Source organism: Pygocentrus nattereri, chromosome 20, assembly GCF_015220715.1.
Source record: "Pygocentrus nattereri isolate fPygNat1 chromosome 20, fPygNat1.pri, whole genome shotgun sequence".
Taxonomy (NCBI): Eukaryota; Metazoa; Chordata; class Actinopteri; order Characiformes; family Serrasalmidae; genus Pygocentrus; species Pygocentrus nattereri.
In genome coordinates, this window is record NC_051230.1 from 34401352 (window position 1) to 34473440 (window position 72089).

Genomic DNA, 72089 nt, shown 5'->3' on the forward strand with positions numbered 1-72089 from the left:
CACAATTCTTGACGTCAAATTTATCCAGCTGACTAAGAGGAAAGGTCTTAGTAGCAGGAGATGTCTGGTCTCAAAGGTGCTTAAATTCTGCAGTCTAGTACTGATTTCTTATAACAATGGAGGCCAACTGTATTTTCGTCTTCAACTTGCAGTTAGAGAGCTCCTTTCAACTGATTAATCGACTCAAACAGCTGGTGATGATGACCTAATATTGGACACTGATTACTTTCTGCACATACAACCTCCTTGATATCCACTGTTTACATGATGCTGAAGTATTCAGTAACGCTGGGTGAATGAACCATAAGGTTTATTAATATGAGAATAATCCAAAAGAGTAACACCAGACCAGATCAAAAACCAGAAGAGCAAAACATGGTACATGGGATCAGGCAAAAAGAGTAAAGAGTAAACAAACAGGGGTCGAAGCCAAACAGCAAACCAACCAGTGACGACAGCCAAAGAGGTAAATCCAAGACTTAACAACAATCGCCAAAACAGGGGTTTAACAGGAGAATGAAACTACAGAAAAAAGGCTTGATATACACTGGCAATACTTCACAATGATAAACACCATGGCCGAGTCATGTAACTGGCTGATGCATCTTGGGAATTGTAGTCCATTTGAGAGCTGGGAAGCGTGACAGCCAATGACACTTATGTGATTGTTTCAGGTTTTATAGAGTGATTCACGGCAGCTCACCCTCACCGTATTTTAACCTGTGTTTATTCTCTTCACCCAGTAAAGACACTGATTTCAGTTTTCACTAGTAAGAATCTTACATGGTGCTACACTTCAGACTTGCCAAAAGTTGCACTTAGCACCTGAAACTGAAACTCAAATCTGAATGAAAAGTACAAAATATGGGCATTTGCTACATGACCCCAAAAACTGCTCACTTTTTCTATTCGCACTTCAAGAAATTTATACTCAGAATCTGATGTACACCTTCACATATTCATAATTCATGAATACAATGTGTTTGGTTTAAATCTAACTCCATTTATGATCCCCAGTTTTTCAGTTGTAGTTTTCTATTTTAGTTCTATTTCAGTTTCTATTTTAGTTCACTCAAGCCCAAAAACAGGCTTGAGTGAACTACTTGTGCATAAACAGACGTGGACTCTGAACAGAGACACTGCTGTGGTGGACGACTGCCCTCACCTAGATTAGGAAATAGTCTAAATACACTTTAAACTATCATTAATGACCCCATTAGAAAATTCCTGATCACCTGCTTCTGATTGTAGCAGTGAATCATGTTAATGCACAGCACACAACTCAACTCTCTCTAACTCATTTTACTAATGAAAGAAAACAAATGAACACTTACCGTCAACATGAAGCTGCACAGCACTGATGGTCTTATTATCACAGTGACATGTGTACCTGCCAGTCTTACTGAGATCAGCTACAGGTATGATGAGGGAGTTATTACCCTTCAGGTACTGATCATAAGACATCTCAAAGCCATCCTTCACTGATGGGCATGAGGCCTTATTACACTGAGCCACAACAACACTAAAGTTCAGGGACCAGCTCACCAAACCAGAACATGTGCCTTCGCAGGGAAGAGTCGCAGAGTCATTAAGCTTCACCTTTATTTCAGTGGGAGCTGCTCCACACACTGAAAACAGAATAAGAAGAAGGAGGTTAGGAACTGGCCTTGAAAATCCACTGAAATCACAAAAGCATTAACTAGAATATACACTCCAGAGTAAAAGGTCTACATAATTAAAACTTATTTAGTGCTGCCCCCTGAAGATGAATTGAAATCAATAGAGCTGTCACCGTTTACGAAGATCCACCGTGGATAGGGCTGCCCACCGCTCCGGGCAAGTGTGCTCACTGCCCCCTAGTGTGTGTGTATTCACTAGTGTGTATGTGGTGTTTCACTTCACGCATGGGTTAAATGCGGAGGTGGAATTTCCCCGTTTGTGGGATTTAAAAAAGTATCACTTAACACAACACATCCAACATTTTCCTGTATGTGTTCTCTACATTCTAGGTCTACCATGCTGTATGTGTTCCACCATGTTCTAGATCTACCATCCTGTAATGTCATGTCAAATGGTTCCACACAACTGTCTTAGGCAGCTTTTGAGATGATCTGTTGATCAGTTACTCAAGTGAGTCCTAGTTAACTGGGTGGATCGTTTTAATGTGTTTCGTCAAAATTCAAAATACAGTTGTGTTCCATTAATCTAAGAATGCAAATTTAATAGATCAGTTAAATCTACAGCGCTTTGTTGTTATTGTGTTACTGAGTCCTCGTTACACTAAGCAGTAGGTTATAGAGTAACGTGAACTAACAGCCCAGTGTGGCTAGGAGATTAATTATGGCTTTAACACACAATGGAAGCCAAGCCAGACAACATGAAGAGGGAGAGGAAAACAATTAAAACAATATGCAAATAGATGATGCAGGAACCAGTGGGAAAATGCTGAGTTTACAGAAAATGATTATTCACCAACAAAAGCTCTAATGGTGTTCTTACCAGTAGTTAGTGTAGTCATCGGTAGGATCAGGACACAGAGAGCAGAACTACAGGACTCCATGACTGACCTACAGACACACACACCATCAGTACTGACCAGGGGTCACTGTGTTAATGATTATATTCCATGATGATTTCCATAGATTAACACCAATATGTTAATCCTCATATTCCTGCATGTCATACATTCTTGAACACAACAATACATTTTAATTTAAATATATAGATGAAAACTGTCCTGGACTGATTGTAATCAGCAGCTTACAATGTCAAAATTCAAAAAGACAAAGTCGTGGTCCTGTGTCGACCCGTAAAAAATGATATATCTGTTATTTTTGGGCAGTGAAGAATGTAAACTGTACTGTAAAATGTACTGTACTACTGCTGCAATACTACACAGTGCTGTACTGTACTACTGCTGCAATACTACACAGTACTGTACTATACTACTGCTGGAATACTACACAGTACTGTACTATACTACTGCTGCAATACTACACAGTGCTGTACTGTACTACTGCTGCAATACTACACAGTACTGTACTGTACTACTGCTGCAATATTGCACAGTACTGTACTATACTACTGCTGCAATACTACACAGTGCTGTACTGTACTACTGCTGCAATACTACACAGTGCTGTACTATACTACTGCTGCAATACTACACAGTGCTATACTATACTACTGCTGCAATACTACACAGTGCTGTACTGTACTACTGCTGCAATATTGCACAGTACTGTACTACTGCTGCAATACTACACAGTACTGTACTATACTACTGCTGCAATACTACACAGTGCTGTACTGTACTACTGCTGCAATACTACACCGTACCGTACTATACTACTGCTGCAATACTACACAGTGCTATACTGTACTACTGCTGCACTACTACACAGTACTGTACTGTACTACTGCTGCAATACTACACAGTTCTGTACTGTACTACTGCTGCAATATTGCACAGTACTGTACTATACTACTGCTGCAATACTACACAGTGCTGTACTGTACTACTGCTGCAATACTACACAGTGCTGTACTATACTACTGCTGCAATACTACACAGTACTGTACTATACTACTGCTGCAATACTACACAGTGCTATACTATACTACTGCTGCAATACTACACAGTGCTGTACTGTACTACTGCTGCAATACTACACCGTACCGTACTATACTACTGCTGCAATACTACACAGTGCTATACTGTACTACTGCTGCACTACTACACAGTACTGTACTGTACTACTGCTGCAATACTACACAGTTCTGTACTGTACTACAGCTGCAATACTACAGTACTGTACTGTACTACTGCTGCAATACTACACAGTGCTGTACTGTACTACTGCTGCACTACTACACAGTACTGTACTGTACTACTGCTGCAATACTACACAGTGCTGTACTGTACTACTGCTGCAATACTACACAGTGCTATACTTTACTACTGCTGCAATACTACACAGTGCTGTACTGTACTACTGCTGCAATACTATGCAGTGCTATACTTTACTACTGCTGCAATACTACACAGTACTGTACCGTACTACTGCTGCAATATTACACAGTACTGTACTACTGCTGCAATACTACACAGTGCTATACTGTACTACTGCTGCAATACTACACAGTGCTGTACTGTACTACTGCTGCACTACTACACAGTACTGTACTGTACTACTGCTGCAATACTACACAGTGCTATACTGTACTACTGCTGCAATACTACACAGTGCTATACTATACTACTGCTGCAATACTACACAGTGCTGTACTGTACTACTGCTGCACTACTACACAGTGCTGTACTGTACTACTGCTGCAATACTACACAGTACTGTACTATAGTACTCCTGCAATACTACACAGTGCTGTACTGTACTACTGCTGCAATACTACACATTGCTGTACTGTACTACTGCTGCAATACTACACAGTACTGTACTATAGTACTCCTGCAATACTACACAGTGCTGTACTGTGCTACTGCTGCAATACTACCCAGTGCTATACTTTACTACTGCTGAAATACTACACAGTGCTGTACTGTACTACTGCTGCAATACTACACAGTACTGTACTGTACTACTGCTGCAATACTACGCAGTGCTATACTTTACTACTGCTGCAATACTACACAGTGCTGTACTATACTACTGCTGCACTACTACACAGTACTGTGCTGTACTACTGCTGCAATACTACATATTACTATACTGTACTACTGCTGCAATATTACACAGTGCTGTACTGTACTACTGCTGCAATACTACACAGTGCTGTACTGTACTACTGCTGCAATACTACATAGTACTGTACTATACTACTGCTGCAATACTACACAGTGCTATACTGTACTACTGCTGCACTACTACACAGTACTGTACTGTACTACTGCTGCAATACTACACAGTGCTGTACTGTACTACTGCTGCAATACTACACAGTACTGTACTGTACTACTGCTGCAATACTACAGTACTGTACTGTACTATTGCTGCACTACTACACAGTACTGTACTGTACTACTGCTGCAATACTACACAGTGCTATACTGTACTACTGCTGCAATACTACACAGTGCTGTACTGTACTACTGCTGCACTACTACACAGTACTGTACTGTACTACTGCTGCAATACTACACAGTGCTATACTGTACTACTGCTGCGATACTACACAGTGCTGTACTATACTACTGCTGCGATACTACACAGTGCTGTACTGTACTACTGCTGCACTACTACACAGTGCTGTACTGTACTAATGCTGCAATACTACACAGTGCTGTACTGTACTACTGCTGCAATACTACACAGTACTGTACTATAGTACTCCTGCAATACTACACAGTGCTGTACTGTACTACTGCTGCAAGACTACACAGTGCTATACTGTACTACTGCTGCAATACTACACAGTGCTGTACTGTACTACTGCTGCAATACTACGCAGTGCTATACTGTACTACTGCTGCAATACTACGCAGTGCTGTACTGTACTACTGCTGCAATACTACACAGTGCTGTACTGTACTACTGCTGCAATACTACACAGTGCTATACTGTACTACTGCTGCAATACTACACAATGCTGTACTGTACTACTGCTGCAATACTACACAGTGCTATACTGTACTACTGCTGCAATACTACACAGTGCTGTACTGTACTACTGCTGCAATACTACGCAGTGCTATACTGTACTACTGCTGCAATACTACGCAGTGCTGTACTGTACTACTGCTGCAATACTACACAGTGCTATACTGTACTACTGCTGCAATACTACGCAGTGCTATACTTTACTACTGCTGCAATACTACACAGTGCTGTACTATACTACTGCTGCACTACTACACAGTACTGTACTGTACTACTGCTGCAATACTACACAGTGCTGTACTGTACTACTGCTGCAATACTACACCGTACCGTACTATACTACTGCTGCAATACTACACAGTGCTGTACTGTACTACTGCTGCAATACTACACAGTGCTATACTGTACTACTGCTGCAATACTACGCAGTGCTATACTTTACTACTGCTGCAATACTACACAGTGCTGTACTATACTACTGCTGCACTACTACACAGTACTGTACTGTACTACTGCTGCAATACTACACAGTGCTGTACTGTACTACTGCTGCAATACTACACCGTACCGTACTATACTACTGCTGCAATACTACACAGTGCTATACTGTACTACTGCTGCAATACTACACAATGCTGTACTGTACTACTGCTGCAATACTACACAGTACTGTACTGTACTACTGCTGCAATACTACACAGTGCTGTACTGTACTACTGCTGCACTACTACACAGTACTGTACTGTACTACTGCTGCAATACTACACAGTGCTGTACTGTACTACTGCTGCACTACTACACAGTACTGTACTGTACTACTGCTGCAATACTACACAGTGCTATACTGTACTACTGCTGCAATACTACACAATGCTGTACTGTACTACTGCTGCAATACTACACAGTGCTATACTGTACTACTGCTGCAATACTACACAGTACTGTACTGTACTACTGCTGCAATACGACGCAGTGCTATACTGTACTACTGCTGCAATACTACGCAGTGCTGTACTGTACTACTGCTGCAATACTACACAGGGCTATACTGTACTACTGCTGCAATACTACGCAGTGCTATACTTTACTACTGCTGCAATACTACACAGTGCTGTACTATACTACTGCTGCACTACTACACAGTACTGTACTGTACTACTGCTGCAATACTACACAGTGCTGTACTTTACTACTGCTGCAATACTACACCGTACCGTACTATACTACTGCTGCAATACTACGCAGTGCTGTACTGTACTACTGCTGCACTACTACACAGTGCTGTACTGTACTACTGCTGCAATACTACACAGTGCTTTACTGTACTACTGCTGCAATACTACACAGTGCTGTACTGTACTACTGCTGCAATACTACACAGTGCTATACTGTACTACTGCTGCAATACTACACAATGCTGTACTGTACTACTGCTGCAATACTACACAGTGCTATACTGTACTACTGCTGCAATACTACACAGTACTGTACTGTACTACTGCTGCAATACTACGCAGTGCTATACTGTACTGTACTACTGCTGCAATATTACACAGTACTGTACTACTGCTGCAATACTACACAGTGCTGTACTATGCTACTGCTGCAATACTACGCAGTGCTGTACTGTACTACTGCTGCAATACTACACAGTGCTTTACTGTACTACTGCTGCAATACTACACAATGCTGTACTGTACTACTGCTGCAATACTACACAGTGCTATACTGTACTACTGCTGCAATACTACACAGTACTGTACTGTACTACTGCTGCAATACTACGCAGTGCTATACTGTACTACTGCTGCAATACTACACAGTACTGTACTGTACTACTGCTGCAATACTACGCAGTGCTATACTGTACTGTACTACTGCTGCAATATTACACAGTACTGTACTACTGCTGCAATACTACACAGTGCTGTACTATGCTACTGCTGCAATACTACGCAGTGCTGTACTGTACTACTGCTGCACTACTACACAGTGCTGTCCTGTACTACTGCTGCAATACTACACAGTGCTTTACTGTACTACTGCTGCAATACTACACAATGCTGTACTGTACTACTGCTGCAATACTACACAGTGCTATACTGTACTACTGCTGCAATACTACACAGTACTGTACTGTACTACTGCTGCAATACTACGCAGTGCTATACTGTACTACTGCTGCAATACTACGCAGTGCTGTACTGTACTACTGCTGCAATACTACGCAGTGCTATACTTTACTACTGCTGCAATACTACACAGTGCTGTACTATACTACTGCTGCAATACTACACCGTACCGTACTATACTACTGCTGCAATACTACACAGTGCTATACTGTACTACTGCTGCACTACTACACAGTACTGTACTGTACTACTGCTGCAATACTACAGTACTGTACTGTACTACTGCTGCAATACTACACAGTGCTGTACTGTACTACTGCTGCACTACTACTCAGTACTGTACTGTACTACTGCTGCAATACTACACAGTGCTATACTGTACTACTGCTGCAATACTACACAGTGCTGTACTGTACTACTGCTGCACTACTACACATTACTGTACTGTACTACTGCTGCAATATTACACTGTACTGTACTACTGCTGCGATACTACACAGTGCTGTACTATACTACTGCTGCAATACTACACAGTGCTGTACTGTACTACTGCTGCAATACTACACCGTACCGTACTATACTACTGCTGCAATACTACACAGTGCTGTACTGTACTACTGCTGCAATACTACACAGTACTGTACTATAGTACTCCTGCAATACTACACAGTGCTATACTGTACTACTGCTGCAATACTACACAGTGCTGTACTGTACTACTGCTGCAATACTACACAGTGCTATACTGTACTACTGCTGCGATACTACACAGTGCTGTACTGTACTACTGCTGCAATACTTTACAGTGCTATACTGTACTACTGCTGCGATACTACACAGTGCTGTACTGTACTACTGCTGCACTACTACACAGTGCTGTACTGTACTACTGCTGCAATACTACACAGTGCTGTACTGTACTACTGCTGCAATATTACACAGTACTGTACTACTGCTGCAATACTACACAGTGCTGTACTATGCTACTGCTGCAATACTACGCAGTGCTGTACTGTACTACTGCTGCAATACTACACAGTGCTTTACTGTACTACTGCTGCAATACTACACAGTGCTGTACTGTACTACTGCTGCAATACTACACAGTACTGTACTGTACTACTGCTGCAATACTACGCAGTGCTATACTGTACTACTGCTGCAATACTACGCAGTGCTGTACTGTACTACTGCTGCAATACTACACAGTGCTATACTGTACTACTGCTGCAATACTACGCAGTGCTATACTTTACTACTGCTGCAATACTACACAGTGCTGTACTATACTACTGCTGCAATACTACACAGTACTGTACTGTACTACTGCTGCAATACTACACAGTGCTGTACTGTACTACTGCTGCAATACTACACCGTACCGTACTATACTACTGCTGCAATACTACACAGTGCTATACTGTACTACTGCTGCACTACTACACAGTACTGTACTGTACTACTGCTGCAATACTACACAGTACTGTACTGTACTACTGCTGCAATACTACAGTACTGTACTGTACTACTGCTGCAATACTACACAGTGCTGTACTGTACTACTGCTGCACTACTACACAGTACTGTACTGTACTACTGCTGCAATACTACACAGTGCTATACTGTACTACTGCTGCAATACTACACAGTGCTGTACTGTACTACTGCTGCACTACTACACATTACTGTACTGTACTACTGCTGCAATATTACACTGTACTGTACTACTGCTGCGATACTACACAGTGCTGTACTATACTACTGCTGCAATACTACACAGTGCTGTACTGTACTACTGCTGCAATACTACACCGTACCGTACTATACTACTGCTGCAATACTACACAGTGCTGTACTGTACTACTGCTGCAATACTACACAGTACTGTACTATAGTACTCCTGCAATACTACACAGTGCTATACTGTACTAATGCTGCAATACTACACAGTGCTATACTGTACTACTGCTGCAATACTACACAGTGCTGTACTGTACTACTGCTGCACTACTACACAGTACTGTACTGTACTACTGCTGCAATACTACACAGTGCTGTACTGTACTACTGCTGCAATACTACACAGTGCTATACTGTACTACTGCTGCGATACTACACAGTGCTGTACTGTACTACTGCTGCAATACTTTACAGTGCTATACTGTACTACTGCTGCGATACTACACAGTGCTGTACTGTACTACTGCTGCACTACTACACAGTGCTGTACTGTACTACTGCTGCAATACTACACAGTGCTGTACTGTACTACTGCTGCAATATTACACAGTACTGTACTACTGCTGCAATACTACACAGTGCTGTACTATGCTACTGCTGCAATACTACACAGTGCTGTACTGTACTACTGCTGCAATACTACACAGTACTGTACTGTACTACTGCTGCAATACTACACAGTGCTGTACTGTACTACTCCTGCAATACTACACAGTGCTGTACTGTACTACTGCTGCAATACTACACAGTACTATACTGTACTACTGCTGCGATACTACACAGTGCTGTACTGTACTACTGCTGCAATACTACACAGTGCTGTACTGTACTACTGCTGCAATATTACACAGTACTGTACTACTGCTGCAATACTACACAGTGCTGTACTATACTACTGCTGCAATACTACACAGTCCTGTACTGTACTACTGCTGCAATACTACACCGTACCGTACTATACTACTGCTGCAATACTACACAGTGCTATACTGTACTACTGCTGCACTACTACACAGTACTGTACTGTACTACTGCTGCAATACTACACAGTGCTGTACTGTACTACTGCTGCACTACTACACAGTACTGTACTGTACTACTGCTGCAATACTACACAGTGCTATACTGTACTACTGCTGCAATACTACACAGTGCTGTACTGTACTACTGCTGCACTACTACACATTACTGTACTGTACTACTGCTGCAATACTACACAGTGCTATACTGTACTACTGCTGCGATACTACACAGTGCTGTACTATACTACTGCTGCAATACTACACAGTGCTGTACTGTACTACTGCTGCACTACTACACAGTGCTGTACTGTACTACTGCTGCAATACTACACAGTACTGTACTATAGTACTCCTGCAATACTACACAGTGCTATACTGTACTACTGCTGCAATACTACACAGTGCTATACTGTACTACTGCTGCAATACTACACAGTGCTGTACTGTACTACTGCTGCACTACTACACAGTACTGTACTGTACTACTGCTGCAATACTACACAGTGCTATACTGTACTACTGCTGCAATACTACACAGTGCTGTACTGTACTACTGCTGCAATACTATACAGTGCTATACTGTACTACTGCTGCGATACTACACAGTGCTGTACTGTACTACTGCTGCACTACTACACAGTGCTGTACTGTACTACTGCTGCGATACTACACAGTGCTGTACTGTACTACTGCTGCACTACTACACAGTGCTGTACTGTACTACTGCTGCGATACTACACAGTGCTGTACTGTACTACTGCTGCAATACTACACAGTGCTATACTGTACTACTGCTGCGATACTACACAGTGCTGTACTGTACTACTGCTGCACTACTACACAGTGCTGTACTGTACTACTGCTGCAATACTACACAGTGCTGTACTGTACTACTGCTGCAATATTACACAGTACTGTACTACTGCTGCAATACTACACAGTGCTGTACTGTACTACTGCTGCAATACTACACAGTACTGTACTGTACTACTGCTGCAATATTACACAGTGCTGTACTGTACTACTGCTGCAATACTACACAGTACTGTACTATAGTACTCCTGCAATACTACACAGTGCTGTACTGTACTACTGCTGCAATACTACACAGTACTATACTGTACTACTGCTGCGATACTACACAGTGCTGTACTGTACTACTGCTGCACTACTACACAGTGCTGTACTGTACAACTGCTGCAATACTACACAGTGCTGTACTGTACTACTGCTGCAATATTACACAGTACTGTACTACTGCTGCAATACTACACAGTGCTGTACTATACTACTGCTGCAATACTACACAGTGCTGTACTGTACTACTGCTGCAATATTACACAGTACTGTACTACTGCTGCAATACTACACAGTGCTGTACTATACTACTGCTGCAATACTACACAGTACTGTACTGTACTACTGCTGCACTACTACACAGTGCTGTACTGTACTACTGCTGCAATACTACACAGTACTGTACTATAGTACTCCTGCAATACTACACAGTGCTGTACTGTACTACTGCTGCAATACTACACAGTACTGTACTGTACTACTGCTGCAATACTACACAGTGCTGTACTGTACTACTGCTGCAATACTACACAGTACTGTACTATAGTACTCCTGCAATACTCTACAATATGAAGCGCACTGCCATGTTCAAGGCAGATCATGGCTCACTGAGTGGACGTGGCTACGTGTTCAGAAGACCTGTTACTCCAAATGAGTTAGAGAGGTTAACACTTTCTTTTAAGACCCGCCCCCTTTTTAAAAGTGCCAAAAGTCAGAAGCAAAAGAAATATTCCAGTAGCAAAAATACATCAGCAAACTGGCCAAATGGGTAATGCATTTATATCAGAATGAGTGAAAATGAGTAGTAATCTTAGGTTTGATTCAACTCTCATTATTTATATTTGTAACAAATTTTGAGCTTTTGGATGCTTAAAGTTTTGCTTATGGATTTTATTATTTATTTGAAACTTTTCAATTACATAAATAACTCCATCTTATAGATTTTGTCTGCACTACAAAAAAAACACCCACATTTGGAGGGCTGGCATGTCAGACAGTTACTGTATTTATGAGAACACATTTCAGCCTAACAGCGATATTCAGCTTATAATGACAATAAAGTTCAATTCAATTGAATTGAAGAACCCAGTTATCCCAAGTGTTATAACAGTTATCCCAAGTGTTATAACAGCCAATTCATTAAAGTTACTTAGGCCTACTGTGCTTTTCCAACTCTTGTGGGATTTCCACCTAGTCAAGAGATGCATAGAGAAGTAAATGACGTCTGTTTTACTAAAACAGGATGTATCTCACATTACTCGAGAGTTTTGAGAGAGGAGAACTTGATTTCTGTATCATAATTTACTGAATATTAGTTTAAATGTAGTCTTTTGCCATCAGCAGCTAAAGAGACTGTATGGGCTCTGTCTACTGGCAAACTGGGTGTCTTTCCTCATTTATTTATTAAATCTGTGTTGTCTTTCCTCCAAGGCTGCATTGTCTTATCACTTAGTACACTTACGTTAAATGCTTTGGTTAATCGATTTAACCAACAATGGTTAAATTAACCCTGGAAAATGAAATTATTAGTTCAGACGACAACAACAACAAAATTGCATTTTTATTTCTATTCTATTCCATTACTAAATTTTGATTGTATATTTAATTTAAGGCTATTGTGCCATTTTCTGATCAATATATTCTTTTCTGTTTTTTCCTGGAGCTTAAACATGAATAACTTGGAAACTACATAAAAGTGAAGAAAATTGAAGGCTGTTCTCTGACAAAAGTGGATATTAATGCATGTACATCTGTTCCTCTAATGTCCTGAAAGAAAATGAAAGGGATTAAATGAGCTAATAGAGGTTCATGGTACAAAGGTACAAAGGTCTGCAGTAACTGGAAAGCCCTGTTACATAGGGCTGTGGGGCTAGAACTTGGCCAATCTGGTCTGATCCTCTTCTAACCGTTTCTGTAACCTGTCGCTGATGACGGTTCCAGTTTCAGACAGACTGCCCACTGGTCTGCTTCATCAGCGAAAGGAAATGTTGAAATATCAACCACTTTCATGACATCTTGTGATATGAAACTGTCTGATGCATCGTGTTTAGGACAGAATGAGGTAAAACTGCTCACAAGGTGAAAGGTTTGGTGTAATCGCTGATTCTGCTGAACAGGAAACTCATCCAGGGGATTCTCACCAATGTACAAAAACAGGGGTACATTAGAACTGAACTGGGGGGTTGGTTTAGTGTGGTGGGTAACATCTACACTACACCGATAAGAGTCCTTGGGCTAAACTCCTAACACTACCTTCACCTCCCTGTGCGAAAGTGACTCCGGATAATTGCATCTACTAAAATGTCATAAATGTAACTGTTATGTCAGCATATTGTTTCCTCAAATGAGCGTAAGATAAACCACTGGTGTGCCGTATTTTCACCAGTCCAGTATTGTAAGTTAATAAAGCACACAGTTTTTCATGTTGTCAGTATTAAACAAACTCCCTAACATAGTAAACTTAGTTCTAACACAGTAAAACCTCACATATAAGTATGTTTTTGTCTGACCTTCCATGTCAGAAACTCTTAAGAAAGACGGTTCTTCAGTGGTTTCTTAGTAAAAGCAGAGGTTCTGTAGAAATACAAACCATCAAAGATCCATTTACATGCATAAATGGATTTATATAGACCAATGGTTCTTCAGACTGATGGAGAATGTGTTGTATATGGTTTATATAGAACCTTTTTGAAAATGTTTCTATGGAGCACCAAAAAGGGTTATGCTGGTGTCATAACCTTGACATCGTAATAACAGAAGAACCCTGTTTGAACCATTTTCAAAAAGGTTCCATATGAAAAACGTAGCTACAACAAATTCTCCATCAATTTGAAAGACCTTCCATTGTCTTTACTAAAGAACCTTCAAAGCTTTAGTGAAGGTACTTCCAGGAAGAACTCTAATGCAACTTCATTCATCCATTAGTCTACTCCTGACCATTCACAGGCCTACATCAGTCTCTAAAATGACTCAACTTACGTACCTATTCTGCTGCTTTCAGGTGCCTATGTTCCAACGTTCTCCTCCTTCGTAGCCTCCACCACCAATTTGGTCCCTCTCAGTTGACTGAGTAGGCTCCGCCCCTGCTGTCTCGATCTGGCAGGATCAAGCCTTTGTTGTAAAACCAATACAAACCCAAAATTCTATTATTACTATTATTATTAATATTATTATTGTTGTTGTTGTTGTTGTTATTGTTACTACTACAACAAAAAGTATTTTGCTAAGAAAACATCATTGATGTCATGGTTAATTTAATCTGTATTTTTTTACTGTGCAGCTTCACGTCACCATTTTACAAAACTGTTCAACAGTTGGTTGAAGTTAAAATTCAGACCAGAACCTAAAACGCTGCTCATGCTGCTATAAGCTGTAATAAACTTACCTTCCTTCTGCTGTGCTGTGAACTCTGCGCTCTTTCTGTACAGACAAGCTGAAATGTTTTACTTTCCTTTCTTTACATCTGTTTTAGGGAAGTGGGGATCAAGGGTGGACGCATTGAAACAGGCCAAACGGTGGCGATGGTCAGTTTTTTCACTGTGGCTGGACTGTTGGTTTAAAGCAGCGTTACCTGAATATCGTCCACGTTCTTCAACAGAACCTGTGAACCCAACACTCATGAGAGCAGCTCACTTGAGAGCCGATCGTCTTAAGGTACAGGACAAATGCCTTAAAGCTGCTGTGCAGTGTTAGAATAAGAGCTTTGAGGGGAAGTTACAAAATAAAAGAATAAACAACAACAGACAGGAGTCAAGGAGCTTCCCATGGACCCACCAAGCTTTACAAAGCTTTTACCTTCTGGAAAGGGACTCTTATTATGCCTCATCCCTATTTTTGTGTGTTCACATTTGTCTGTATTTACAAAATTCTCTCAGTTTGGTCACCAAAACCCTAAAAGTCATTTATTTGTAAGATTGTCAGTGTAAAGGTTTGGGAACATGAATAAATGACAGATTCTTGTTTTTATTACATTTTATAAAATATCCAAACTTCTCTGGAAAGTTAGGAAAATTGGAAGATTCCATATATTTATTATGTTCTTACAAGCAAATCATGTTCGTAAAAGTTTTTACAAACACAGAATAAATACATGTACAACAAACAAAAGAACCACACTAGTTTTACATTCAAGCTACAAAGCTAATGTAAGTGAAAGGTCATAAAAACGCCCTTCTCTGAATTTATGTTTCATTTTTATTAAAGTTTAATGTTTAAATCATTGTTTAAATTGTTTAATGATGTAAGATTTGTAGTAACACTCATTTGTTTGAGTATGTATAAGGACAGTGAAGCTGATAAGCTGGACAATGAGTGGAGATACAAGGAGATGGACATAATGAAGTGGCCAGTCTGTGTATTATATTGTATTATATTAGATAATATACTTTATTATATACATGGGCCAACTTCTATAGCTGATATAGTGCAATTACAGTAACTATTTCACTGAGAAATAAAGTTCAAAACCTGAATGTGTGTACATTCACCACCTGTCAGTCTCGCTGAAGTCATTCCTCAAGGCCCCTTGACTCCACATTCATCTTACATTTGTACCTAAAGAACCAGGTTCCTTCAGTTTTCACACTGTTCTAGATAAATAAACCAGCGCTTTAGAACTTCTCCTTACAGACTGTATGCATAAAACTGTATAACTGCAGCTGACAGCGCTGACAAGCTGGACCATCCCTGCTCTGCTCCACTGGGCACCTCACTGTAGCTCATTTTTATTTCATTAGTTTATTCTGTTTATTAGCTGGTACAGTCTGATCAGCATAGTGCTGAGGGTTATTAACACTGCTGCCCTCTGGTGGCTAAATAGGGCAAAACTGCACATTTTTCATTTCTTTATTTTTGACTGTTTACAGATTTTGGTGATTTATAGACAGATGTGGGTGTATAATTGTTGCATTTATAAGCATTAGTATTAATATCTTATTGACCAGTTACTGAGGGCATTTCAGACATTACAGCCCAGTACACACAGTTACGGCAGATTAGACCTGAATCATTTTCATAGAGATATTACAGCTGCTTGTGATGATGTCCTGAAAACATCTGAAGCGCACAGAGAAGTTTGAATCTGACTCTCCAGTTAAGTCTAGAAAGGCACCTGAACCCTGATGGACTCAGTGGAGAAGCTCATGTTCTATATTTTCCTTTAATCTGCTCTTAATATGCGCAGGTTTATGTATCAAAAACAGTTTTGTTCCCTGTGTGTGAGATGGTGCTCCATTAAAACAAACAGCTTGTCTGTATCCTAAAATTTTAGACCATGTCAATTCAAATTAAAGACACTTTAATGCGTATAAAGGGTTTAACTTGTAACATGCAATTTCACATAAATTAAGACGTTTTAATGACCACAGGCCCCCATGGAAGGGACATTTCTCTACTCCACAGGGTTTTTTCTTCACCTTTACTTTGTCATTTTACCACAATGAACAGAAAGTGAACGACAAACATGTCACGTTCATGTTAGTCAGTTTAATAAGACGATTCAAGTCATATTGGATGTATTTTTATATGTAATGCATACAATCACAGCATAAACAAAAATCTATTAGGCCAGTAATTAGAGTTTCTGTATCATTTAGAAACACTGGATTAAAAACAGTCAATAAACTTCATGAAGATCAATACTGCACCAAAGGCAGTATATTAATACTCTGCTACTCTGTAAGTTTTGGGGATTTGGTGTAACTGTGTGTGTGTAACTGCACTCCCAGTGTGTGGAAGAACATTCTGTAGGGTGGGTTGTGCTTCGGCCCCCTTCCCCGAGAGGATGAATCAGATGATTGAAAGAGAATTCAAAGAGAACTCAGAGTAAACGTGGTGAAGGAGCATCTTCTGAGGATGTGAGTGGATTACCTACTACTATCATCACATCGTCATCAGTATAATCTTGACTTTGAGGTTATTTGAGACCTAAACATCGCGCCGGACCTTTATTTCGAGTCTGTTTATGTGACGTTAACATGTAAAAACGGATGGCGTGCTGTGAAAAACTCCCAAACTGATGCCTCTTACTTTTAAAAGTGATTTCAAGCTTTACAGGGAAACTTTTCACAAAAAGCTTACATAGTGCAGCTTTAAACTAACTACACTTTTATATCGCTGTTGTCGGGAACAAAACTTGTATCTCCATTTTTTGGTCGATTTTCAGTTTTTGACAGAATTTGAAAAGGCACATTGGCCTTTATATTGTGTGTAAATTTCATGAAGAATGGACTAAAATAAATGGGCAAAAATTACTTGGAAAAAACTCTGGTTCCATTGACTTACATTGAAAGTAATGCATGGTTTGTCCTTCTCCTGCAAAGTTACCATTTTGGAGATATGAGGTTTTGCTCCTACAGCAGTGATATCCTTGTTGGATATTGCCATAGGCTTGTCAGTTTCCTCATTTCATATTGTTACATTTAAAGAAATGTGAATAAACACAGGAAGATTCATGAATGTTTCTGTTTTTTATATTGAGCTGAAAGTCAGGAGCTATAAATCCAGCATTATATATATATAAATCCACACAGGAACATAACTGCTGCCCTGCCTCACACCCTGGGAATCTGGTTATTGTTGGTCAGGTGGCAGGATGTTCTCTTCTTCTGTATTCTGATTATTCTGTCCATTTCCTCTAATATCGTTAATCTCACAATCTCGCACACACAGACTGCTTCTCCTCTTACATATAAACAAAATCACAGAATATATGACAGTGGGAATAAGTGCAGTCCCCACCACTATCCCTGTCAACCCCAGCACTGACAAAACAATCTTCTGTTCTTCAGGCGGATGTGGATCATCTACAAAACAAGCACACAAAGATGTGTAAGAGTGAGAGTCTGAACTAATGACACAGTTAAAGTCCACAGTGGAGACATTAGACGGCTACTTCACAGCTAACTTTACCGAGACCTTCCGGATTCTGTCTAATCTCAGTACATTTACCTCCTCTATTCCTGTGTAAGTGCACTTGTAAAGTAGTAGAACAGCCATGAGATCTAATGCAGTGATTTAGTCTGTTCCAGTGCAGTGACCCAGACTGTCCTGCAGAGCTGATGGTGTCACATGATGTGAGATGTAGTAAGTGGGGAAAAGATGGAAAGAAGCAAGTTTGTATTTTTCCGCTCTGATACACTTTAGTTTCACTGTAATTCCAGCGTGTAACATCGTCCAGGCCTTGACCACTTAAAGACGCAACAGCTAAGAAACACAGTAGAAACAGATGAATGAGTATTTTACAGCACGAAAACCGCAGAAAAACTACTACTTTGTTAATATAAGCCTAATATTATTGCTTGTTTGATTGAGGGACGGTTAAAGTTTGTTACCGTTATTTTCCCACTTTATTTTCAACTAGTCATCACTACAGTTACTGACTTATTATTTACTGAGAACTAGAACATTTGCATGAATTTTCTAGGTAAGTCCAACTGGTTACCATTATTTTACTATTTTATTACTGACCAACGCTACAATGACTAATGTCTTATTTATTAATGACTAACGAATGTGCACGATGTTTAGGTAAATACAACTTGTTACCTTTATTTTACCATCTTATTACAAATTTGTCATCACTACAAACACCAGCTTATTATTCTTTATGAACTGGTAAGTACAACTTGTTACCACGAGTTTACCATTTTATTCCTGACTTGTTACTGTTACAATGACCATTTTATTATTTCATAACAACTATGAAATTGACATTTAATTTATGGATAAATACATCTCATTAGCACGATACTACCATAACATTACTCTCTTATTACCGATCTGTAACTTGCTACCGAAATATTCTTCGCAATGGGTAAAGAAATGCTTCAAAGATTCATGTTAAAGCATAAAGCCAAAGTAGTGTGCTGAATTAAGTGTGATTTTTTTTATTACCTGTTTAACACTGATACTGTGTAACTGTGAAACCGTTATGGTTTTTGACTCTGTATAACACTGTAGCACTGCCAGTCCAGCACTTTCCTGAACACTGATAAAATGTTGCTGAACACTGATACGCTGCTGCTGCCCTCCCAAATATATTATAAATAACCACCAGAGACAAATCTGTAAAAAATCTCAAATTTGTACCTCTGACGGTCACTGTGTAGACATGAATGTCCTGCTTAGTTCTCAAATCCCGGATGGTGTAAACTCCATCATCAGACAGATTCATTCCTTTCAGCTCAAGAGCAGGTGAGAACAACACTCTCTGTTTATAATCAACACTGCACTGTAGTGAGCGTCCATCCACTGTACAGATCTGACCACTGGAAGAACCACCTGCCTCGGCGCTCTCATAAAGCACCTCCACTGGATCTAGGACGTCCACATCCAGCACCAGAGATTCCCCAGGCGTAATCTGGACTGTAGAGTTGAGAGCTAAGAGGAGAAACATCATCAGGATCTTTGCTCTAGTTGGGTGTAAATCTGATATAAAGCACTGCATCTGAACCACTGGAGTTCACAGTCACTGAAGAGAACAGATGAACAGACTTACCAGTAATGACTAATTCTACATCATAGTAGTCTGTCCCATCACACTGACACGCGTACGTATCTCTCATACTGAAATCAGCGTCAGTGATGTAGAGAGACAGATCACCCTTCAGGTACTGATCATGGATCATATGAAATCCAGGTTTTATGGACTGGCATGAAGTCTGATCACACTGAGCCACAACATCTTCATTACTTCTGACCCATGTAGCCAAAGCAGAACAGTTCTCAGAGCAGGGCAGAGCAGCATTCCCATGAAAAATCACATTCACTGAAGGAGGAGCTAAAAGAGACAGAGGAGGACATAAAATCATTGATTTTCACAATTAAAGTTCATTAGTACCTCCTTGTGTGGCCACTGCTCCATAAACACGACTGATGAATGTACATCACCACTTTATTCATCAGTTAATGGTCACATGAAACTATAAACATCACTGCTTAGACACCGTCTGGATTAGAAATGAGATCTCCCAGGGTTCAAATTTCACCTGGCCGAGCTGTATGTATGAAATGCCCCCTAATATGCCCCCCTGTGTTACAACCACACTTGCACTTTAGGAATGCACCAAAATTTCAGCCACCATATTTAGTGAGGCCACAGGATTTTGTCCCATGGCCTCATTAAATAAATTGAAAGGAGTGATCAGCCTATGATCATATGAACACAAAGCACTTGGCTGAAAAAAAAACAAAAACTAAAACTCCAAAATGTTAAAATAGACCATTTTAGACCACGGCCACAGGTGTATAAAGCCGAGCCCCTCGGCCTGCAGACTGCTTCTACAGACATTAGTGAAAGAATGGGTCGCTCTCAGGAGCTCTGTGAATTCCAGCGTGGTGCCGTGATTGGACGCCACCTGTGCAGCAAGTCCAGTCGTGAAATTTCCTCACTACTAAATATTCCACAGTCAACTGTCAGTGGGATTATAACAAAGTGGAAGTGATTGGGAACGACAGCAGCTCAGCCACGAAATGGTCAGCCACGTAAAATGACAGAGCGGGGTCAGCGGATGCTGAGGGGCATAGTGCACAGAGGTCACCGACTTTCTGCAGAGTCCATCACTACAGACCTCCAAACTTCATGTGGCCTTCAGATCAGCTCAAGAACAGTGTAGAGAGCTTCATGGAATGGGTTTCCATGGCCGAGCAGCTGAATCCAAGCCTTACATCACCAAGCGCAATGCAAAGCGTGGAATGCAGTGGAGTAAAGCGCCGCCACTGGACTCTAGAGCAGTGGAGACGTGTTCTCTGGAGTGACCAATCACGCTTCTCTGTCTGGAAATCCGATGGACGAGTCTGGGTTTGGCGGTTGCCAGGAGACGGTACTTGTCTGACTGCATTGTGCCGAGTGTGAAGTTTGGTGGAGGGGGGATCATGGTGTGGGGGTGTTTTTCAGGAGTTGGGCTCGGCCCCTTAGTTCCAGTGAAAGGAACTCTTAATGCTTCAGGTTTAAAGAGATTCTGGACAATTTCATGCTCCCAACTCTGTGGGAACAGTTTGGGGACGGCCCCTTCCTGTTCCAATATGACTGAGCACCAGTGCACAAAGCAGGTCCATATAGACACGGATGAGCCAGTTTGGTGTGGAAGAACTTGACTGGCCTGCACAGAGTCCTGACCTCAACCCCATAGAACACCTTTGTGATGAATGAGAGTGGAGACTGTGAGCCAGGCCTTCTCGTCCAACATCAGTGTCTGACCTCACAAATGTGCTTCTGGAAGAACGGTCAGAAATTCCCATAAACACACTCCTAACCCTTGTGGAAAGCCTTCCCAGAAGAGCTGAAGCTGTTATAGATGCAAAGGGTGTCGCGATGTGGACGTGAACCATTCTGAATTGACTCACAAAAAAAAAGTATTTTCTAGATGTTTATTTATAACGTAATGTTGACGGAACACACAAGAACTTAGAAGTGGGTAAGTGCAGCGCCTGGACAGCCTGTGGTGGCACATAAAAACAAATGGATGAGTGAGCACACTGTGCTCTGACCGGCACACTGTAGATCAAAAGCCAGGTTAGGTCAGGAGTCACAACCCAAATGTTAAGAAGACACAACACAAATCAATCCACCTTGGGAGCCACAATAATTTAATGCCAAGTATGTCTCAGTGTGTGTTAATGCCCTGGTGTAGACTGAAAATTCTGAATGAAAACGCAGACTTACTTCGCTTTACTTTAAGCTTTAGCTCAGCCGCTATCTCCACCAGAAAACTCTTCCTCAAAAGTAGAGCAGCTTATTGTAAAAGGTCTCTCATTGTTCGGCTGTTCTGTGAGGCTGAAGTCGCTTCTTATTCGAATGTTTCTGTTCTGAATGTAAATGCAGCACTGTTTAAGGTGGAATGGGGAAGTTTGAAAGAGAAGCGACTTCATCTTTGCAACTTTTTAGTGTTTGACAGTCTCTCATTGCAGATTTAACTTGCCAGGAAACCAACTGATGTGCTTATAAATGAGAATAAGTCCGTTAATCTCCAAATGTTGGTCTTAGCTAAAACTCTCTCTTTTCCTTTTTTGTTCGCTACTAGCGAGGCAAGACTATTGCTAAGTGACGTGCAGTCTGCACGCCAGTTCGTTGAGAAATGGGGCTCACATCCCGACAGTGACCCCTGAATCTCTACAACACGGACCAAATCTGGATGGGCAGGGTGGCGGTCATGTGCTGTGTGGACATCCATTATCACTGGATCTTATTTCACCGTAACTGCACGTTTGATTGCAGTGGCAGCAGCGTCTCATGTGCTCCAAACAAGAGCAGTGAAGGAGAGCCTTCCGGGTTCACTTGCCAGGTCATTTCCATTTGATTTATATGCATTATGGATCATTACAAATACTTTGCTTTAAAAGCACCAAGTCATCGCACATTGAGAAAAAAAGAAATCCTGTATAGGAAAAAAAAGATAATCGTTTTATGATCGCATCGCAGCCTCTGAACTGAAACTGCATCGAATCATGAGATTCCCACATCTAGCCGACATCATATGAAACCCTATGGATTAAGAATGGGAATCTCACTCAATTTCATATGTGTGTGAAGACAGATGAGTGAATACTATTGGTAATATAGTGTATAAAACCAAGCGTGTCCTAAATGTCAGAACTCACTCTGAGTTTACTTTATTCTCCTGGGTAATGATACTTCCTTCAATTTTAACGACAACGAATCTTACATAATGCAGTTTTAAAAAAATAGTTCTGTACAAACAGTGTTCTGATCAGTGTTCATCAAACCTGGTCCTCTCCTGCACAAAAAGTTTGTGTTAGTAAAGGGTTGATATGGGAGGAGTGGGCCTCTAGGGCGAGGACTGAGAAACACTGGTAGACAAAGAGAAACACTCCCCACCCCCACCCTGCCTCCATGCATGTCTGCATATGAATGCAATATTTTGAAGTCGCTGCCTCGACAAGACCTGACAGGCCTAGTTTTAGTTGACCACCGCCAGATGCACAGTATCTGTTACACAAGTGTCTATGATACAGGATACAGAAAGTCACATGAATTTTACACGTGAATACAACATGTGGTTTTTGCACAATCCACAAGTGAAAAATATGTTATTACACGTGAAAAGGTATGGGAATAAATGGTGGGGTGGGGTATGCTTTGTAAGCATGGCTGATTTTGCCTGATTTCTGTCTCAAAGCCTCACTAAAGGCAAAGGCGCTCTAATGAAGCTTTTAAGAGCGTGGATAAATGGAGCACCAGCAAAATGCTGTGATTGGAACACTGAAGCATGTGAATCTATATTCTAATTATAATCTAAGTCCAAAACATTTTTAAATCATAATAATAATAATAATAGGTGAAAAAAGCCTAAAGGTAAACTGGCCCAGGGAATTAAAAAATGCACAGCACACAACACAATACTATTTAACCAATTTCATTAATGGAAGAAAAGAGATGAGCACTTACACACAACCAGCACCACATTACTGATGTTCTTATGATCACACTGACACGTGTACTCGCCGCTCTTACTGGGATCAGCTACAGGTATGATGAGAGACAGATTCCCTTTCAGGTACTGATCACGAGACATGTTAAATCCATCCTTCACCGACAGGCATGAAGTTTGGTTACACTGAGCCACAACACCACTAGAGCTCTGGGACCATGTGACCAAACCAGAACATCTGTCTTCACAGGGGAGAGTCACTGAGTCGTTAAGGTTCACGCTTATTTCAGTGGAATCAGCTCCAGACACTGAAAAATAGAACAAGACATAACTGGTCAGAAACTGTTCTAGCAAAAACACGGATAGAACAACAGCACTGCCTACATTATACACTACTACATCAAATTTCCTCAGCACTGCCCTGTAAAAATATCTTTAACAATATAAGCGAGAACTGAGACGGTTTTGGGGGATCCAGACGGGCCTTTCTACTGCGTCTCCTGACACTACACTATAGAAACAACCCCGACACTACACTATAGATACAACCCCCGACACTACACTATAGAAACAACCCCTGACACTACACTATAGAAACAACCCCCAACACTACACTATAGAAACAACCCCCGACACTACACTGTAGAAACAACCCCCGACACTACACTATAGAAACAATCCCTGACACTACACTGTAGAAACAACCCCCGACACTACACTATAGAAACAACCCCCGACACTACACTGTAGAAACAACCCCCGACACTACACTATAGAAACAACCCCTGACACTACACTATAGAAACAACCCCCAACACTACACTATAGAAACAACCCCCGACACTACACTATAGAAACAACCCCGACACTACACTATAGATACAACCCCCGACACTACACTATAGAAACAACCCCTGACACTACACTATAGAAACAACCCCCAACACTACACTATAGAAACAACCCCTGACACTACACTATAGAAACAACCCCCAACACTACACTATAGAAACAACCCCTGACACTACACTATAGAAACAACCCCCAACACTACACTATAGAAACAACCCCCGACACTACACTATAGATACAACCCCCGACACTACACTATAGAAACAACCCCTGACACTACAGTATAGAAACAACCCCCAACACTACACTATAGAAACAACCCCCGACACTACACTATAGAAACAACCCCGACACTACACTATAGATACAACCCCCGACACTACACTATAGAAACAACCCCTGACACTACACTATAGAAACAACCCACAACACTACACTATAGAAACAACCCCTGACACTACACTATAGAAACAACCCCCAACACTACACTATAGAAACAACCCCTGACACTACACTATAGAAACAACCCCCAACACTACACTATAGAAACAACCCCCGACACTACACTATAGATACAACCCCCGACACTACACTATAGAAACAACCCCTGACACTACACTATAGAAACAACCCCCGACACTACACTGTAGAAACAACCCCCGACACTACACTATAGAAACAACCCCCGACACTACACTGTAGAAACAACCCCCGACACTACACTATAGAAACAACCCCCGACACTACACTGTAGAAACATCCCCCGACACTACACTATAGAAACAACCCCCGACACTACACTGTAGAAACAACCCCCGACACTACACTGTAGAAACAACCCCCGACACTACACTATAGAAACAACCCCCGACACTACACTGTAGAAACAACCCCCGACACTACACTATAGAAACAACCCCCCGACACTACACTGTAGAAACAACCCCTGACACTACACTGTAGAAACAACCCCCGACACTACACTATAGAAACAACCCCCGACACTACACTATAGAAACAACCCCTGACACTACACTGTAGAAACAACCCCCGACACTACACTGGGGAAACAACCCCCGACACTACACTATAGAAACAACCCCCGACACTACACTGTAGAAACAACCCCCGACACTACACTCTAGAAACAACCCCCGACACTACACTGGGGAAACAACCCCCGACACTACACTCTAGAAACAACCACTCTGACACTACACTATAGAAACAACCCCCGACACTACACTGTAGAAACAACCCCCGACACTACACTGTAGAAACAACCCCCGACACTACACTGTAGAAACAACCCCCGACACTACACTCTAGAAACAACCCCCGACACTACACTCTAGAAACAACCCCCGACACTACACTGGGGAAACAACCCCCGACACTACACTCTAGAAACAACCCCCGACACTACACTATAGAAACAACCCCCGACACTACACTGTAGAAACAACCCCCGACACTACACTGTAGAAACAACCCCCGACACTACACTATAGAAACAACCCCCGACACTACACTGTAGAAACAACCCCCGACACTACACTGTAGAAACAACCCCCGACACTACACTATAGAAACAACCCCCGACACTACACTGTAGAAACAACCCCCGACACTACACTATAGAAACAACCCCCGACACTACACTATAGAAACAACCCCCGACACTACACTGTAGAAACAACCCCCGACACTACACTGTAGAAACAACCCCCGACACTACACTCTAGAAACAACCCCCGACACTACACTGGGGAAACAACCCCCGACACTACACTCTAGAAACAACCCCCGACACTACACTATAGAAACAACCCCCGACACTACACTGTAGAAACAACCCCCGACACTACACTCTAGAAACAACCCCCGACACTACACTGGGGAAACAACCCCCGACACTACACTCTAGAAACAACCCCCGACACTACACTATAGAAACAACCCCCGACACTACACTGTAGAAACAACCCCCGACACTACACTATAGAAACAACCCCCGACACTACACTGTAGAAACAACCCCCGACACTACACTGTAGAAACAACCCCCGACACTACACTGGGGAAACAACCCCCGACACTACACTATAGAAACAACCCCCGACACTACACTGTAGAAACAACCCCCGACACTACACTGTAGAAACAACCCCCGACACTACACTATAGAAACAACCCCCGACACTACAGTATAGAAACAACCCCCGACACTACACTGTAGAAACAACCCCCGACACTACACTATAGAAACAACCCCCGACACTACACTATAGAAACAACCCCCGACACTACACTATAGAAACAACCCCCGACACTACACTGTAGAAACAACCCCCGACACTACACTATAGAAACAACCCCCGACACTACACTATAGAAACAACCCCCGACACTACACTGTAGAAACAACCCCCGACACTACACTATAGAAACAACCCCCGACACTACACTGTAGAAACAACCCCCGACACTACACTATAGAAACAACCCCCGACACTACACTATAGAAACAACCCCCGACACTACACTGTAGAAACAACCCCCGACACTACACTATAGAAACAACCCCCGACACTACACTGTAGAAACAACCCCCCGACACTACACTATAGAAACAACCCCCGACACTACACTGGGGAAACAACCCCCGACACTACACTATAGAAACAACCCCCGACACTACACTGGGGAAACAACCCCCGACACTACACTCTAGAAACAACCCCCGACACTACACTATAGAAACAACCCCCGACACTACACTGGGGAAACAACCCCCGACACTACACTCTAGAAACAACCCCCGACACTACACTGTGGAAACAGAAGCCAAGCCAAACATCGTAAGAACATAACGCAGCACCACACATTGACAGGAGTAATAGCAGTGCAGTTCTTACCTGTAGTGAATGTAGTGGTCAGTAAGATCAGGACACAGAGAGCAGAACTGCAGGGCTCCATGGCTGACCTAAAAACACACATAGACAATCGGGACTGACAGGTAAATACTACTGAACTATAACCAGCCACCACTGGTTCGCAATTAACCTATAACTGTCCTTCCCATTGAACGAATCATTAGTGTAGCAACTTAGTTTTATTGTGTTTTAATGTTATTTAATGCCTTACTTCGAGTATCTTATACAGCCTTATGTTATTACCTACGCTATGATAAAGTCATATAAAATAAACCATAGGTTTAAAGCTGTTTTTTCTGCTGAAGCCATTTGGGCTTTAAAAATATCCTTATGTTTTATGTAGGGAGCTACCTGAAAATATATGCTGTAGGACATTTCAACAAGGTGGAACAATTCATCAGAACACAGACAAGCCCAAAAACAAAGGACCTACTAAACAATCAGTTATAGAACTAATAGATCCATTTCTGAAATCGGACTGCAAGAACCCAGTTCTGTTTAAAGTAGATTATTTACAAAGGGACAAATAGATTATTTACCGGGACAAGACCCTGGGGTTGTCCTAGGACCCACTGGAGGGATTATATCTTCAAGTTGGCCTGGGAGTGGCTTGGGGTCCCCGGGAATGAGCTGGAGGAAGTTGCGGGGGGGCAGGGTCGTCTGGGATTCACTGCTGTCCCAACTGCAACTCTGAACTAATTTCCGTGATCCGATTCCATATCTGTGTTTACACTGCATTTCCATTTCAACAGGCACTGTAAGAGTTCTTCTCACTTTCACAAATGGTTTTATAACAAAACAACCACTCACGCAGTTTTCGCTGTTAGACAGTCACCAGTCTTTTCTTATTTGGGATTTGTTCTTGGGTAAAAATAGAATCTACACACACTTTGTAAAAAACAAACTTAAGACATTTAAGAACAAACTTACTAAAATGTTGGTTAATGAGGCTCAATGTTACCAGAGACTTTACCAGCGCAAATTTCAAAACAGCCCCACAACATTTTACCAACATGTGAACTTTACTACTAGAAAATACAAACTCATACGTACTAATGTACATGATGACTACAGACGGACTCCCCCTGCAAGGAGTGCCTGACATGTTAAATCAAGCTACAAAAAGCAGTTCTGTAAGAGACTGGGATCTGATCAAAGGGATCCGTCTTGGCTCTCCAGGACTGTTTTGAGAACAGAAACTGGATAATGTCCCCTGGGAACATCGGAATAAAAAAACTGTTATCAAAAAAAGAAAAAAGATCAATTCTAAAATAAATTACTGTACATGAGGCAACTAAGCTAAACTGTGGCTGGGCCCCTGTACGCTGTGCATTCTTAAGTATTAAACACCAAATTAGCACAAATCAGAATAATAATGAAAAGATGTTTTATACCAGACACAGGTACCAGAGGATGTATGGAGAAAAGTCAGGATGTCACGCTTCCCTGGTCACACTGTAATTTGCCTCCAGACTCCACCCCACCTAATCACATGATCCAAACCCTCCCCCCCACGGCCCCGGTTTTTTGGCACTCAGTTACACAGAGCTCTACTGAACCTTCCAGTCTGTTTGCTTTTCTGTGACCAGTGCTTGTTTGATTTTGATCTTGTCTTTTTGCCCAGCCCTCTTACTATTGTTGGTATTTCTGGTTTGATCTTTTCAGGAGTTTCCTTATGGTTACAGCCATGGAGTTCCAGCATTTTCCTATTTGTCACAGAAGCTATCTTAATGTAGACTGAGCTGTAAAATTCAGTCCAAATCTCCAGTACCCCAAATTTCCTTCCTCCACCAGAGGCCAGATCAGCATGACCTTTGATCACAAATACATTTGCAATTTTAATTCTGTCGGTCATTATTTTTAAAAAGTTACACGACTACATCAGGACACAGAAATACTCAATGGTCTCTTCAGTTGAGGTTAATTGACGTTTACTTGAATGATATTTGCTCTACTGTTCATAAAACCATGAGAAACCAAACTTATCCCTGAAAAAGGTGGTAAAAGTGAAAGTCATTTTAATCCTGGTCGTTCTTCATTTTTACACTATAAAGAGCCTAAAAAGGTGCTTTATTCTCTCAGTCCTGCTTAAGATTCTAAATTCCAGGAAATACCAGTTAGTTCATGTATGTAATTAGATTGATTAGACAGCTGAGTGAAGGTGGATTACCATGTCTGATCTTCTTCCCTTAAAAGCATATTGAAGTTGTTAAACTGGAGGAACAGTGGTGGTCACAGCTTCACTCTTTGTCTTTGTTTACCAACTTTGAAACTTTGCTGAGGTAAAAAAAAACTCCTTTCTGTCTGATTTACCAAATGTAGTCTGATTAATCCAATAAAAACAGTTAACTAATATAAATAAAGCCGTATTAGCAGTGTTATTTATATGAAATGTGTTTTTTCTGTGGCTGCCATTTTACACATCAAGTCAGAACAAGACTGACAGAACAATAAACACAACAAAACAGCCGTTTTTAACCAATAAAACTGACTTGTCCAGCGTTAAGATCAATTCTAGGGCTTTTAAAGACGTTCAGATCTACAACTCACAGTAAACCTACCTTCAAAGTCGAGATTCTGGGGTTCCTCCTCTCTGTCTAGAAAAACCGACGGGCCGTTTTCTCGTGTTGTGGATGTTTTGGAGAGTGAAGATGAAGACTAAGATCTTCAGCAGAACCGACGGGTAATAATAACACTGATAATCATCGTGAACCACCAGTGACTGTAGTGAGTTTAATGGAGCTGAAGGTGGAGGAGTGGAGTTCAATAACTAGTTTACAGGTACGACCTACAGGTATGAAGCATCCAGCCTCCAACTAATAACGATAAGGTAATGCCTGATTAAACAGCGCCACCTGCCGGACTAAAACACTGCAGTCAGTTTTTTTACAGCCATTGAAACCTTTTTTCACTCTTTCAAAACTCTTCACACCTTCTTGAAAGAAGCATTCAACTCAGCACAGCAGTTCAGTTTATACCCACAATGCTCTACAGCTATAAAAACAAACATCTTAATACTTTAATTCCAGCAGGATGTCAACACGAGTTCTTACAGCAGGAAAACTCCAGATCAGGGGGGTCTCAACCTTACCCACCTCCAGGCCCGCTTGCTTGTCTCTAGTAAGCATGAAGGCCCACAAGAAAAGACGCTCACCGTTTTACTTCATTTTAGGAGTGTTAGCCCAGTGCGTCCACTCCTGCAAGACGCAACGTGCATCAGTGGACATTAACACATCAGCAGAGCGAAGCAAATTATGGGGAATGTTTGTATTGTTGCAGGTGGGCTGCTGAAACATTGGGTGGGAGAACATTGGTCAAGAGGCAAAAGAGAAATTCTTTTGTGCTGTTTTTGCAGACCTCCTTTCAATGTTGTTTTCTGTTTGGAAACTTTTTTTGTTTGTTTGTTTTATCATTTATCATCAGTCTTCAGTAAAGGCCTGAGGACCACCAGAGGGTGTTTCAAGGCCCAGTGGTTAAGAAACAGTGCCAACAAACACAAAAAGCAACACTTGAAATGGTGAAAATGCATCGTTCTTTGCTGCTTTACCCATTTCAACCAGAAGAGGGCAGCAATGTTGCTGTTTGTTGTTTATAGCATAGCGGACTGAGATCAGGGGTTCTGTCTCGAGGCAGTAAATCAGTGACTTACCACCTGAGTCTTTACTTTAAAAGGAGCGGTTAATCAAAACTAATCTAATGTACACAGTCTTGCCCTCAGTCTCGAGGCAGTAAATCAGCTCAGGCTTGTCCTGACTTTAGTTTTGGAGCTACAAGGCTAATGTAGCTAACAAGTAATGGAAGCTAATACCTCACACTTAGCATGGTGCTAACTGCATGCCTAGGTCATCACACTGTGCAGTTGTTCAGTGCTCTTAGACTCGATTATGTGATTTCTGACAGTCATAAACATGAGGTAAAGTATGTCAGCATAGACAAAAACAGTAGCACTATCTTGATTTCACCCTGAACGTCCTGTCACACAGGGGCAGGAACCTCACGAGCAGGTCTGTAAAAGATTCCTAAACAGCTCCACATGCTTTGAGGCGAGCTGAATCTCAGTGGTCTGTAAATGAATCATGACTAAGATGAAATTCTAGGTTAATGATTGAAATTGAGGTTCATCCTCAGATAGGAAGCGTTTCACCCAGGGAGCAGATTATCAGAGAAGGGGGAAGTGCCAAAGCTGAGAGTTCACACTTCTCAGAGACTCAGCTGAGAAGAACAATGAGGATCATGGAACAGGAGCAAGAGACATTAAGCTTGAGGTGCTTGAATCTTCAGTATAACAATCAGTTGTGCTCAAGCCTGTGTAGACATTTTAGGGTGCAGTGGAAAAACAGGACAACTTGAACGTTAATGAAACTTAATTTATTTCAAACGTTGTTGAGAGTCAGTGAGGGTGTTTCAGAGGAAGAGAAATGTAGTGTTGAGTTGTTTCCAACCAAAAAAACCCAAAACCTTCAGTGAAAAAGGCTGAACACTAACTTCTATGAACCTGTGAGCTATAACTCAGTTTCAGAGTTTGACATGAACAAGCAACTAAAACAGCTTGGTTTAGGAAGTTATTAGCACCCCATGAACTGAGTGACTAGCGCTGGAGCCCAGAAACAGACCTGGTTGTTCGTCACCTGAAGGCGCTGGTGCCAAACACACGGTTTAGAGGGAGAACTGATTTTTTATCAATAATAAGTGATGAATTAAGCATTTGTGGTACATTCATGGTAAAACAAAACTTGTAAAATAGGCAACAGACAATAAGCTAAACGTGTCACTCTCTCTTGCTTTTGTGCTTCGGTGTTCGGCAGCATCTCCGGATCAAGAAGCTGCATGTTCTAATAATGATGTAGAAGACCAGAGCCAGGATGCTGATGAGGAAGACCAGGACGTCCAGGGAGTGGTACTGGTACCAGTTCAGGCTATGGGAGGCCACACGCAGATGCCCAGCGCCTTTATTCCGCATTACATACTCGATCCAGAACACAGCCTCGTCTAGAGGTTTAACGGGACGGTCGTGGTGGATCCGGGACAGACGCATGACGCTCTCCTTATAGCTGCACAGTAAACATAGGAAGTTTAGAACATATTACACCAGTATTGAGGGATCTCCACTGGCTTCCAGTCCAGTTTAGAGTACAGTATAAAATACTGGTAACTGTTTTTAAATCTCTCCATGATCTTGCCCCCACTTATTTGGGTAATCTACTTCAGATGTATGTTCCAACTCGCACTTTACGCTCCTCTTACTCTCATCTCCTAATTGTGCCTTCTACAAAATTCCGTACTCTAGGTGATAGAGCGTTTGGTGTTGCTGGCCCAAAACTCTGGAATGGGCTTCCACTACAGCTCCGTACATCATCATCTCTATCATGTTTTAAAGCCGGTCTTAAAACCTATCTCTTCCAGCTAGCATTTGAGTGAGAATTTCTCTCGAACTTCTATTTATTTTAGTTAAGTCTTTTATTATTGTTTTATTTTTATTGTTGTTATTTTATATATTTTTTTTTTCTTAGTTTATTTTATATATTGTTATAAATCTTAATGAATTATCTGTTTTACTTTTTTGTATTGTACAGTGTCCTTGGGTCTCTTGAAAGGCGCTTTATAAAATAAAAGTATTATTATTATTATTATTATTTAGAGTCAGGTACCTGGGACACCTTTAACCTTTACTACTGTTCACCGTTTTCAATAATATGAAACCAACTTGGCTGAACATAAATGAATCAATTCTAATCTGTTCATCCTGAACAGCTTCACAGGTTTCAGATAATCAGTATGAAGCTGTAATAAAAATAAATGTGCAGAATAATGAGCACGTTTGTAGACGTTCTTGTAAAGTTACTTTCTAGAATTGTCTTGAACAAGAGGGTTGGTATATTGTAGTGGGTAAGACCTCTGCCTTCTGTGCTGTAGACTGGGGTTCAATCCCCATGTGAGCAAGTCTCTACACTATACCAAGAGACCTTGGGCTAGACTCCTAACTCTTAACTTGGCCTACCTGTGTATAATGATGAAGTTGTAAGTTGCTCTGAATAAGAACGTCTGCCAGATGCCACAACCACTGATATGACAAATAATTTCAAACTTCTTACTTTACATTTAAAGCATTTAGCAGACGCTCTTATCCAGAGTGATATACAAGAAGTGCTTTGTGTATCTAGAGAAAGCATCTTTGCTAGTTGCCAATAGGTTCGAGAGAAAGACGGTCCTGAGCTCAGATACTGCTAGAGTTGAACACAGCAGTGAAATACAATACACCACTTTACTCACTTGAACAGCCTTAAAAACTGATAAATTGGCATCCACTGCCCTGGACAGTCTCCTCCTCCCTGATCTAAAACACCCTAACACTTCAGCTTCTACAGCACTGGTTTAAATGTGAATTGAATCAGATGAGTTAGTGCCAGGGTAAAATGCTAATCAGGGAAACTGGATACGAATCAGTCTCTTACCTGGGGTCATTAATGACGGTCTTGAGAGCGTCCACCAGATCCTGGGCCTGCAAACTGTTGAAGTTCAGAAAAACAGCAGCGCCTTTAGCCTTCATATGGACCATGTTATCAGTCTGGTCAGCAAATATGGGGATCCCCACCATCGGCACACCATGGTAAATGGCCTCATATACACCATTAGTGCCACCGTGGGTGACAAATGCTCTGGTTTTTGGATGACCTGAATAAAAAATATAAAATATATGACCCTAATTAAGCTTATAATCTTTCAAAAATAAGATAAAGTTGTGTTCCTTTTGTGAGAACATACAATGATAAGTGGGATGCCAAATTCCACAATATTGGTGCCTTATGTAAACACTACTGTATAAAGGATTTGGTTGTCATAACCACAGGTGCACAATCATGAGTTACATGTACTTATGTGAAAGTTTCATGGATTTGGACTTCAAATCATAAATACAGAGTCCTGGAACCACTGAATTGTAGGTATTCATGATTATGGTTGGTCCCCTTATGACTTATAGCTACGTTAGACCAGTGTGAGTTAACTCTGCTTTAGGTTCAGTCTTTAGAGCTCCACAACACTGATTTGGTCCAGTACTGACCCAGTAGGTCATTCTGAGGGATCCAATCATAAATTCTGGTGTTTGGAGCCAGATTGTCTGGCTTCTCTCCAAGGTACTTCCAGAAGACCTGTTCAACAAACAGCACAGTGATCATGGGACGCTTGAATGTGCTTCATGATTCATAGTAAAACCATCATAAATGTGTTTCTGCATTTCCAACAATGAACCCAAGAACCCCAGACTTGAGTGTGCATGTGGACCTTCTGTGGGATCTGTCCGAAAGCAGAGGCGATTACGTTGCTCCTCTCTTTAGTCAGGTTTCTGATGAAGGATCCTAGAGAAAACACCACAATCCCATCATCCCCTGAGCTCTGCACAAACTCCTCCAGATCCTACATTGAGATGAAATGAAGACATCATTTATATATAGAAGTTTGCACAAGCATGAAACTGAAGTGCCAACCTGAACTGTACCTATGATTTTGAGACCTGGCCCGACTGGTACTGCTAAATCTTTCATTTTCACTTTACTTTGTTAATACGAGCTGATTGAGTTGATGGAAAGAAAATGTAATACTGGATAAACTGGTAATTTACACAATAGCAGTGTTAATTATCAGTATATTTGTGTGGGATTGTTGATCGTACCTGACAGAGAAGGGCATCCACCCTCCTCTGATCAACTGTTCGCCCCACTGCACTAAAATTCCTCTACTCTAGAAACAACTGACAAACTTTGGGAAAGTTTAACAAGTCCAAATCCTAATCCCGATGATGTACACTCTTAAAAAATGCACTATACTATTGTTATGATGTCCCATAGAAGAACTATTTTTGGTGCCATATGGAATCCTTCTCAAAAAGGTCCTATATAAAGCCATACACAACTCAATCAATCATGATGCTAAGAAACATTTAAGCATGCATGGGTTCTTTGAATGTTCATGGCTCTATATAGAACCATTTCTTTTCTAAATAACCCTTAAAGAACCATCTGTGTCAGTCAACCTGTCAGTCTCAGGTCGGGTAACAGACTTCTATGCATGTATATAGTGATTCAATAAGATGCTACCCATCTCTAGCAGGTATAGCAGGTATTTGAAAAGATAGATGTGACTAACAGAAAAAGATACAGTTCTACTTATTGTATCTTTGTGATCTGGTTCGGAGGTTACAGGTCATGTGTGCTTTACCTGTGGTAATGGTTTGGCTGGTCTGCAGTGCAGCCCACCAACGTATATGAAGTTGGGCAGGAGGGGCCGCGGGTACTCAAAATCCCAGTACGTTCTGATTAACCAGATATCGGCTTTGCCCATCAACTCACAGTAGCTAGTGGGTCGACCTGCATGCAGAAAAAGAACATTAAGTAACGTAAACACAAACTGCTGTGATATCAGTTCTCCAATGACCTCATTTGTGGACTATCCTGTTCACTCATTCTAGAGACCCTCAAGGGCATTAAGTCAGGGGATTCTGAAGGGTGCTGTTGAAGCTAGATGTTCTAGTATACAATCCATTTCTGTCTGAATCTGGAGGAATATTTCGATTCATTCTGCTTTCAGAAGATCCAGACATGGCCTGTATAGGTGTATGACCTGGTCCCCTATCCGGCTGGAAATGTTCATACTAGTCTTGATAAACTACAAAGGGATGATTTTCAGACACGCCATGTCATTCAGATGTTCTTCAGTGAGCAGGCCAGGAAAACATTCTGCACACCATCACGCTGACTGTAACGTGGAGCGAGGTAGCGGACGCAAGTGCGGAGGTAAGCGACTTTTATTGAGGGCAAATCCAGAATCAGGGTCACAACGGTCCAGGGTCAAATAGCCAACACGAACAGATCGAGTTTCTGACATGACAAACAGGTGGACAAGGCAAACACCAACACGACGAAAACAAAGGGCCAACACAGGGCTTAAATACACAGGGGCAATGAGCGACAGGTGAAGACAATCAGGGGCGCAGTTACAAAACCAAAACACGAACACATGGACAGGACTGGGAGGGGCCAATCGTGACACTGACTCAACCGACCTGTACTGTTGACACCCAAAAGGATGGACACAAATTTCTTGCACCAAATTCTCATCCTCCTTGAAGCATAATTATATTTGCCCAGTCAAGGCCAGGACCATTTCCCACTCTTCAACTGTCTGGTTTTGGTGTTCCAGTGTCCAGAGTTTACACAGTCTGTGGGGTTAAACTATTGGAAGGTGGGAGAAGTGATATGAAACATAATTCTAAGATTTTGGTTTTAAGGATTAGTAGTGATTAAAATAACCGCGATGCAAGAAAAATCTTATTGTATCTGTAGCGAGACAGGACTGGCCAGACACTCGCAAATAAAATTAGGAAAGCAGGCTTTACTAGTTAGAATGTGATCCAAACTCATAGCCAGCAAACAGACAAAGGTCAAATCCAAAACAAGCCAAAAACACAAAGGGACACAAAAGGCAAAGTTGAAAGTCCAAAAGTATGACAAACAAGACGGGTGTCAGATTAGCATCCAGACGAAGGGGAACGACGATTGGCTGGTGGTGTGACTCATCTTCTATGAATTTATTGACCTGGAGTTTCCCCATTATCTGATCACTCAAGTGATGTAAACACGTTGATCAAACTACTGTCAAAATCTGATTTTCTGCAGTTATCAGATTATATGAGTGCATGTAAACACACTCAGTGTGTTATATTAAGAATGAACACTATCAAAACACATTTTCTGCAATTAAGTAAACTCTTTGAGCTTTAATGAAAAATATGTTTTTCTGTGTGACGGCTGTTCAAAGCTGTGTTTGCTGGTCATGTCCAAAATCCAAAGTCCAAAATAGGCTAAAATCGACACGACAGTCAGTACTGAACCATTTGATAAAGTTTAGGTAGAGTTATGATCGTTTTGGTAAAGAAAAAAACTGAATGTTTTAATAAAGTAAACATATTAAGGGACAGGGTCACTCAGATCAAAAGGATTTTCCAAAATCCAAGTCAGTTAAAAGCCCCCAATGTGTTTTCAGCTCTGGCATTTGGGACAATGACCCCTATATGTGCTTAATCCAGCATTGTTGTTCTAATTAGGCTCAAAACTGGAGCTGCCCAAAGTGCTGCCCATGTGGATGTTTGATTTGGCCCTCTAGAAAGTTCCCATAACAGAACAAACATATTTATATACTATGTATTAATTACTATATTCACTAAATTAAAATTTTCCATCTATAATTGTGTTTGTAAAAGTAGTTATGTGACAAAATGTAGTTATAAAACACTTTTATTAAAATAAAACAGATTTAAAAAAAAAGTCAACATAAAACCTGCCTGCTTTATTTGTATATTCTTTTTTGACCCTAAACCCACCACAAACATTGCACCCCCCCCCCCCATCTCAAGAAAACAAATTTAAGTTTGCGAACTGGTCTAAATGACATTTAATGTGTAGCACACATAACTTACTTAAATACTCCGTGTAATAGTCATCATATGTTTTCCACAGGCGGACAGACATTGCGTCATTAGTCAGATAGAACAGCAGACTGACCACACGCTCAAAGAAGCTCATCTTGTCGGTCAGTTTACTCATGATCCCAGGTGCATAGGATGGTGGAGCTGGAGACTGACCACACATCCTCTCCACGGCGTGAGCAACGGAGAAACGGAAGGTGAAAATGAATGGAACGCCAAGAACTTCAGCGGCCAGCTCAGCGCAGGGCAAGAGAGGGTCTGCCAGAATCAAGTCGAACTTCCCTTCCCTCAATTTGTCCATGACTGCTGGAGACTTCAGCACCCCGTCACAGTACTGAAGAAAGAAGTCCTGGTCTTTAGATAGGAACTCATAGAATTTGACGTATTTCTGCAGAACGTTCATCTGGTGGGACTCGTACATTTCAAACTGCAGGAATTCCTCGAAGAAATCATCCAAGTCCTTCTCAGATATGGACGTGTTGAAGCGGAGCGAGTTGAAGCGTTCTGGTTTCCTGGTGTCCATGTATAACGTTGCATTGGGAACCAGAATGGTCACACTGTGTCCCCTGTCAGTCAGAGTCTCGATCACAGGCTTCAGATTGATCCAGTGGCTGCCTTCAGCAGGCCACACTAGAACATTTCCACCATCTACATTCCCAAGAATAACGAGTGCCACAGAGAGCAGAGACAGGAGAGAGAGTTTCAGCTTCATCCTGATCAGTGTATGTGGCTCAGAGGCTCAGAGGCCACCTCTCAGTAAAATGAGTGCTGATAAGGCTAATTATTAATTCTGGATTTGAAGCTTCATGAGTGTCACTGTAAAGACAAACTGCAGTGATTACAGAGGGTGTAATCCAGCAGTACTCGAAATCTTGCACAGTCATGTGTGTCCTGAAGGACATTGTTGGATTTTTCTTTTTTTTCTACAAATCATAATCTTTCTGGGTTAAAGGCTGAAGCTGAATAGTACAGTGTAACAAATGCAACCATTTCCCTTTCTGTAGAACATCTTGCTTGAAAACATTCTGGGCTGAAGCAAAAGATGATAAAAAAAAAACAAGCAAAAATCTGGCTCTTGGGTGCAATTCAGTGCATCAAGCCATCTTGCTTGATTTATCCAGCTCATAGTATTGGATCTGACATTTAGCCTGACAGTGGACTTTTCCCTAAATTCAGACTGGGCACTGCTCAGGGCAGATCTTCTAGTGTAACGGCCTCTAAGCTTATGACCTCTTTACCACAATCTTTTCAACTGTGCTCTTCATTTTTCTCTTCAACGCTTGGTTTGAAACCTCTTTTTCACTGCTTGTTTGTTTTTATGTTATACTTGTTTAACCTTTATTTAATGCCTTTGATTAGCTGTTATTGTGCATGGTGCTTCTGTAAAGTGACCTTGTTCAAAGATTCTTCTTCTTTTTCATTGTTTGGAGATTGTATCAACTGGAATTATGGAAATTGAGATAATACTGTCTTGGGTTATTTGGTGCAAAGGTAAGATAAACAGTTAAACAGATATGTGCTGTGATCATAATGCACCTACTGATAATACTTGCCTGGGAACAAAATGCTCAATGTTTGCAGTCAGTTCGTGACAATATAAAATGGCAGGACTGGGATTGAGATAATTACCAAGGAGAGTCTAGTTTAGGAAATGATATGTTAAATTTGATGCTCTTATTTCATATGTAACATTAAGTTCTCTGCTTTAAAAAACTTTTATAGTGGAGGGATACACGCAGGGTGTTCCGAGGCAAAATAAGAAAACTTAATCATGCAGATATCTGAAAAAATTGTGGAAGTCCCCTTTAAACCGTGAAATTAGCATTTCCAAATGTACAAAAGAACATACATTAAAAGTATTTTATCTAGCATTCTTCACAAAAACTGAGGGTGCCAGGAATTCTGGATGATTCTGAGGACATGTAGTGCCGTTTAGGACCAAAGTGCTCATGACTCACCTAAATAGTCAGTGAAGTAAGTGTCATATGTTTTCCACTGACTGACCGCCACTACGTCCTGAGTCAGAGAGAACAGCAGACTGACCACACGCTCAAAGAAACCCATCTTATCGATCAGTTCAGTACCCACCCCAGGGACGTAGGATGGTGGAGCAGGAGTCTGACCACACCATCTCTCCACAGTGTGAGCGTAGGAAAACCGTTGTGTCATAACAAAAGGAACGGCAAGAACTTCAGCAAGAAGCTCCCCACAGGGGTAGAAAGGGTCCACCAGGAAAACGTCGAACTTCTGCTGTCGCAGTTTGGCCATTACAGATGGAGACTTCAGAACTCCATCGCAGTATGTCAGGAAAAAATCCTGTTTTTTAGAAAAGAGCTTGTAAAATGTGATGTGTTTCTGCACCACATTCATATGATGCATCTCATGCATGGCGAACTCCAGAAACTCCTCAATGAAATCCTGAACATCCTTTTTAGAAATGGACATGTTAAAGTGGAGGATGCTATAGTGTGCTGGGTCCCGGAGATCCATAAATAATGTTGCACTGGGACCCAAAACTGTCACATTGTGGCCCCTGTCAAACAGAGTCTCCAATAAAGGTCTCAGATTGATCCAGTGACTGCCTTCTGTAGGCCACACTAGGACATTTCCAGCATCTACATCTCCAAAAACAAGGACTGCCGCCGTGAGCAGGAGCAGATTTGGCTGCAGCTTCATCGTTGTGTGGCTGATCGAGCCCTGCAGCCATTAAGAACCTTCTGTAGGTGATCATTAACTAATCTGAGCTCTCCATATTAGATCTGAATGGAAAACTACTGGCAACATGAGATCCGATCGATTGGTCACAGTTTTGGATGAAGCACTGAACTCTGGATAATGCACACAAATGCTTAACCCATGCTCGGAGATAAAACACTAATCTAGTTCGCTCAGCAAAAATGTTTGGATGTCAAGTGACTACAACTTTCACACCAAAGGAGCCAACTAAAAACATAAAAACCAGCACTGAATTAACTGGATGTAAATGAACATTGTGTACTCGACATTTTGATGTGCAATTTCAGAAGTATTTATTCAGGAGACCAAAAGGTTGAGATCAAATTCTTAATAGAAAGCAAAATGTTACTAGTTGTTAAATCATAAGAGACATTTGCATGTATAAAGTGTTCACCATCAATAAATATAAGATATGATGAATGGAAACTGTCTAATTTTCTTAACATGTGAGTGAAACCAAAGGATTGGTTGCAATATAACAGATATGAAGTTACCCTGGTCAACAAACAGATGGAAGTTTGACTGTCATCAACATATAAATGATAGCTCAAGCCATGCTGATGAATAATGTAGCCAAGAGGGAGCTTAGAAATACTAAATAAAAGTGGCCCAAGTACTGACCCCTGTGGAACACCATAGGTGATAGTAGTTGAGGCTGGCTGCATACCTTTAGCTCTTACAAACTTCTGATGATTACTCAAGAAGGACTGAAATCAAGACAGTGCAAGGCCAGTAACTCCCACAAGACTATGCAGGCTTTCCAGCGTAGCCTTGATCTGCAATCATTATTTTCCAGAAATGTTTGCTGGAAATACATGAGTAGATCACTAGATATACAAAAGTGACTCACTCAAGTGAGTCTAAGTGACTCAAAGAAGTGGGGCTTCTTTAAGGATACTTGCAAAAGTCTAGCTGAAAAAAATGATGCACCCTCAACGTAGATGTGAAAAACAAAAATTGTCATCACCCCCCCCCATGGCCAGACAGTTATATTTCCCTAGGACCAATTTGACATCTGTCCATATCTGTCCAATCATATTTAATCTTGATAAGTTAATCAACTTGTGTGCTTAATCATAATGTAACCTGTAGGAGTTAATTATACTATAACTGAATGATGCAGGTCTTCAAACACATTAGGTTTTGGTACATTTGGTACATTAGAACTGTGATGTAAACTTAATAAGATAATAATTAATCATGCTTAACCGGTTGAGCATCTGTGAGTTTAATTCAACGGCTTTAGTCCAACCAGCTTCTCATGTCTGCAGATGGAAAAATGGCCTAGTGTAAATGATCTGTGGTAAACAGAGATGAAGGGAACTCCAGTTATCGGAAGGGGGATGAATGGTGCAGGTAGCCCAGTGTGACTATTCTGGCAGAAGTTCTGGACAAACTTTAGAGAACAATATTACAATATTAGTGACATAAAATAGTCTTTTTACTTAAGTATATGTAGATTAAAACTGTGGACAGTGTGCCCAGGATGGGACAGACCTTTATCTTTCACTACAACTCCACTTGCTTTTTATTTATCAGATTCATCCTATTCAACCTGCCATATAGAAGTATGAATGTTTCACACAGTATTTCCTAAAAGAATAAATGTTGATCTGGGATGAAAAAGTCTAAACATGTCATTAGTTTGTTCAAATTCAGATCTTTTCAGATTAATTTGGCATCAAGCTCTTGTGTTTTAAGTATTTTGACAGGACACTCATTCAAATAAATGTAATGTCATGATTGGCCCCTCCCAGTCCTTATTTCCCGGTCGTCCCCGTGCTTCTTTGTCTTGGTTTTCACAGTCCTGCTCCCTTGTTTTGTGTGTCCACCCCTGATTGTTTCCACCTGTTTCCCACCTGTCCCTCGTCATCCCTGTGTTATATTAGCCCCATGTTTGCCCTGGTCTGTGTTGGTCTATGTATGCTTGTTTGACATGCTGTCTGTATGCGCTGAATGTCTGTGTGCTTCATGTACTGACTGGAGTGTTTTTGTTCTTCTTGCCACTGTTGTCTTTTCCCTGCATTCTTTTGTCATGTCTGACCCTCATTATCTCGGTGTTGGCTATATGAACATGGACCGTTTCGACTATGACCCTGGATTTGCCCAAAATAAAATTTGCTTATCTCAGCACGTGTGTTCGCCTCATCGCTTTGCATCACATAAAGACCAACCACCAAAGGACACAGCAAGTAAGTGAGATTCTGGCTTGTGGCTGTCCCGTTGGGATGAAACTCCGGCTGTTTCTATGCAGCCCGAGTCACCCGCATCCCAATGCCGCCAAGCCAAACTCCTATTTCACCATTCATTTTCCAGCAGTCAACATTTAGGAGTGTTTTTTCAGAAATTTCCAATGTGACTGTAGTTTTCTTAATGCAAAGAGAATTGAGGTGTGGAAATTCAGTCAAAACTTCCAGCCCCCAAACACTAGAACACCTGTACAGACCACCGGCACAAACAGGAATGGGTTTCTGTTCTACTACCAACCCAGAAGAACCTAGTTCTTTTATAACGGTGGGACTGACAGCGTCCTGCTCCCTTTAATCTTCTTGACTATTTTCTAACAATATATTTTATTCCCGGCTCCTCATTCATTGGGAAATGTGCTCATCGGACACTGAACATCTTTGAAAACTGAATTTGCTGTGATTTTTTTTTTTTACGCTCTCTGAAGAATCTCATCTTTGATCATGTAAACGTGCAAATTTAATGTACCCACATTATATGTATAAAAAAATAAAGAAAGAAACAATATGCGACTATATTAAGACACAAAAATATTTCAGCTGAGGTCAACTGGAGTGATTTTTGTATTACTGCTCATAAAACCATGAGAACTTGCAACCAAAGGCAAGAAAGCAAGTGAAGTTACTCTAATTTTAATCTGCGCTCTTGATTCTCTCGATACTAAGAGCTTTTAGTCTCCCAGTCTTGCTGAAGAGCAACGCTAAAGCTAGTGTAGGCATTAATGTGATGAAACGAAAGGAAATCAGTGAAGCTAATAAAGATCACGCTCCTTACACTCCTCCAGTGGAGACTCCAGCAGAATAACGGGTGATAAATCTGTTTAGATCTAATCAGAAACCCGAGTGAAGGGGGATCATATTTGAAAGGGTTAACTTTCCTTTGGCCTGTCTCTTCCCCAGTGACTAACATGTATTAATAAAATCAGACACTGCTGAGGGTGCAAGGGTGTCTGCCCTTTGTGCAAACTTACAGGCTGTTAATGACTATTGTTCCTCTTTCATTCTGCAAACCACTTGCACTTTTGACTTACTGGATTTTGATGTTGAACTGAGCACATCCAGAGATGGAGAAAAACAACTCCATGTATGGACCAGCAGGTTACGACATATGTTAGAATGTGGTCGGGCCCTTCCTTGGCTGCCTGCGAGCACGTGGGACGGGCTCTCTGTGTTTATAAAAGAGGGGACTTCCCCTTCTTCTGTGTGCTTTGTGCTGAATAAATCACTCATCTCTCTACGAGAGTGTTTGTTCATCATTGCACCGAGAGCGCTCTGTCTTGGGACTTAGTGGGATTTGCCGAGCTGGTTTATCGCTTCATTCTCTGGTTTCTGAGGGAGAACACTGTCCAAGGAGACCCTTCCTAACAATATTGGTCTCTTCTTCTCTGGTCTGGTAACATGGAGGCGCAGTGGTGGTCGCAGCTTCACAGTTTCCCAGATGCGAGACTTTCCTGAGGTAAAAAATGTCCTATCTGTCTGATTTAAGGGCTATACTCTGATCAATCTTCTTCACTCATCGTGTGAAACCAATAGAAACAGTTAACTATATGAAATAAAGCGGTACGAGAGCATTTTTACACTTTTATATGAACCACGTTTCTTCTGTGGTCATTCTTAAGCTGCAATTTCACACATCACGAGCACAAAACCAACAAAACAGTGATTTCTAACCATTAAAACTGACTTGTCCAGCTTTAAGATCAATTCTAGGGCTTTTAATGACGTTCAGATCTACAACTCACAGTAAACCTACCTACCTGACTCCTATAAGTACCTGGGTGTGCACCTTAACTGTAAACTGGACTGGTCAGACAACACAGCTGCACTTTACAGGAAGGGACAGAGCAGACTCTACCTGCTCAGGAGACTGAGGTCATTTGGAGTGCAGGGGCCACTCCTGAGGACCTTTTTCGACACAGTGGTGGCATCAGCCATCTTCTATGGAGTGGTCTGCTGGGGCGGCAGCATCTCCACTGCAGACAGGAAGAAACTGGACAAACTGGTCAGGAGGGCCGGCTCGCTCCTGGGAACTCCTCTAGACCCAGTGCAGGCGGTGGGAGAAAGGAGGATGCTGAACAAGCCAGCATCCATGCTGGAGAACGACTCCCACCTCATGCAGGAGACTCTGGCAGCACTGGGCAGTTCCTTTAGTGACCGGCTCCTTCACCCCAAGTGTGTGAAGGAGCGCTATCGCAGGTCCTTCCTTCCTGCTGCTGTGAGACTGTACAACCAGCACTGCTCCCAGTAGACCACATACACACACATACACACACACACACACACACACACACACACACACACACACACACACACACACACACACAATACAATATACACTTACATTCAGAATGCGAACATTTTTCATTGTGCAATAGTCTAAGTGCAATACAGATTTATATGCAACTCTTATTTTATTTTATTTTATTATTATCCTTATTTTGTTGTAAATAGTCGAGATTTAGCTTTAATTTTTTTATTATTTATAATGTTGATAATGTTTATAATGTTTCCTGTTTCTGTTACTGAGTGCCTTACTCCTGTTACTCTGCTGCTGCTGTAATACTGTGAATTTCCCCGCTGTGGGACTAATAAAGGATTATCTTATCTTATCTTATCTTATCTTAAAGTCGAGATTCTGGGGTTCCTCCTCTCTGTCTAGAAGAACCGAAGGGCCGTTTTCTCGTGTTGTGGATGTTTTGGAGAGTGAAGATGAAGACTAAGATCTTCAGCAGAACCGACGGGTAATAATAACACTGATAATCATCGTGAACTACCAGTGACTGTAGTGAGTTTAATGGAGCTGAAGGTGGAGGAGTGGAGTTCAATAACTAGTTTACAGGTACGACCTACAGGTATGAAGCATCCAGCCTCCAACTAATAACGATAAGGTAATGCCTGATTAAACAGCGCCACCTGCCGGACTAAAACACTGCAGTCAGTTTTTTTACAGCCATTGAAACCTTTTTTCACTCTTTCAAAACTCTTCACACCTTCTTGAAAGAAGCATTCAACTCAGCACAGCAGTTCAGTTTATACCCACAATGCTCTACAGCTATAAAAACAAACATCTTAATACTTTAATTCCAGCAGGACATCAACACGAGTTCTTACAGCAGGAAAACTCCAGATCAGGGGGTCTCAACCTTTCCCACCTCCAGACCCACTTGCTTGTCTCTAGTAAGCATGAAGGCCCACAAGAAAAGACGCTCACCGTTTTACTTCATTTTAGGAGTGTTAGCCCAGTGCGTCCACTCCTGCAAGACGCAACGTGCATCAGACATTAAAACATCAGCAGAGCAAAGCAAATTACGGGGAATGTTTGTATTGTTGCAGGTGGGCTGCTGAAACATCGGGTGGGAGAACATTGGTCAAGAGGCAAAAGTGAAATTCTTTTGTGCTGTTTCTGCTTTACCCATTTCAACCAAGCAATGTCGCTGTTTGTTGTTTATAGCATAGCGGACTGAGATCAGGGGTTCTAATATCACAAAGCTTGATCATCTAACATCATCACACCATCAGTGATTTAAGATTAAGAGCCAGGCTCGATTAAAACAGCAATCAGGTTTTCAAATGAACGAGGAAAACAATGGAAGAAAAGGAGCGGTTATTCAAAAATAATCTAATGTACACAGTCTTGCCCTCAGTCTCGAGGCAGTAAATCAGCTGAGTGTTGTCCTGACTTTAGTTTTGGAGCTACAAGGCTAATGTAGCTGACAAGTAATGGAAGCTAATACCTCACACTTAGCATGGTGCTAACTGCATATCTAGGTCATCACACTGTGCAGTTGTTCAGTGCTCTTAGACTCGATTATGTGATTTCTGACAGTCATAAACATGAGGTAAAGTATGTCAGCATAGACAAAAACAGTAGCACTATCTTGATTTCACCCTGAACGTCCTGTCACACAGGGGCAGGAACCTCACGAGCAGGTCTGTAAAAGATTCCTAAACAGCTCCACATGCTTTGAGGCGTGCAGTTAGCATGAACTGGTGGGGTAGAAGCTGGCAGCTACATTAGCCTCATACCTCCAGTGTAAACATGCACTGTACTGCATTCTCTCCTTGATTCAGTCCAGTAATCCTTCACGAGTCCAGCCAGAAGTCATGAACTGTGTGGCCTTCACACAGACAGCACATGCCTACTGTTGAATCTCAGTGGTACTGTAAATGAATCATGACTAAGATGAAATTCTAGGTTAATGATTGAAATGGAGGTTCATCCTCAGATAGGAAGCGTTTCACCCAGGGAGCAGATTATCAGAGAAGGGGGAAGTGCCAAAGCTGAGAGTTCACACTTCTCAGAGACTCAGCTGAGAAGAACAATGAGGATCATGGAACAGGAGCAAGAGACATTAAGCTTGAGGTGCTTGAATCTTCAGTATAACAATCAGTTGTGCTCAAGCCTGTGTGTAGACATTTTAGGGTGCAGTGAAAAACAGGACAACTTGAATGAATGAAACTTAATTTATTTCAAACGTTGTTGAGAGTCAGTGAGGGTGTTTCAGAGGAAGGGAAATGTAGTGTTGAGTTGTTTCCAATCAAAAAAACCCAAAACCCCAACCTTCAGTGAAAAAGGCTGAACACTAACTTCTATGAACCTGTGAGCTACAACTCAGTTTCAGAGTTTGACAGCACTGCATGAGCAAGCAACTAAAACAGCTTGGTTTAGGAAGTTATTAGCACCCCATGAACTGAGTGACTAGCGCTGGAGCCCAGAAACAGACCTGGTTGTTCGTCACCTGAAGGCGCTGGTGCCAAACACACGGTTTAGAGGGAGAACTGATATTTTGACCATTATCAATAATAAGTGATGAATTAAGCATTTGTGGTACATTCATGGTAAAACAAAACTTGTAAAATAGGCAACAGACAATAAGCTAAACGTGTCACTCTCTCTTGCTTTTGTGCTTCGGTGTTCGGCAGCATCTCCGGATCAAGAAGCTGCATGTTCTAATAATGATGTAGAAGACCAGAGCCAGGATGCTGATGAGGAAGACCAGGACGTCCAGGCAGTGGTACTGGTACCAGGTCAGGCTATGGGAGGCCACACGCAGATGCCCAGCGCCTTTATTCCGCATTACATACTCGATCCAGAACACAGCCTCGTCTAGAGGTTGAATGGGACGGTCGTGGTGGATCCGGGACAGACGCATGACGCTCTCCTTATAGCTGCACAGTAAACATAGGAAGTTTACAGTCAGGTACCTGGGACACCTTTAACCTTTACTACTGTTCACCGTTTTCAATAATATGAAACCAACTTGGCTGAACATAAATGAATCAATTCTAATCTGTTCATCCTGAACAGCTTCACAGGTTTCAGATAATCAGTATGAAGCTGTAATAAAAATAAATGTGCAGAGTAATGAGCACGTTTGTAGACGTTCTTGTAAAGTTATTTTCTAGAATTGTCTTGAACAAGAGGGTTGGTATATTGTAGTGGGTAAGACCTCTGCCTTCTGTGCTGTAGACTGGGATTCAATCCCCATGTGAGCAAGTCTCTACACTATACCAAGAGACCTTGGGCTAGACTCCTAACTCTTAACTTGGCCTGCCTGTGTATAATGATGAAGTTGTAAGTTGCTCTGAATAAGAACGTCTGCCAGATGCCACAACCACTGATATGACAAATGATTTCAAACTTTTTACTTTACATTTAAAGCATTTAGCAGACGCTCTTATCAAGAGTGATTTACAAGAAGTGCTTTGTCTATCTAGAGAAAGTATCTTTGCTAGTTGCCAATAGGTTCGAGAGAAAGATGGTCCTGAGCTCAGATACTGCTAGAGTTGAACACAGAGCAGGGAAATACAATACACCACTTTACTCACTTGAACAGCCTTAAAAACTGCTAAATTGGCATCCACTGCCCTGGACAGTCTCCTCCTCCCAGATCTAAAACACCCTAACACTTCAGCTTCTACAGCACTGGTTTAAATGTGAATTGAATCAGATGAGTTAGTGCCAGGGTAAAATGCTAATCAGGGAAACTGGATACGAATCAGTCTCTTACCTGGGGTCACTAATGATGGTCTTGAGAGCGTCCACCAGATCCTGGGCCTGCAAACTGTTGAAGTTCAGAAAAACAGCAGCGCCTTTAGCCTTCATATGGACCATGTTATCAGTCTGGTCACCACGTATGGGGATCCCCACCATCGGCACACCGTGGTAAATGGCCTCATATACACCATTAATGCCACCGTGGGTGACAAATGCTCTGGTTTTTGGATGACCTGAATAAAAAATATAAAATGTATGACAGTAATTAAGCTTATAATCTTCCAATCTTTATGTAAACACTACCATATAAAGGATTTGGTTGTCATAACCACAGGTGCACAATCATGAGTTACATGTACTTATGTGAAAATTTCATGGATTTGGACTTCAAATCATAAATACCGAGTCCTGGAACCACTGAATTGTAGGTATTCATGATTATGGTTGGTCCCCTTATGACTTATAGCTACGTTAGACCAGTGTGAGTTAACTCTGCTTTAGGTTCAGTCTTTAGAGCTCCACAACACTGATTTGGTCCAGTACTGACCCAGTAGGTCATTCTGAGGGATCCAATCATAAATTCTGGTGTTTGGAGCCAGAGTGTCTGGCTTCTCTCCACTGTACTTCCAGAAGACCTGTTCAACAAACAGCAGAGTGATCATGGGACGCTTGAATGTGCTTCATGATTCATAGTAAAACCATCATAAATGTGTTTCCTCATTTCCAACAATGAACCCAAGAACCCCAGACTTGAGTGTGCATGTGGACCTTCTGTGGGATCTGTCCAAAAGCAGAGGCGATTACGTTGCTTCTCTCTTTAGTCATGTTTCTGATGAAGGATCCTAGAGAAAACACCACAATCCCATCATCCCCTGAGCTCTGCACAAACTCCTCCAGATCCTACATTGAGATGAAATGAAGACATCATTTATATATAGAAGTTTGCACAAGCATGAAACTGAAGTGCCAACCTGAACTGTACCTATGATTTTGAGACCTGGCCCGGCTGGTACTGCTAAATCTTTCATTTTCACTTTACTTTGTTAATACGAGCTGATTGAGTTGATGGGAAGAAAATGTAATACTGGATAAACTGGTAATTTACACAATAGCAGTGTTAATTATCAGTATATTTGTGTGGGATTGTTGATCGTACCTGACACCAGATAGATGTGATAGAAGTTCTACTTACTGTATCTTTATGATCTGGTTCGGAGGTTACAGGTCATGTGTGCTTTACCTGTGGTAATGGTTTGGCTGGACTGCAGTGCAGCCCACCAACGTATATGAAGTTGGGCAGGAGGGGCCGCGGGTACTCAAAATCCCAGTACGTTCTGATTAACCAGATATCAGCTTTGCCCATCAACTCACAGTAGCTAGCGGGTCGACCTGCATGCAGAAAAAGAACATTTTCAAGTAACGTAAACACAAACTGCTGTGATATCAGTTCTCCAATGACTTCATTTGTGGACTATCCTGTTCACTTATTCTAGAGACCCTCAAGGGCACTAAGTCAGGGGATTCTGAAGGGTGCTGTTGAAGCTAGATGTTCTAGTCTACAATCCATTTCTGTCTGAATCTGGAGGAATATTTCGATTCATTCTGCTTTCAGAAGATCCACGCATGGCCTGTATAGGTGTATGACCTGGTCCCCTATCCGGCTGGAAATGTCCATACTAGTCTTGATAAACTACAAAGGGATGATTTTCAGATACGCCATGTCATTCAGATGTTCTTCAGTGAGCAGGCCAGGAAAACATTCTGCACACCATCACGCTGACTCAACCGACCTGTACTGTTGACACCCAAAAGGATGGACACAAATTTCTTGCACCAAATTCTCATCCTCCTTGAAGCATAATTATATTTGCCCAGTCAAGGCCAGGACCATTTCCCACTCTTCAACTGTCTGGTTTTGGTGTTCCAGTGTCCAGAGTTTACACAGTCTGTGGGGTTAAACTATTGGAAGGTGGGAGAAGTGATATGAAACATAATTCTAAGATTTTGGTTTTAAGGATTAGTAGTGATTAAAATAACCGCGATGCAAGAAAAATCTTATTGTATCTGTAGCGAGACAGGACTGGCCAGACACTCGCAAATAAAATTAGGAAAGCAGGCTTTACTAGTTAGAATGTGATCCAAACTCATAGCCAGCAAACAGACAAAGGTCAAATCCAAAACAAGCCAAAAACACAAAGGGACACAAAAGGCAAAGTTGAAAGTCCAAAAGTATGACAAACAAGACGGGTGTCAGATTAGCATCCAGACGAAGGGGAACGACAATTGGCTGGTGGTGTGACAGTCACGTGATCATCAATGAAGTTCTGGCATTTTAAGTTCTCAAAGGAGTCGGTTATTGAAGGATGCATATCAATATGCGCATCAATATGCTTATTAAAGAATGATTAAACAGTTCTTTCAGTTGAAGCCACTCCTTCTTTTTAACATGGAATCAAACTGGTGGACAACAGTCACTGCCTTTTATCTTCTGTCTGCTAATGACTGTTGTAAGAACAGTTGGCAGAATATCACTGTGAAGCTGCCAGTTCAGTAGAAGCAGTGAATTACATCAAATCATTTTGCTTAATGGACATCATAAGGTGATGAAGAAATTATATAATTCCACATAACTGTCAAATGCAGCTTTGATTTACTTCACCATTTAACAGTATTAAATCTGCTGTGATCACAGAGGCTCCTTGATGACGTTTGTGGTACATTACAATGTGAAACCTTTGCTTCCTTTGTGAGGACCACAACTGAGATCATTTTCAAAGAATTTACTTTAGGAACTAATTAAATATTAATTCATTGTGACTGTGTTGATTAAACTTTTCAATGATAATCACAGCAGAGATCTACTGACTCAATGTTTCCCAACTTGGTCCTCAGGGCCCCCAAGGGGTCCACATTCTGAGTGAAGTTGGAGCAAAAATGTAGGCAAAGTCTTATTTTAGTTACGCCCCTGCATTTCAGAGTAGAAAGTGAGGCTGCATCCCTGTGCTTCATGGCCACATGGAGAGCAATTAGATCCCACTGTTCTGAAGTAAATGTGTCTGAAAATCAGTGAATGCGTTTGCATGCACTCAATAATCCAGTCATAATCAGACTTCTGCAGTTATCCGATTATTCAAATGGTCATGTAAACACCATAGTCCAATCTAGAAATCTGATTAAGAGGCTGGATTTTAACTCTGTAATCAGATTTAGCAAAGCATGTAAACTCTTACTCTTATTTCTCAGTCTGAACATTACATTTACAGCATTTGGCTGACGCTCTTCTCCAGAGCGACTTACAGTTTGATCATTTTACACAGGTAGGCCAAGGTGGTGTTAGGAGTCTTGCCCAAGGAGTCTTATTGATATAGTGTAGGGTGTTTGCCCAGGTGGGGGACTGAGCCGTACTCTACAGTGTAGAAGGCAGAAGTGTTAACCACTACACTAACCAACTGTGTGTGAAAACAGATGGCAGTACTGGAAACAAGAGAGCAGGGTCCCCATGAAATACAGGATTTAAATATTCTTCATCTTCTAGATGATGTATGTACATATTTTCAGTTAAAATGTTGATATTTTAAAAAAGCCCTAGTTTAGGTCACATTGTCTTCTGTGAGTTTATCGGCTGGTTGTAAAGCAGAAATCTGATTACTGTCTGACTCATGCAGACCTGGAGTTTCCCCATTATCTGATCACTCAAGTGATGTAAACGCGTTGATCAAACTACTGTCAAAATCTGATTTTCTGCAGTTATCAGATTATATGAGTGCATGTAAACACACTCAGTGTGTTATATTAAGAATGAACACTATCAAAACACATTTTCTGCAATTAAGTAAACTCTTTGAGCTTTAATGAAAAATATGTTCTGTGTGACGGCTGTTCAAAGCTGTGTTTGCTGGTCATGTACCGAGTCCAAAATAGGCTAAAATTGACACTACAGTCAGTACTGAACCATTTGGTAAAGTTTAGGTAGAGATATGATCATTTTGGTAAAGACAAAAACTGAATGTTTTAATAGGGATACACGCAGGGTGTTCCGAGGCAAAATAGTTAACAAAGAAAACTTAAATCATGCAGATATCTGAAAAAATTGTGGAAGTCCCATTTAAACCATGAAATTAGCATTTCCAAATTTACAAAAGAACATACATTAAAAAGTATTTTATCTAGCATTCTTCACAAAAACTGAGGGTGCCAGGAATTCTGGATGATTCTGAGGACATGTAGTGCCGTTTAGGATCAAAGTGCTCATGACTCACCTAAATAGTCAGTGAAGTAAGTGTCATATGTTTTCCACTGACTGACCGCCACTATGTCCTGAGTCAGAGAGAACAGCAGACTGACCACACGCTCAAAGAAACCCATCTTATCGATCAGTTCAATACCCACCCCAGGGACGTAGGATGGTGGAGCAGGAGTCTGACCACACCATCTCTCCACAGTGTGAGCGTAGGAAAACCGTTGTGTCATAACAAAAGGAACGGCAAGAACTTCGGCAAGAAGCTCCCCACAGGGGTAGACAGGGTCCACCAGGAAAACGTTGAACTTCTGCTGTCGCAGTTTGGCCATTACAGATGGAGACTTCAGAACTCCATCGCAGTATGTCAGGAAAAAATCCTGATTTTTAGAAAAGAGCTTGTAAAATGTGATGTGTTTCTGCACCACATTCATATGATGCATCTCATGCATGGCGAACTTCAGATGCTCCTCAAATAAATCCAGAATATCCTTTTTAGAAATGGACATGTTAAAGTGGAGGATGCTATAGTGTGCTGAGTCCCGGAGATCCATAAATAATGTTGCACTGGGAACCAAAACTGTCACATTGTGGCCCCTGTCAATCAGAGTCTCCAATAAAGGTTTCAGAGTGATCCAGTGACTGCCTTCTGTAGGCCACACTAGGACATTTCCAGCATCTACATCTCCAAAAACAAGGACTGCCGCCGTGAGCAGGAGCAGATTTGGCTGCAGCTTCATCGTTGTGTGGCTGATCGAGCCCTGCAGCCATTAAGAACCTTCTGTAGGTGATCATTAACTAATCTGAGCTCTCCATATTAGATCTGAATGGAAAACTACTGGCAACATGAGATCCGATCGATTGGTCACAGTTTTGGATGAAGCACTGAACTCTGGATAATGCACACAAATGCTTAACCCATGCTCGGAGATAAAACATTGTAGTTCACTCAGCAAAAATGTTTGGATGTCAAGTGACTACAACTTTTACACCAAAGGAGCCAATTAAAAACATAAAAACCAGCACTGAATTAACTGGATGTAAATGAACATTGTGTACTCGATATTTTGATGTGCAATTTCAGAAGTATTTATTCAGGAGACCAAAAGGTTGAGATCAAATTCTTAATAGAAAGCAAAATGTTACTAGTTGTTAAATCATAAGAGACATTTGCATGTATAAAGTGTTCACCATTAATAAATATAAGATATGATGAATGGAAACTGTCTAATTTTCTTAACATGTGAGTGAAACCAAAGGATTGGTTGCAATATAACAGATATGAAGTTACCCTGGTCAACAAACAGATGGAAGTTTGACTGTCATCAACATATAAATGATAGCTCAAGCCATGCTGATGAATAATGTAGCCAAGAGGGAGCTTAGAAATACTAAATAAAAGTGGCCCAAGTACTGACCCCTGTGGAACACCACAGGTGATAGTAGTTGAGGCTGGCTGCATACCTTTAGCTCTTACAAACTTCTGATGATTACTCAAGAAGGACTGAAATCAAGACAGTGCAAGGCCAGTAACTCCCACAAGACTATGCAGGCTTTCCAGCGTAGCCTTGATCTGCAATCATTTTCCAGAAATGTTTGCTGGAAATACATGAGTAGATCACTAGATATACAAAATATTTTGTATATCTATATACAATAATTAATCATACTTAACAGGTTGGGCATCTGTGAGTTTAATTCAACGGCTTTAGTCCAACCAGCTTCTCATATCCGCAGATGGAAAAATGGCCTAGTGTAAATGATCTGTGGTAAACAGAGATGAAGGGAACTCCAGTTATCGGAAGGGGCCTGAATGGTGCAGGTAGCCCAGTGTCATTACTCTGGCAGAAGTTCTGGACAAACTTTCAGATTAATTTGGCACCAAGCTCTTGTGTTTTAAGTGTTTTGACAGAACACTCATTGAAATAAATGTAATTTATAACCATATTATTCATAATTTAATGCCAACAAATTAATATACAGATTAACCATATGCTAAAATGACTCGCAAATGTCTTCATTTTAAGCCAACCATGCTTTGTCAGGTTCATAAAAGTCAGCTTTACTAGATCTGCATGGCAAAATCAGAATTTGGTCTGATGCGTCCGGATATAAAAGGGCTTTTTTCCAACCAGCCCCATGTGCACAAAAATAACCACGGATTTAAAAACAACAGGCAATAAGCTAAATGTGTGGCTCTGTCTTGCTTTTGTGCTTTGGTGTTTGGAAACAGCCCTGGATGAAGAAGCTGCATGTTTTAATAATGACGGAGAAGACCAGAGCCGGTGTGCTGATGAGGAAGACCAGGACGTTCAGGCAGTGGTACTGGTACCAGGTGAGGTTATGGGCAGTCACATGTAGGAGCCCAGCGCCTTTACTCCTTTATTTACTTTGGCAGATCATTTTGCTTACAGGAAATAAGCTTGAAACACGTAAAATGATCTGCCAATTCAGTAACAAGTAATTCTCTTGATTAAATCACTTAAAACAGCCCTGCGATGGACTGGCGACCTGTCCAGGGTGTATCCTGCCTTCCGCCCGAAGACTGCTGGGATAGGCTCCAGCACCCCCCACGACCCTGACAGAGAAGCGGCTCAGAAAATGGATGGATGGATGGAAATCAATTAAAACAAGTACAAAAAAATGAGTTCAATAATCTTATATGTTTACAGCATCTCAAAGTGAGAAATGTTAAATGTGTTGACCAGATGTCTTTGGAGTTGTAGCTGAGCTAAATTTGTGCTCCAGAACTGCAGTGATCTGGTTCAGTATCGTTCTGAGGGATATAATCATACATCATACGTCTACCCTGCAGTACATAACATTTAGCTCCTCGTCCTCTACATATATAGCACTGTCTGACGAGAGACCATGGTGCTGTTTGCTATTAACAAACAGGAAAGTCATCTAACTGTGGCAGTCTATGGTAAAGGCAGACGTGCCTTCTCTCAAATACAGGGTTAACACTCTGTTTAACACTGTGGTTATGTCATCAAGTTCTCAAACACATCAGGAACGTTCCCTTCAGAAATGCCCCTGATGTTCAGCGTTCTCGATGTCAGTGTTCTTGTTTAAACAGTTTGAGGGAAAAATGTGCTGGTTGTACCAACAAGTGATTGTGCAACGAAATGGCCTGAATTTCAATAAGCACTTTAATGGTCCCAAAACAGGCTTCAGGGTCAATCTGAGTGCAATCAATCAAATATGGAACACATATTGATTAATCTGCATTTTTAAGACAATCGCATTCGTTTTCTCTTGGCGCTGTCCTTGTATCATGGTCAGTCATATCTTCAAGCTTTCTGAAAAGTGTCATCTTATTTTCTCAGCTCTCCAGTTACTGCTTAGCAGTGCATCATCAGTATGTCAGTGGTTGAATTTGAAGCTCCAGCTTTGGTCAAAAGATCCAGGGGGAGTGGAGCATGTCGCTTCCTATCCATTCAGAGCCAAAAGCTAAATTTGGTACTTACAGTGCTCTTTTTTTAAGCTAAAACAGACTGTGTCAAAATGTCAAAGCAAATGTCGACTACAGTCATCAAAGGTTATGTGGTCCTCTTTGGTCAAACGTTGTGCCTGTAGTGACTGGACTCCTGCTTTATAGTGAAGTTTGCTGCGGTGCTGGTTGTCTATGTGAATCCAGTGTTCCAGCTGATTGCTATTGTTTTGTATCACATAGAGCAGAGGTGTCAGAATAGGTGGGTTGTTGACTGCACTGCTATCAGAAACTGTCTGCAGCCTGACTTTATGACATCGTGGGACATTAGCATGTTTAGAAATTGTATTTACCGACGTGGCTTCTTCACAGACCTACTCAGTACCAGCTTGGCTCCACTCGCCTCGACTCTACGTGCCTCTACTCACTTTTGGTACCAGCTACATTGTACGAAATGGGGCAGTCGTGGGCTGGAGGTTAGGGAACCAGCCCTGTGACCGGAAGGTCGCTGGTTCGATCCCCTTGGCTGACGGTCCATGGCTTACGTGCCCTTGAGCAAGACACCTAACCCCCAATTGCTCCCCGGGCACCGTGGATAGGGCCCACCACTCCGGGCAAGTGTGCTCACTGCCTTCTAGTGTGTGTGCTCACTGCCCTCTAGTGTGCATGTATGTGGGTGTTTCATTGCACGGATGGGTTGAATGCAGAGGTCTGATTTCACAGCGTGTAAAACCCAGAGACAAATGGTTCTCAATTCTACTCTAAATTCTTCCAAATATACAGTACCCCCCCCTGCTCATCATAGTGACACTGCATGAAATTACCAGTATTAGTTTTGTATTTTTAAGTACTGTTTCCTGTCTTCTTGTTTATTAGATTAGTAATAAATCATTGGAACCATCATAAAATAAATGCGTAAAATAAATGAGAAAAGTCACACACACAAAAAAAAAAAGTCAACTTCCACGTTGTGGTGATTTTCTCAGTGTAAATAAGTGAACCCATTCTCTACACATCTGCGCATTTTAAGGCCAGTACACAGAAGTTTAGCAGTAAAAAAAAAAAGTTACGTTTTGTTTGTGTGAAGTGAGTGTTTCCCTTCGAAAACCATCAAAACATGACGGGGGGGGCTTCAAATATTTCAACATAAATGCCTGACTGTAAGTTACAATAATAAACATGCATACAAATACACAGATTTACTGTAATAAATACGTCGCTGCCGTCGGAACAAAACCTCGTATCTCTGAAGTGTAAACTTTACAGCAGAAGGAAAAAAACGTTCTTAATTCTTACTGGAGGTTAACGGAACTAGATTTTTTCAAAGCACTTCTGGAACATTTCTGGTGGTCCGTTCATCATGAAATTGGCACATTTGTTTTTTATTCAGTAAAAAAAGTACCAAACGACAGAAATGGAGATACAAGGTTTTGTTCCAACAGCAGTTTACTGTAATATTATTACTTTTGCTGTTATCATTTTGTCAGCGCTGAGGGAATAGAATGATTATTTCTCTTATACTGAGCAGAAAGCGAGAGTGAAGAAGCGTGCAGGGTGCAGAAAAACTGAGGCGTCTTACAGACTTAGATCTTCCCTTTTCTGTGATTGCCATGCCTCTCTCTCTCTCCCTCTCCCTCTCTCTCTCTCTCTCTCTCTCTCTCTCTCTCTCTGAGTTACAGCGCGATGCTTTTTGAAGTAGAGATTTGCTTAATCTGATTAGTTTGCAGAATTGGTGGTGAAAGAGTGCTCCAGAGGAGAGGACCGCCGCCCCGGCCACAATGAACAGCCTAGAGCTCCAACACTGCACCTGCCCACACACACTCTCTCTCTCTCTCACACACACACACACACACACACACACACACACACACACACACACACTCATGACTGTCTTGCTATACTTGGGAGGACTTACCATAGGTTTCTACTGAGTTTTGTATTACTGTAGCCAAATAATACTTTACCTACACTTAGAGTCTACGCCTTTTTTCTGCTCTTAGTTTTTCTAAAAAAATGAAATAATAATTCATTTACTTGAGCAAGAAGGTCGTGGTGTCCTATTACTGTGAGAAAATGTGGTCCTCCCACACACATTAGCAACACACAGATGCACAAACACACAGCCACACACACAACAAACCCACTGACAACACATACACACCAACACTAGCACACACAGATGAAACACACACACACACGTACTCCGTGTCTTATTTCTTATCTGTCTTATACATGATGTGGAAGGAGAGAGGGAGCGAGCGAGAGGGAGGAGACTGAGAGAGAGGGGGAGGGAGGGAGGGAGGGAGGAGGGGGTAGTGGAGAAATTTTAACATGCAGAGTGTGAACTGGGATAAAGAGATCAGGCTAATCAGCTTCCAGCAGAGACACTTATTCAGAAAGAGAGACAGAGAGAGAGAGAGAGAGAGAGACAGAGAGAAGGAGAAAGAGAGAGAGGAGCTGTGATCTGCTGGGGTGTGATATCAGATTTAGGGAGAGTGTGTAGCTGAGATAAAGAGGAGTGTGTGAGCAGCTGATTATCGTCTCAGAGCAGAATAACAGTGAGTGTGTGTGTGTGTGTGTGTTTATGGGCAGGATAATACAGGAGAACCGAGTGGACACACTGACCACAGAACTGACCCGTCGCTTCAGTTCAAATTCATGAGTCTCGCAGTAAAACCTGTGCCGCCTCAAAGAACAACTACCTACAGCCTTCTTTAAACAGCAGTGGTAATAAAGGTAATAAATAATCGAGTAAACACAGCGACTCAAACAAACTCGGCAGACAAAAATTCACACTCGCCGATAGTTGACTGGGTGGTCACTTCAGTCCGAGCTCCTCACCTGCTGCTCCACACTGAGCGCTGGGACTGAGGTCTGGAATGGGTTTGTTTATAATTAATGGGTCTTTACTGAGTCTGTCGTTAACTCTAGTTAGTCTCAGACTGTCTTTACCAAATTCACTCGCACCCCACATCTGCAGGCCGCCTGAACTAGTAACATGTTACTAATCTCTTTAAGTACGATTACCTTTAACACGCCGACACATTTTAAGATGCCATGAACCTGTTGCCATAGAAACACAACAATATGTACTGCACTTAGTGTAGAAGAACTTTCCCCCTTAACGTTTGCATTTCATTATCTAAACAAAGGTTACAACACACTTCAGATACTAACATCACAGACAATATCGGAAGCAGACAAAAGATGTATATATATAAACTGTTAAACATGACGCAATAGAAATGCTACAAATTTGTTTAGAATCAAAAATCTTTACATTGTGATACTATTTTGGTGATACTTGTTTTCTTTGGACAGCAAATCTCTCTCTCTATATATATACATATATATATTTTTTTTAAAAATATACATTTTTCTTTATTTTTGTCATCATCAGTCGTCACATTTTAAATTAGTCTAAGCCAATATGTTCAAAAAAGTGACAAATTTTCTCACATTTCTGAGGCTTTTTCTTCAAGTTATTATCTTTCATCAACTTTATGTTTTGGTCACATCAACACTCCTGGTTGCTCAATGGCTTTTCTACTTCTGAGCAATACATTTATTAGCAGCAATATATTTGTGTTTACAACTATAACCAATAAAGCTGAAACTCGGTTCTGTGTTTGTGCAATTCTGTAACGTGCTGAGACAGACGGATGTAGATTTAAACTGATCTCATGATCAGAGCTGCGTGTAAAACCACAGCACATCGCGCTAGGTGTTCTTAGCTCAGTCATCTCAACCAAACCAGTCAGGTCGTGTTTCTGTGTTCCAGCTCTCTACGAATGATGTGAAAACTGTGAATTTGAGTACGAGAGTCATCATTTAGACGTGTCCACACCTGCAACAAAGAGTTCATGAAAAGACTGATTCTACATTTTAAACTGTGGCTTATGGACACAGCAAACACAAAAGAGCCGTTAAAGGAAAAAAGGACAAGCTAATGGGATCCGAGCGTTTAACCCTGCTGTTTAAACAAAGGTTCCAGAGCGCGGAGCAGGCAACTGTCCACAGGAGCCTGTTCAGCCAGTTTGGCTTTGGGATCAGGAAGCTGTGTTAGCCGTTTATGTTGGTTGACACGCATTTAACCAGTGTTTACCCTCAGGATCAGCTGCAGCAGCGCAGACCAAACAGGCCTGGTGTTAACAAACAATAAGGTTTCCAGGGCTTTTACTGACGCTGATACTGCTGGGCGCTGTTCTTACTAATCCACCCAGATTCACCTGCTGTTGAATGAATAACCAGCTCTAAATGTAGGTATTGTGATATAAACCGAGTCCGTTCTACAGTTTCTCATTAGACTGAATGAATAACCGACTCTAAATGTAGGTATTGTGATATAAACCGAGTCCGTTCTACAGTTTCTCATTAGGCTGAATGAATAACCGGCTCTAAATGTAGGTATTGTGATATAAACCGAGTCCGTTCTACAGTTTCTCATTAGACTGCATGAATAACCGACTCTAAATGTAGGTATTGTGATATAAACCGAGTCCGTTCTACAGTTTCTCATTAGACTGAATGAATAACCGGCTCTAAATGTAGGTATTGTGATATAAACCGAGTCCGTTCTACAGTTTCTCATTAGGCTGAATGAATAACCGGCTCTAAATGTAGGTATTGTGATATAAACCGAGTCTGTTCTACAGTTTCTCATTAGACTGAATGAATAACCGACTCTAAATGTAGGTATTGTGATATAAACTGAGTCCGTTCTACAGTTTCTCATTAGGCTGAATGAATAACCGGCTCTAAATGTAGGTATTGTGATATAAACCGAGTCCGTTCTACAGTTTCTCATTAGGCTGAATGAATAACCGACTCTAAATGTAGGTATTGTGATATAAACCGAGTCCGTTCTACAGTTTCTCATTAGACTGAATGAATAACCGACTCTAAATGTAGGTATTGTGATATAAACCGAGTCCGTTCTACAGTTTCTCATTAGGCTGAATGAATAACCGACTCTAAATGTAGGTATTGTGATATAAACCGAGTCTGTTCTACAGTTTCTCATTAGACTGAATGAATAACCGGCTCTAAATGTAGGTATTGTGATATAAACCGAGTCCGTTCTACAGTTTCTCATTAGGCTGAATGAATAACCGACTCTAAATATAGGTATTGTGGTATATACCGAGTCCGTTCTACAGTTTCTCATTAGGCTGAATGAATAACCGACTCTAAATGTAGGTATTGTGATATAAACCGAGTCTGTTCTACAGTTTCTCATTAGACTGAATGAATAACCGGCTCTAAATGTAGGTATTGTGATATAAACCGAGTCCGTTCTACAGTTTCTCATTAGACTGAATGAATAACCGACTCTAAATGTAGGTATTGTGATATAAACCGAGTCCGTTCTACAGTTTCTCATTAGGCTGAATGAATAACCGACTCTAAATGTAGGTATTGTGATATAAACCGAGTCCGTTCTACAGTTTCTCATTAGGCTGAATGAATAACCGACTCTAAATGTAGGTATTGTGATATAAACCGAGTCCGTTCTACAGTTTCTCATTAGACTGAATGAATAACCGGCTCTAAATGTAGGTATTGTGATATAAACCGAGTCCGTTCTACAGTTTCTCGTTAGGCTGAATGAATAACCGACTCTAAATGTAGGTATTGTGATATAAACCGAGTCCGTTCTACAGTTTCTCATTAAGCTGAATGAATAACCGACTCTAAATGTAGGTATTGTGATATAAACCGAGTCCGTTCTACAGTTTCTCATTAGGCTGAATGAATAACCGACTCTAAATGTAGGTATTGTGATATAAACCGAGTCCGTTCTACAGTTTCTCATTAGGCTGAATGAATAACCGACTCTAAATGTAGGTATTGTGATATAAACCGAGTCCGTTCTACAGTTTCTCATTAGGCTGAATGAATAACCGACTCTAAATGTAGGTATTGTGATATAAACCGAGTCCGTTCTACAGTTTCTCATTAGACTGAATGAATAACCGGCTCTAAATGTAGGTATTGTGATATAAACCGAGTCTGTTCTACAGTTTCTCATTAGACTGAATGAATAACTGACTCTAAATGTAGGTATTGTGATATAAACCGAGTCCGTTCTACAGTTTCTCATTAGACTGAATGAATAACCGACTCTAAATGTAGGTATTGTGATATAAACCGAGTCCGTTCTACAGTTTCTCGTTAGGCTGAATGAATAACCGACTCTAAATGTAGGTATTGTGATATAAACCGAGTCCGTTCTACAGTTTCTCATTAGGCTGAATGAATAACCGACTCTAAATGTAGGTATTGTGATATAAACCGAGTCCGTTCTACAGTTTCTCATTAGGTTGAGTGAATTAACGATTATGTTCATACATTTTAGTACTGCTTGACATTCATAAACGTTGCCCCTATCTGACCACTACTTTTTGCCCTGTTTTGGAGTTATGTACTTAATTATTTGCAACAGATAGATTTTAAAAACATGAACATAAGATTTAAGAAAACCCACAAACGCAAACCCTCTCCAAATGTTGTTAAGTTGGTCAGTGAGTAGTTTTGACTCCAGGATGACCTCTGACCTTAGGTCGTAAGTTAAGCTGTCCATTCTCTGGCAGCTCTAAAGCCACTCGGACCCTCGCAGAGGTCATCACTATGGTCACCCTGCTCTCAGCTGACCATCACAGAGGTCATCTCTATGGCTGCACATCTCTTAAATGACGATCACAGTCAGTAAACATGGTTGACCAGCAGGTTTTACCAACACACATGAAAAATGATAATTCTACTACCATTACTACTACAACTATTATTACTACTAATAATAATAACAATAATAATAAATATGATAATAATACTAATGACAATAATAATGATACATGCAATAAATAACAACATCAGTTAACAACACGCAGTAGGAGAAAACCTTGAAGCTCCACAATGGCTACAATGGCTTTTCACAAATTATTTTGGATCATTTCTGTTGGTCCATTTGTCAAGAAATTTTAAGACTGTGAAGGACAGCTGGTATTTTCAAATTCTGTACAACATAATTAAGGATTTGAATTGAAAAAATAAATTAAAAAAGGTTTTATTCTGACAGTGACATCAAATATCTTAATATTCAAATATATGTGATCTTATTACTGATAATTCATAGAATGGAAATAAAATGAAAGATTTTCGAAATGATCTCTGAACACCAGGCCGCTTATTATTTTGCAATATTTTATTTAGTTAACTACGAGGAACAGTAAGATGTTAATAATTTAAGCTATAGACAGACAAAAACAATTCATTACAGGCCATAATATTGCTAATTTTAGTTTGAAGTACAATGTTAGTTACTCGGTTGGCTAGTAATTCTTCAGTTAAAGGACATTTCCACTGCACCACGTGCTTTTATGAGAACCTGACAGATGTTCTAACAATCTATCATTATTGGGACATTTAATCCAAGAAGAGGTTACACCTAAATATTACTGTACATACAGTTAGCCTAGAATATTTAACAGTGCTTGACCACAGTATAAAAACCAATGGATTCTGTTAATTCTGAATATTTATCCCATTTGAAATCATATATAGCACTAAAGCACTAAAGTGTTTGTCATGGATGGCCATGTTAAATTATTTAACCATGTTCAATTAAATGAAAGGGTTAAATGATTTGCACATCATTGCATTGTTTTTATTTACATTTTACACAGCATCCTAACTTTGTTGGAAATGGGGTTGTATATATGTACACATAAACACGTGTTTTGGGAGTTTGGGGGTTAGGCAACTTTCCGTTGGGTCTAATCAAGCATCTCACTTCAGGCAGGCTAAAAACAGCACACGTTACAGGCAGTCTCTCATTTACATAAATGATAAAGATGCTGAATGTGCAAAAAAAATACTGCAATGGTTTGTAAGTTTTCGTTTGCATTTTAATAGCAAAAATGTGCTAAAATAATACAATAAATAATACATAACAAGGAAGACAAAACCTCGAAGAGAGTGATATATCACTTCTACCATGCAAAAGCTTACAGCTTGCACAAAAATATTAACAATCTTTGGCTACGTTTCATGCTCGCACTTGGGAACTGAGGAGACACGGCTGTAGTTTTGAAAGTGAAATGTTTTCTTGTTCTTGCTTGAAATAAGATTTCAGCCGCTCAACAGGTCGGGGGTCTCCGTTATATTTTTTGCTTCACAATGCAAATGTTTTCATTGAATGACAGAATTGGTCTGCAGGCAGTCCAGTTTAGCACCCGGATTCTTTTACAACAGAGCCATGCTGTAGTAATACGTGTACAATATGATTTGGCATTGTCCAGCTGAAATAAGGTCTTCCCTGAAAAAGACGTCATCCGGACTGCAGCAAATACTGCTCTAAAACCCTGTGCATATCGTTCAGCATTAATGCACCCCAACACCATCATGGATGCTGGCTTTTGAACTATGTGCTGATAACGTGTGATGGTTCCTCTCCTCCTTAGCCCAGAGGATATCCAACTTTAATTGGTGAGACCACAGGACACCTTTCCATTCCGCCCCTTTCTATATTAAATCAGCTCAAGCCCAGAGAAGGCGGCGGCATTTCCGGATCCTGTTTATATGCGGTTTATTCTTCACATGGTGGAGTTTTAACTTGCATTTGTGGATGCAGTGATGAACTGTGTTCACAGTAAGTGTACCATGCAGTGACTTCCTCTACAGCATCGTCTCTGTAATAGTCGAAGGGCGGCCTGAGGACCTGAAGATCATGACGAGCCAGTACTGTTTTATGCCCTTGTCTCTTGCACACAGACATTTCCCATGCAGTCTTTCACAGAGTGGTGAACCCCTCCCCATCTTTACTTCTGAAAGGCTCAACCTCTCTAGGACGCTCTTTTGTACTCAATCAGGTTCTGCCAAGTGTTTTTTTTTAAGCATTCCACAAATTTACCAGTCTTTTGTCATCCCATCCATTTTGCTGCATCAAATTCAAAATGGGCAAATATTTTTCAAAATAAACATTTGATACGCTGTCTTTGTAGTATTCTCAATTAAATGAAAGGGTTAAATGATTTGCACATCATTGCACTGTTTTTATTTACATTTTACACAGCATCCTAACTTTGTTGGAACTAGGGTGGTATATATGTACACATAAACACGTGTTTTGGGAGTTTGGGGGTTAGGCAACTTTCCGTTGGGTCTAATCAAGCATCTCACTTCAGGCAGGCTAAAAACAGCACACGTTACAGGCAGTCTCTCATTTACGTAAATTCTTCAATGCTAATTGTGCAAAAAAAACTGCAATGGTTTCCAACTTTTTGCATTTTAATACCAAAAAAATGTGTTAAATTAATACAATAAATACATAACAAGGAAGACAAAACCTCGAAGAGAGTGATATATCACTTCTACCATGCAAAAGCTTACAGCTTGCACAAAAATATTAACAATCTTTGGCTACGTTTCATGTTCACTGAACAATCAATAAATTAACATCTGTTTAATAAATTAACAAATATTTAAATAGAAAAAGAATCATTTACAGGTGTTATCGGTTATACAGTCCTGACCATCTGACAAAGAAATAAATAAAAAGCAAGTAATATCTTTAAGACTGAAAAGGGAAGGTGACCTTTTAGTTATTACGACTTAAAGAAGCTGCTCTTATTTTCAAAATCATGCCAAAATTGACAATAAATAAATAAATAAATCACAGAGTTTCTGGAATGAACAGCTTCTGCTTCACCAGCATTATTATAAAGGTGGAAAGCAGCACCCCTGTCCACTTTAGTTGAGAAGCTTCTTCTGTGGTGGCTGTAGTCATAGATACTGACCATCTAGGTCACAGTTATTTCCAGTGATTGAGGGTTTGGTAATGAAAATTTTACAGTTGCTACTCAGTTTCAATTAATTGCTAGTTTTTAGACAAATTGGGGTTAGATCTGGATTCATATCTGATTACTCACACATTAGTTTTCTTGCATGGCTGAGGTTCTAGGGTTTCCTGTGAAATGACAGCAAATGGTCCAAATTACGTCCTCATAATCACATCAATTATAGCTACCGTTTGTAAAATTACATCAGCCGTTCGTACAATCGCAGTAAAACTACAGCAGGAATACTCGCTTCTCTCAGAGCGATTAAAGCAGCCATTCCCGATTCTCTGAAAGGACGGACGCTCTAGATCTTTTTGAGTGAAATTACCGCAGAGGTTTCAGATTCTTACTGTGAAAGAACAGCAAATACTCGAGATATTTTTCCTGAAAAATTAAGCAGATGTTCTAGATTCTCTCTGTGACATTACAGCAGACGCTCTAAATTCTGTGAAATTACAGACGTTCTAGACTCTCTCTGTAAAATCACAGCAGTCGTTCTAAATTCTCTCTGCGTAATTTTCAGCAGGCATTCCGGATTTTCTCTGTAAAAACGGTAGCAAATGCTCTTGATTTCCCATGTTGCTGCAGCAGGTACTACCAGGACTCCGTGCTGTCGCTGCTGGAGCCAGGAGACTGTGGGTCGGAGTCACTGGTCCAGGCTCGGTCTGAGCGGAGGTTCTGCATGTTCCCCGTGATAAGCGTGAGCAGGGCGGCCGGAGAGTGAGCTGCTGCGGCACCTTCGCCCTGCTGCTTCTCCAGCAGCGTGACTAGGAAGGTGATGTAGCGCATGGCCAGCCGCAGGATCTCGTTCTTGCTCAGCTTCTTCTCGGGTGGATGCGTTGGGATGAGCTTACGCAGCTCCGCAAACGCCGTGTTCACGTTGTGCTGCCTCCAGCGCTCACGCGTGTTAGTGAACACTTTTCGGGTCATGATGGTGAGACTGAGAAGACAAAAAAGAAAGAGATCAACTTCACACCTTTAAACTAATCACATCCATTCTTCTTAAATTGCTTTCTCTTTATCTGCTAACAATCCTGCAATTACTGTAAAACTGGTACGCAATAGTCCTTAGAGTTTAAGGGGTCAATCATAAATAGTGTGTGCAAAAAATAATCTGGAAATGAAGCCAAAAGAATCTTACCTGTGAATTTTCTGATTCAGAAAAAGCGTGATCCCTCCAGAATGCGCAAGGAAGGATAACAATGATATTTGCTAAGCGGAGCTGCAGTGGACCTGGTGTTAAAGCACTAGAGTAGAAGATTAGTCAGAGTACTGTGGTCCGGCGCTTCCTTTCAGTCCGAGATTCAGCCCCACTCTGAGCTCTCTCACAAGATGCTCTCACAGAAAAGAGTGAATAAGAGGGAGAGGGAGAGGGAGGGGAAGAAGAGAGGAGAGAAAGGAGGGGAGCGAGGGACGAGGGGAGAACAACACGAGTGGAGGCTTATGTATTTTACAGCTGTATTGTATTTGCCATGACGCTGGCAGTCTGCAGGAGAGAGGGAGTCATTTACACCTGCCAGTAATTCCCGTTAAATACTCAACACCTGTCAATACTCTTAACACGTTACCCTGGCCATTAAAACCATTTTAACTCGTTAATGGGGATGGGCGATTTGACTTGATGTTTCCACTAACTAGTAACAACATATCATAAATAGAGTCATTGAAATAACACAACCAATAGAATGAGCGTTAAAAAAGGAAACATGCCTAAAAAAAGTAAAAACTTAGAGCAACATAAACAGAAAACAAAACTGTATGTTGCTTTTCAGTTGAGTTATTTACATTTCGTCACGTTTCATTTAGATCAGCTTTCCATTCATCCATGACACAGTTAAATTTACTTATTGGAACAATGTCATAGCAGTATTTTTTTGGGATGCCCAACTGAAAATCGGCCGGGATTGGAACTCCTGTCTGAGCTGTACGGCAGTTGTATAAGGTAAACAATGTGAGGCAGGCCAACACCTGCAACAAAATATCATGTCACACTCATACTTGATTCATTATGCTAAACAGTCAGGTGCCCCCTTCCTTTAATGCACCGCTTTATTTGATTTTGTTTAAATAGGCATCTGATTTTTCATTTCATGTTTCATGTGATCATTTAGCCCACACAGTGTGAAGTAGGCGCCCCTTACATAAAAACATTCATATAGAATTAATGCTTTGACATTTGAAGGCAAAAAGAGAGAAAGACTGGCCAAATTTTGCAGATTGAAAATAGAAGTAACACTTTTCATCCGTTTATAGTTTGTAATGAAACATTTATCATTTCAGGCCAAACCAAACATTACTTGTAAACCATGACGAATCGGTTTCAAAGCTCCAATAAATCCATCAAGAAGCAGTTTTTCAAACAAACTACATGTCATAATTATTCACAGCCCTGCATTCAATGCTTAGCAAATAAAACAGCACTTATTCTCCTACATCATCATCTTCTAAGGTGGGAGAACCCAGAGCAGGGAATTTGAGACCAGTACTCATCACAGAGTCTCTCCAGTCCTAGCCCCTCTCTCTCTTTAGCTCAGCTCACAGGTTTTCTATGGGGTTTAGATCTGGGGACTGAGATGTTCAGGGCAGAAGCTTCATTTTGAGTTCAGTAAACCTTTTTTGTGTTGGACATATGTTTTTGATTATTGTTCTTCTGGAGGATTAAATGATGACTTATTTTTAGGTTCTTGATCCAAGCAGGTAGAGTTTGATTCAGAATCTTCTGGTATTTCATGGAGTCCTTGATGTTGTGTTCTCTAACAAGGTTCTTAAGGAAAATGGAGGAAAAACATCCCCTCAACATCACAGACCCTCCACCATACTTAACATTGGGGGTCAGGGTCTTTCAGGTTGTTTAGGTCTAATGCAAGAGAGGTTCTGTTTACATACGTGAACTCGCTAGTCGTCCACCTGCTATGAGCTGTGTCAGCGGAGCACTGAGCAGGAACAGTAACATCACAATCTAAGCGCTGCCGATTGGCCGAAGCGCGGTGAAGAAGCAGATTCTCGCCGACACGTTTACAATCTGGGTTTTGTCAACCCTGTGGTAATCTCGTTTAGCATGTCCAGAGGCCACACATAAATTACACTGTCATAAAAAAAATAAATAAAAAAACAGACACAAGCCTGAGGGCTGACAAATTCTTTGGCTGAGGGGTCCCCCAGGGGTCCCCAAAATACCCCCCCTCCCCCCCCTCACTGTCTCCCTCGTTCAGCCTGCTCTCAGATCTGAAGCGGCTGTCTAGCTGAAGCGATTCTCCTCTAAGCGCTGGAGTGTTGTTTTTGAGGCTGTGTGAAAAGTCTCTTGGTGCGTTTTGGGGGGATTTGCATAATGGGATTACCGTGGGATTAAGAAGGAGAACGGAGGGGAGGCAAAGTCTAGGGGGGCACGTCAGGGCCTATTCACTCATACACACGCAGTCATCATACACACGTCGCACCTGCAGAGCTGCTATTCAGCGCTGGGAAACTTTAACAGCCTTTACTAAACACTAAAAACCCCTCCGACACCTCCTCTTTACCCCACATTCACCCAAAACTAGCTCCGCCTCTGCCCAATCTTATCCCACTCTCACTTAGCCCTACCACTGGCCCAGTCCACGCTCACTTCCACTCAATTTCACCCGCAATTACCCAACCCTAACACCCACAACTACCACTGGCCCAGTCCACGCTCACTTCCCCTCAATTTCACCCGCAATTACCCAACCCTAACACCCACAACTACCATTGGCCCAGTCCATACTTACTTAATCTTACCCCATACTCACCAAACCCTAACACCCAAAACTACCACTGGCCCGGTCCACACTCACTTCCACTCAGTCTTACCATTCACCCAACCCTAGCCCAGCCTCACCCAAAACTACCTTAGCCGCTGCCCAATCTTACCCTACACTCAGCTTAAACTACTCGAGCCTCTTCACAATCTTACCCCACTCACTCAAAAGTACCCCAGCCTCCATCCAATCTCACTTCACACTCACCAAAAACTACCCACATCTCTGCCCAATCTCACCCAATATTATCCATTATCCTCATCCGATACCTACACTACACTTAGATATTATCTACTCATTCAATCTAACCCCACACTTATCAGATATTATCTACTCATTCAATCTAACCCCACACTTATCAGATATTATCTACTCATTCAATCTAACCCCACACTTATCAGATGTTATCTACACTCATTCAATCTAACCCCACACTTATCAGATATTATCTACACTCATTCAATCTAACCCCACACTCATCAGATATTATCTACTCATTCAATCTAACCCCACACTTATCAGATATTATCTACACTCATTCAATCTAACCCCACACTTATCAGATATTATCTACACTCATTCAATCTAACCCCACACTTATCAGATATTAACTACACTCATTCAATCTAACCCCACACTTATCAGATATTATCTACACTCATTCAATCTAACCCCACACTTATCAGATATTATCTACACTCATTCAATCTAACCCCACACTCATCAGATATTATCTACTCATTCAATCTAACCCCACACTTATCAGATATTATCAACACTCATTCAATCTAACCCCACACTTATCAGATATTATCAACACTCATTCAATCTAACCCCACACTTATCAGATATTATCTACTCATTCAATCTAACCCCACACTTATCAGATATTATCTACACTCATTCAATCTAACCCCACACTTATCAGATATTATCTACACTCATTCAATCTAACCCCACACTCATCAGATATTATCTACTCATTCAATCTAACCCCACACTTATCAGATATTATCTACACTCATTCAATCTAACCCCACACTTATCAGATATTATCTACACTCATTCAATCTAACCCCACACTCATCAGATATTATCTACACTCATTCAATCTAACCCCACACTCATCAGTTATTATCTACTCATTCAATCTAACCCCACACTTATCAGATATTATCTACTCATTCAATCTAACCCCACACTTATCAGATATTATCTACACTCATTCAATCTAACCCCACACTTATCAGATATTATCTACTCATTCAATCTAACCCCACACTTATCAGATATTATCTACACTCATTCAATCTAACCCCACACTTATCAGATATTATCTACACTCATTCAATCTAACCCCACACTTATCAGATATTATCTACACTCATTCAATCTAACCCCCCATAATTTATTTTAGATTGCTTAAAAACTCAATTCGAGGCAAATGTGTGATGTAGGCATGCAGTTAGCACCATGCTAATTTGTGGGTATACACTTCCATTACTTGCTATTCACATTAACCTCATAGTTCCAGTGTTAAAACCACAGAAGCGAACTTCAGACACCAAACATGGCTCA

The 72089-nt window shown here is 41.1% G+C and overlaps 4 protein-coding genes and 1 long non-coding RNA gene across 11 annotated transcripts; all 5 read right to left on the reverse strand.

Annotated features, from left to right (window-relative positions):
* Nucleotides 1–2520: 2520 nt before the first annotated feature.
* Nucleotides 2521–15028, reverse strand: LOC119261751. The gene is made up of 3 exons (XR_005129169.1): nucleotides 14975–15028; nucleotides 14573–14700; nucleotides 2521–2567 (listed from the first exon to the last, which is right to left on the reverse strand). It is a non-coding gene; the product is annotated as an uncharacterized LOC119261751 (long non-coding RNA).
* A 3013-nt stretch (nucleotides 15029–18041) lies between these two features.
* LOC108411262 lies at nucleotides 18042–30473 on the reverse strand. 4 transcript variants are annotated; one of them, XM_037531555.1, is made up of 7 exons: nucleotides 30328–30473; nucleotides 28306–28487; nucleotides 27749–27816; nucleotides 23996–24286; nucleotides 20087–20368; nucleotides 19678–19968; nucleotides 18042–18392 (listed from the first exon to the last, which is right to left on the reverse strand). In XM_037531555.1, the coding sequence occupies exons 3-7, from the start codon at nucleotides 27807–27809 to the stop codon at nucleotides 18160–18162; spliced, it is 1158 nt and encodes a 385-aa protein (XP_037387452.1). In that variant the 5' UTR covers nucleotides 27810–27816; nucleotides 28306–28487; nucleotides 30328–30473; the 3' UTR covers nucleotides 18042–18159. The 4 variants fall into 4 exon arrangements, with proteins under 4 accessions (XP_037387452.1, XP_037387450.1, XP_037387451.1 ...); XM_037531553.1 differs by having other exon boundaries at nucleotides 28306–28498; XM_037531554.1 differs by lacking the exon at nucleotides 30328–30473 and adding an exon at nucleotides 29161–30317 and having other exon boundaries at nucleotides 28306–28498.
* Nucleotides 30474–32115: 1642 nt separating this feature from the next.
* LOC108411253 (UDP-glucuronosyltransferase 2B13-like) lies at nucleotides 32116–54398 on the reverse strand. Of its 2 annotated transcripts, XM_037531560.1 has the most exons (7): nucleotides 53486–54398; nucleotides 50467–50615; nucleotides 49995–50126; nucleotides 49774–49861; nucleotides 49240–49459; nucleotides 47968–48397; nucleotides 32116–32394 (listed from the first exon to the last, which is right to left on the reverse strand). In XM_037531560.1, the coding sequence occupies exons 1-6, from the start codon at nucleotides 54201–54203 to the stop codon at nucleotides 48115–48117; spliced, it is 1590 nt and encodes a 529-aa protein (XP_037387457.1). In that variant the 5' UTR covers nucleotides 54204–54398; the 3' UTR covers nucleotides 32116–32394; nucleotides 47968–48114. The 2 variants fall into 2 exon arrangements, with proteins under 2 accessions (XP_037387457.1, XP_037387458.1); XM_037531561.1 differs by lacking the exon at nucleotides 32116–32394 and having other exon boundaries at nucleotides 48023–48397; nucleotides 53616–53778.
* LOC108416731 (UDP-glucuronosyltransferase 2A2-like) lies at nucleotides 32120–41084 on the reverse strand. Of its 3 annotated transcripts, XM_037531559.1 has the most exons (7): nucleotides 40335–41084; nucleotides 40205–40262; nucleotides 35981–36129; nucleotides 35048–35179; nucleotides 34827–34914; nucleotides 34219–34438; nucleotides 32120–32817 (listed from the first exon to the last, which is right to left on the reverse strand). In XM_037531559.1, the coding sequence occupies exons 1-7, from the start codon at nucleotides 40920–40922 to the stop codon at nucleotides 32535–32537; spliced, it is 1518 nt and encodes a 505-aa protein (XP_037387456.1). In that variant the 5' UTR covers nucleotides 40923–41084; the 3' UTR covers nucleotides 32120–32534. The 3 variants fall into 3 exon arrangements, with proteins under 3 accessions (XP_037387456.1, XP_037387455.1, XP_037387454.1); XM_037531558.1 differs by having other exon boundaries at nucleotides 40205–41083; XM_037531557.1 differs by lacking the exons at nucleotides 40205–40262; nucleotides 40335–41084 and adding an exon at nucleotides 38238–39047.
* Nucleotides 54399–65925: 11527 nt separating the features above from the next.
* Nucleotides 65926–69799, reverse strand: tal2 (T-cell acute lymphocytic leukemia 2). Its single transcript, XM_017682755.2, has 2 exons — nucleotides 67877–69799; nucleotides 65926–67675 (listed from the first exon to the last, which is right to left on the reverse strand). Exon 2 carries the CDS (start codon nucleotides 67663–67665, stop codon nucleotides 67330–67332), a length of 336 nt encoding a protein of 111 aa, XP_017538244.1. The 5' UTR covers nucleotides 67666–67675; nucleotides 67877–69799; the 3' UTR covers nucleotides 65926–67329.
* Nucleotides 69800–72089: the final 2290 nt, after the last annotated feature.

Coding starts and splice junctions, on each gene's coding strand:
- LOC108411262 (XM_037531556.1), bottom strand. CDS start 27,809: ATGGAGCCCTGCAGTTCTGCTCTCTGTGTCCTGATCTTACTGACCACT. Junction 24,287..27,748: donor GACCACTACATTCACTACAG/GTAAGAACTGCA, acceptor TCTATTTTTCAG/TGTCTGGAGCTGATTCCACT. Junction 18,393..19,677: donor CTACACAGTGACCGTCAGAG/GTACAAATTTGA, acceptor CTTGTTTTGTAG/ATGATCCACATCCGCCTGAA.
- LOC108416731 (XM_037531557.1), bottom strand. CDS start 38,958: ATGAAGCTGAAACTCTCTCTCCTGTCTCTGCTCTCTGTGGCACTCGTT. Junction 35,180..35,980: donor CAGCCAAACCATTACCACAG/GTAAAGCACACA, acceptor ATCTCAATGTAG/GATCTGGAGGAGTTTGTGCA. Junction 32,818..34,218: donor ACCGTCATTAATGACCCCAG/GTAAGAGACTGA, acceptor TTTACTGTGCAG/CTATAAGGAGAGCGTCATGC.
- LOC108411253 (XM_037531560.1), bottom strand. CDS start 54,203: ATGAAGCTGCAGCCAAATCTGCTCCTGCTCACGGCGGCAGTCCTTGTT. Junction 50,127..50,466: donor CAGCCAAACCATTACCACAG/GTAAAGCACACA, acceptor ATCTCAATGTAG/GATCTGGAGGAGTTTGTGCA. Junction 48,398..49,239: donor ACCATCATTAGTGACCCCAG/GTAAGAGACTGA, acceptor TTTACTGTGCAG/CTATAAGGAGAGCGTCATGC.
- tal2 (XM_017682755.2), bottom strand. CDS start 67,665: ATGACCCGAAAAGTGTTCACTAACACGCGTGAGCGCTGGAGGCAGCAC.